General features: G+C 41.3%; 1 protein-coding gene and 1 long non-coding RNA gene across 2 annotated transcripts; one reads left to right on the forward strand and one right to left on the reverse strand.

The window, feature by feature from the left end:
• Positions 1-14,008: 14,008 nt before the first annotated feature.
• Positions 14,009-23,933, forward strand: LOC118471226 (uncharacterized). Its single transcript, XR_004848481.2, has 3 exons — positions 14,009-14,096; positions 20,548-20,581; positions 21,049-23,933. It is a non-coding gene; the product is annotated as an uncharacterized LOC118471226 (long non-coding RNA).
• Positions 23,934-48,412: 24,479 nt separating this feature from the next.
• Positions 48,413-55,248, reverse strand: klf6a (Kruppel-like factor 6a). Its single transcript, XM_023283884.3, has 4 exons — positions 54,864-55,248; positions 52,703-53,285; positions 51,771-51,894; positions 48,413-51,140 (listed from the first exon to the last, which is right to left on the reverse strand). The coding sequence occupies exons 1-4, from the start codon at positions 54,963-54,965 to the stop codon at positions 51,089-51,091; spliced, it is 861 nt and encodes a 286-aa protein (XP_023139652.1). The 5' UTR covers positions 54,966-55,248; the 3' UTR covers positions 48,413-51,088.
• Between the last annotated feature and the right edge of the window lie 16,841 nt (positions 55,249-72,089).

Raw genomic sequence — 72,089 nt, forward strand, 5'->3', positions numbered from 1 at the left:
GTAGTAGCAGAGCACACATTCCATTAGGCAGTAAATATTGACTCAGCAGCGAACAACTGGTTTCTATTGCATAGCAAACAAAGCTATTGTGTGCCTGGCAGCCCTGAAAGGCCTCTGTTTGCACATCACGCTCATGGCTGATAAGTAGGCAGTCTCATTCACTGCGGGGGTCTTATACGTCTTCCTTTTCCTCTGTGTTTTTCTTTTTTTTCTCCCCCTCTCTTTGCATTTCTCTATCTGTCTCCCACTCTTGGCCTCCAGCCACCAGGGCCAACAACCTTGACTGTAATCCTCCTCCACATGGTTTTTCCAAGTAGCTGAATGTGCAGCTGAATTAATCATGGGCGTTCCCATCTCAAACAATGGGCCCAGACATGTTACACAGCAATAACCGCTGGCCTAATAGTTATTGACTGGCAGCTCATCAGCATTTATGAAATGTACATTGAGGCTACGAGACACTCGGCGAGACGAATGAGCGCAGCAATATTTACCTTGATGACTGTACCGAGGGCTGGGCTGTTTGTCTGCAGATTACATTGTGCATTTACATGCTGACCTCTGAACCTGAGCAGCTCTCTGAAGGATTTGTGGCCTAGGAGTGGACTCAGACTTATCATCTACCTGGGACTGTAAATACGGGTCCACACCCTCTTCCTGTCGTTGTCAAGTGATACATAGCATACTCTCCACTATTGCACCATATGGGCTGACTCAGCCTGTTAGGGCACTGGGTTGTGTAACATTAGTCAAGAGCTATTGTGCTGTGATGCAGGTGTGTGCAGCGTGGACGTGTTGTGTGAACTAACACGACTGCAACGCATCGTTGAGCGTCATCAGTGCCATATGGACAGGAACATACTGTACATACTGTAGGTGTGTCATTGCCATTGTGGTCGGTTATTACTTCATATGAGATTTGAAAAGGTGCAGTTTCAGGTGTGCAAAATTCTGACTTAAGTAGGAAAGTTATCAGCTGTGATTTGCTTTAGTGTGAGAAATGTCTGATAAAATGCTGATAGTGCTTTAGCAGCTTATTACAGAAGGTGTTTGTAGAATGTGATGACTGTTGTCATGTCATAAAAAGCTCATGGGGTAAAACTCATAAAAAATTATGAGGTAATTGAAATTACGGTATAGCAGGCTACTTCATAGCCTTGTTTACATTTTATTGTTTGAAGCAGATTTTTGAAATGCTGTGAAAAATCTGACAAAATCTGAATTAAGTTTGTTTCCTTGATAAATTAGGCTGCATAAACCAGCTGTTTCCCTTCCCCTCATCACCCTTGAAGAAGAAGAAACAAGCAAAACTTTTGCCATCCATGAAAGAAAAATGGACAGAAGTTTGATTTAACATTGGACAAGTTTTAGCTATTATTTTACGTCATCTGGTTCTGACTGTGTTTCATGCTGTCAGGAGACAAAGACAACAAAATAAAGAGAAACAAGTCATCTGAGTTAAATCTTTGCTTCGCCATAAATAATATAAAAATGTCTTTTTCACATTAACTCTTTTCCAAAAACCAACTCAATCTTTTTTGCGAAATTGGTTAAGAAACGTCTGTAGGTGTGTTGTTCCCATGAAAACCGGTTATTACTTCATACGTGAGGTGTGGTTTTAGGTGCATAATGCTGCAATTTGCCTTTGGAGGGACACTGAAACTCAGCCACAGAAACAGCTTATTACTGAAGATGTCTGTCGGACAGGATGGTTGTTGTAATGTCAGATAGCACAGCTCTGTCTCCACAATGTTAAGCTCATACATAACTAAACTGCATTCCCAGTTCTGGTTTGAAGGAAAATGTATTTTCTGCCAGATTATGTGTATGTATGTTGCTGTACTGTGGCTCCTTTTCAAACAACTAGTCATATATTAGATGTGGAGGGATTCACCACCCTGGAAACCCAGAAGATGAAGGAGAAGCTTCAAATATGTTGTGAAAGGGTTGTATTTTATTTTTAAACCATGCCATCTTCAGTAACTTAAAGAAGTACTAAACCTAGCTAAACAGCAAGTAAAAACCAGAAATAAACGAATGAAAATGAAATGCAAGTCTGTAAAAATGAACCCCATGGCACATAAACCCTCATCTTTTGGGTGAAAATCTTGTTGCTGAGGCTACAGTTTAGTTCAGTGGTGTCAAACTCATTTTAATTCAGGGGCCACATTCAGTCGAATTTCATCTCAAGTGGACTGTACCAGTAAAATCACATCATAAAAACCTATAAATAACCGCAACTCCAAATTTTTCCTTTGATTTAGTAATTTCTCAAGAAAAACAAATTCAATTTCAACAACATTATGCCTCAGTTTATCATTTACACACTCCAATTAACAGATCACAGAGTGTCTACAAAGGCAAAAAACATTTAGTCACAGGTGTCTGCAACTGGATGATATAGTATTTTACTTAAAAGTCAGGCAAAAAAAGACAAAAAAACAACAAAAACAAGACAAAATATTACAAAAATGAAGCAGAAAATGACAAAAATGAGACAAATGACACAAAGCAAAACAAAAAAGAAAAAATTTAACAAAAATGTAACAAAGCCACAAAAAATTGGACACAAATGAGACAAAAAAAGGTACAAAACAATGAATAAAGCAAACACAAAATGACAAAAATCAAAAAAAACACAAGCGGGAAAAGAAGGAAATGCAAAACGACAAAAACATGAGACTAACGAGAAGTCAAACACAAAAAAGGCAATAAACAACTAAAACAAGATGAAATATTACAAAAATGAGACACAAAGCGACAAAAGAACCATGAGCAATCTAGTATTTTTCTTTATTATCAAAACAACCTGTCATGGTCAAGAAATTATTTTAAATTCATAGTTTTACTAATTTCCAATCTGCAGTTGATGTCTTATCTGCAGGTTTTACACTTTGCAAATGGCCGGATTTTTCCCACTGGCTGCATGTTTGACACCCCAGTTTAGTTTTGAGAGACAAGGAGAAATCATGAAACCTCATGAGAGACAATGGCCCTTTGATATTTTTTTCCACCTGAAATGGCTGATTGGTAAAGCAAGGTGAAGTGCAGGTGTTGATTTACCATCTGCTCCATTGTGTAACACTGTTTGTGTGTTAACGTGATTCAGTTCCCTTGAATTTGGAGACCGCTGCTGTAATTCTACAGTGCAACATGAAAAGGCTTACCTGCAGTCACTTGTGATTTTGTAAGCTCCGGAAAACACACAGCTATGTGCATCCTCCCACCCACCCACTCACCCACGCACTCACTCATTCCCCCTTCCAGGCCGACTGTTCGTCTGCCAAAGTGACACCTACTTTAAAGAACGGCACGAGGTCCTGTGTGGTATGTAGGTTTAGGTGGTGCATTATAATTACATTGCTTTTGTCACCGTGTGATGCTCCAACAGATGTTCAGAGAGGAAGTGCCCAGGCAGGCGCAGTGCTGTTTATCACAATCTGCTGTGAGTCCTGTAATATCAGCTTGAGATTGAAGACTTTAATACTGCTCCTCCACAGCAAAGAAAAACGGCAGTAAAAATGAAAGCCAACCCATCAAAGCACAATATGTCCAAGCGACAGCTTTGCAGAATGCTGCTTCCTCCATCTCCCCCTCTTCCTCTCCTCCCATCCCCCCATGTCTTACTCCTGCTCCTCTCTTCTCCCCATTTATTTTCCTCCTTCATCCCTTCATGTCCCCCCTCTCCCTGCTTTCTCTCTCTCTCCTACCACCAGCAGAAGCAGCAGCGTCTGAGCCCGGCAGGCTGCAAGTGGCCGGATTCACTGTGACCTTTCTATTGTTCAGATGGCACTTGGCAATAGCGAGTACCGGTGTCCTTCCAAATCAAATATTTGATTCATAAACACCAGGGCCCCTGAGTCGAGGAGGGCCGATGTACATGTAATTCCGCTGTAGGAGTCTGGAACCTTCGACGCTAAGGAGGCAGGGACGGGGAAGGTGGAAACCCCTCATGAATTGTTCCAGCTATCGCTCTCTCGCTGCGACTAAACGTTGGGTATTAGTGTGCAGCTGAGGGAGAGGGGGGAGAGGGGGGAGGAGGGAAAAAAAAGAAGTCAAAAAGAAAGCAGAGGAGATGATTTGAATAATGTTTCTGTCAGCTTCTTCCACCAAACCAGCCCCCCACCAGTCCTGCTTCACTCTCCCCTCGGTTCATCCTCACGTCCCCCTGGGAGGAATCTGCTACGATTTACTGCAACACACAGCATGCTCTGCATACACAAACCCTGCTGACACCACACGTGTGCACACACGCACACACACACACACACACACACATACACACACATGCCACATCACCATCATGCCAGGTGAACTGAGGGAAAGTAGAAATTTTACTGGGGTGGATTTCAAAGTGAACATCGATTGAATTCCCCACTGTTTCCCTCTGTGATATAGTGTGTCCTAATGTAGTGCATTTGGAATGGAAATGGATGGTCTTGCATGGAAAAGATAATTTCAAAGGCCACTGTTGCTATTTTGCCTGAATATCAATGTTACTCTCAGATTTTGATCCCATACAGCTCGATTGTATGGGTTTGATATCAGAGAACAAAGGTTATAGCCCTGGGCGAGTTTTGATAGCAGCCTGTATTCCCCAGTGCAGGCAAAGGGACATCACCGAGATATGTCAGTACCACTGTATGCTGAGAAGTTCCTCATTTCTGCTTCATCTGTTTTTGCTTGTATGGAAGAATCTCTTCTGGCACATTGACCAGGAGAACATAAGCTGAATTGGTGCTTCTATTTCTCTGAAACCAGAAGTCTGATTTCAAATGATTAGCTTTCATATCTTTATGCTTCCACGTGAGATCAAAAAGTAATGAGTAAAACTTGGCAAATGCAGGCAGGAAACCCAGGTCTTCATTTGATTTACTCTAATGTTCCCTTGTTATCTTAAGAGTATTATAAACTTCACACAAGTAGGAGAAGGAGTAGATAGAATATCAAGATCGGTAATTCTCTGGTGGAGGATTAAACAATATAGTCATATAAAGTGGTATAAAACTAAACAAGCTAGCATTTGCATAAACTTTAATATGCCTTTAAAACAGCATCAATAAATGCCATTAAATGAGCATCGATGTTACAGTGAGGTCTATAAATTTTTTCCATATTTCAATCACAGCAGCACAGTATGCATATAGGCAATTTATTGTTGCTTTGAAGTCCTTTTCTGACTCTCAGCATACTATTGTAGGTTTGTTTGCCTGTTAATGCTTTTCCTCCTCAGTGTTTGCATCTCTCACAGGAATAGTTGGTGTTTCAGTGCTTGCTGGTCCTTGTTACCTGTGAGACTGCAAATTATCCTTGTAAACTGTTGCTCCAGCTGCACTCCATGCAAAGCAGTGTTCAATGTTAGCACGCAACTGGCATAAACTCACAAAGTAAAAACAACTACTTGTAGCAGCTCCTAAACTAAACAATCATCAACAGAAAAAAATGTGAACTTGGGAATTGCAATAATTTCTCCAAGTTAAGAAGCTTACCTATATGAACAAATCAAAATGACATAATTGTCCTCAAAATCTAGTCGTGGGTTAGTGGATCTGCTCATCCGCTCACAATCTTAATAATGCTCAAGTTTCAAAGTCATGTTTATCGTCAAATACACCAATGAGCCATAGGAATAAAAATATTGTCTTGGACAGCGATCCCCAACCCCCAGGTCGCAGACTGGTACTGGTCTGTGGGTCATTCCGCACAGAAAGAATAAAGAAATTATTTCACTTTCATTTATTATCTGAGCGTCTCGGCCATGCGGTACTTCATCGCTAAAATTAAACCCACAAGCTAGCAAAACGAGTAAAAACAAACGTCTTTGGAAAGTTTCTTTGCCAAGGGGAAAAAGCCCAGTGAGGAGACAGAAAAAGAGTCTACGACTTCCAAGAAAAAGAAAGCTGCATTTAACAGACAATACCAGGAGTCCTACTTAAAATATGGATTTATCGGGACAGGTGATTCCCACGCACCAAGCCCACTCTGCATAATATGTGGCAAGTCGCTTTCTAATGAGGCAAGGAAGCCTTCAAAACTGCTTCGCAACTTGGAGACCAAGCACCCTGCACTAAAAGACAAGTCTTTGGAGTATTTTGAAAGACAAAAGCGTGAACAAGAAGGACAGAAGCAGTTACTGAGGGCCACCACATCAACAAATGTGAGTGCACTGGGAGCATCATACTTGGTGGCTAACCGTATTGCTAAGGCTAAGAAGCCATTCACTATTGGTGAAGAATAGATTCTGCCTACCACTAAAGACATTTTCCGTGAACTTCTAGGAGAGGCTGTGGTTAAAAAGATAGCACTAGTGCCTCTTTCGGCTAGCACCGTCACTCGGCACATTGAGAAAATAGCAGAGGACACTGAGACACAGTTGTTGGAGAGGATTAATATATCACCACGGTACACACTCCAGGTTGACGAGTCCGTCTCGTTGCAGAGAAACAAGCTTAGGGCTCCCACTGATTCAGTGTTATGGTAAGTTGCATTTTTCATGCAATTAAATTTGTTTTTGTGGTGTATTTTATTTTGAAGGCATGTTTCAACGTTACCATAGCGACCAGAGAGTGTTAGGGGGCAGAGAGGATGTTACTCATGTTGAGTTGTTGGCGTAATGTTACGAGGACGCTGCTAATAGAATTGCATATGAGTACACAGTGGATTCACGTCCATTATTATATTTAGGAAACACCACAGTTTTTATGTCGGTGGTATCATTTTATTTTGTTGTATTTATCCGCCACACCCTAAAGGCCGGTCCGTGAAAATATTGTCTGACATTAAACCGAACAATGGCGCAAAAAAGGTTGGGGACTGCTGGTCTAGGTCCTCCTTGAGCCACCAGAACAGCTCTAAGGTTCATTGTGTTCTCAATCAGAACAGGATCTGGGTAGTTGGATAAACACTGTGGGCTCTTGGTCATGTTCCTCAAGCTGTTCCTTGTCCTCAAGCAGGGTGCGCTGACCTGCTGGGGTAGGCTGCTGCCATTGCCATGGAGGGGGTATGCTTAGTTTCCAACAGTGTTTAAGTTTGTGTTATGTCAAAACAACATCCATGTGAATGTCAGAACCCAAACTTTCCTGTCACCCTTCAGTGGGTTTAATGTTGTGGCTGATAGATGCATGTTTAAAAGGTACAATTGTAAATCCAAATGAATCTGACTTGCCTGTCTCTTAGCTTTTAACATGATACGACCAGCGATATACACGAAATCCCACAATAATATAAATCACTGAATAATGTAGAGTGCCTACTGCTCATTGCTCTAACTGCCTGAGGGTAAAAAGCCTTTGCTGACTTTTGAGGTGAGACAGAGTTTAAGAGTTCCTCTGCTGGCACAAAAACTACAAAGGGTGCAGGTTTGACTGAGAAGAACAATAATGGGCATATTCTACAAGGCCTAAGACTGTGGAAGTGTGTGGAAGAGGGTACCTCAGGCAGAATGACCTAAGCATTTTTTCAGGGTGTGCCACTCAGCAGCTTTCATTTGAATGAATGAAAAATGCTCTTGTAATCTGATATCCGCTACATCCATGGACAATCTGCCATAGTCGATTAGATTATGGTCTCCTAAAGGAGCCAAACCTAATGTCACGCCGCATTCATGTATGTGTCATAGGTCCAAAAGGTCCTTGGTCGTGTTCAAACCCTCTTCTATATCTAATCAACTCCTATCTGCCTTGTTCAGTCCTTTAATGCTTTTACAGATTTTACTACTTGGTGCAAACTGTGCTTTCAGGAAGTTTGAACAGAACTACTTACACTATATTGCCAAAAGTATTCACTCACCCATCCAAATAATCAGAATCAGGTGTTCCAATCACTTCCATGGCTACATGCAGACTGCAGACTGCTTTTACAAACATTTGTAAAAGAATGGGTCGCTCTCAGGAGCTCAGTGAATTCCAGCGTGGAACTGTGATAGGATGCCATCTGTGCAACAAATCCAGTCGTGACATTTCCTCGCTCCTAAATATTCCACAGTCAACTGTCAGCTGTATTATAAGAAAGTGGAAGTGTGTGGGAACGACAGCAACTCAGCCACCAAGTGGTAGGACACGTAAACTGACGGAGCAGGGTCAGTGGATGCTGAGGTGCATAGTGCCAAAGAGGTCGGCAACTTTCTGTAGAGTCGATCGCTACAGACCTTCAAACTTCATGTGGCCTTCAGATTAGCTCAAGAACAGTGCTTCAGCAGAGAGCTTCATGGAATGGGTTTCCATGGCCGAGCAGCTGCATCCAAGCCATACATCACCAAGTGCAATGCAAAGTGTGGGATGCAGTGGTGTAAAGCACGCCTCCACTGGACTGTAGAGCAGTGGAGACGCCTTCTCTGGAGTGATGAATCAAGCTTCTCCATCTGGCAATCTGATGGACGAGTCTGGGTTTCGCGGTTGCCAGGAGAACCATACTTGTCGGACTGCATTGTGCCAAGTGTAAAGTTTGGTGGAGGGGGGATTATGGTGTGGGGTTGTTTTTCAGGAGCTGGGCTTGGCCCCTTAGTTCCAGTGAAAGGAACTCTGAATGCTTCAGCATACCAAGACATTTTGGACAATTCCATGCTCCCAACTTTGTGGGAACAGTTTGGAGCTGGCCCCTTCCTTTTCCAACATGACTGTGCACCAGTGCACAAAGCAAGGTCCATAAAGACATGGATGACAGAGTCTGGTGTGGATGAACTTGACTGACCTGCACAGAGTCCTGACCTCAACCCCATAGAACACCTTTGGGATGAATTAGAGTGTGTGACCTCACAAATGTGCTTCTGGAAGAATGGTCAAAAATTCCCATAAACACACTCCTAAACGTTGTGGACAGCCTTCCCAGAAGAGTTGAAGCTGTTCTAGCTGCAAAGGGTGGACTGACGTCATATTGAACCCTATGGATTAGGAATGGGATGTCACTTACGTTCATATGCGAGTCAAGGCAGGTGAGCGAATACTTTTGGCAATATAGTGTATATGATTTAAAGTTTGCCATGTTTAGTATACTGCACACAGCAGAGTCTGGAGTTCTATTCAATTCAATTTTCACTTCAGTTTTATTTATATTCACAATGTATTCTATCTCAGGGGACTCAGTACTTAGTGTTACACATAGTAAGGGGAGGACCTTACAATATTACAGAGAACCCCAACAAAACCACAGTTTCCTTTAGATTCCCTTTGAGCATTCAGCAACAGTCTATGATATTGTCCAATTCAACTGTGCAACAGACACCTTATATAATCTCAACTTAACAGATGTCTTATATAACCCTAACTTATATAAATCAAATCAAATCAGGTAAAAAAAGAAAGAGTGACAGGGTAAGTTTATGTAGCTGCTAGAAAACTCGAGACAGATGCCATTATCAGGATATTGCCTGGTTAGAAGGAAAGGTCATAAAAGTTGCCAGGTGTAGAATCAAATCATCTGAGAAGACGTGAGAGGATTTAAGCGTCTGTTAAAGGAAAATACCAGCAGTGGCTGCTGCTTCGTGCCTCATTCACCTCAACACATCTCTTGCCTTTTATGATCCCATCACATGGATGAATGCTGGAGTTTGGGGCACGATATGCAAACTCACATATTTGAAAGTATCATTTCCTGAAGTGAATGCTGATTTCTGTTGCTACCTGGTATCAAACTCCCAAGTTTTCCTCTTCCTGCCTGAAACTTAAATTGAAATTTGATTGGGTTTAATTGACATTTTATATTTATGGTAATATCAGTCAAAAAATGTGCTTAAAATTTGTCTACGCTGTGAAAGGGGATGCACATCGTGCAGCATGTCTTCACCTTTAGAGGAGAAATGTGTGAGAAAAATGACAAATGTCAGTGCAACTTGTAGGTGAACATCAAAAAAAGACTGATTAGTCAGTAAGGTAGGAACTGTGCAGCTGAAGATCATCAAAGGGCCAAGTTAAACCAGCCGGGATCAAAGACTCCTGAAAGACTATCTGTAGATATACTATAATTTAAGCTTTTAAGCTGCAACATATGCACAGTGTTCAGCTGCTGCTACTGAGTGATACGCTGTCTGCTATATGTGATATAAGATGTACGTGAAGCACATACATTCCTTTATGTGTGTTATGTAATTTGTAGACAGACAGAAGCAGGTTGCTTTAAATAGCTACTGAGGGGCTGCAGTTCTGCGTAGGACAGATATAGACACCGGGCTGACTTGTGTCATCATTTAAGACAGTGAAGAATGTCCACACTGCAGACCGCTGGCTGAGGAACGCAGGCACTATGACATTTACAGCAGGATGTGCACTTTGGCCAAGTTGTCCTGAGGTGAAATGAGGTCCAGTTATACTGATGATTTAACATATATCCAGGACTTTAAATGTAATATATGCATCTACATTAGAAACATCAACATAATTTTAAGATACCTTTTCCCATATTGCCTCTGGTCATACAATTCCTATAAAAAAGCATTTAACTTCCTTTGGTCACAATTACATCATTCGGCCTTACACATAAAGACACTGCAGTTTTACCCCATACATGTAAAACTGCTCAAGCTCTGTCATTCTCAATTGAATTGAAGTCTGGGCTCTGACTCCAGAACATTACCTTGTGTTCTTTAAACCATTTCTGTGTAGCTTCGGCTGGATACTTCAGGCCACTGTCTTGCCTGGTAGACAAATCTTCACCTATGAAAGAAATAAGAACTTGTGTTGAAATTGGTGAGTCAATTTACAGGGAGTGAATACTATTTTTACTCCGCCAAGGAACACAGCAGAGTTATGTGATGATCGGCATATGTTTGTCCATCTGTTTGTCTGTCTGTCTGTTAGCAACATTACTTAAAAAATTGATTAATGGATTTGGATGAAATTTTCAGGGAAGGTCAGAAATGACACAAGGACCAAGTGATTAGATTTTGGCAGTGATGCTGCTTATAGTCTGGATCCATGGATTTGTTGAAGATTTCTGTATCATTGCGAGATAGTGGCACGGCGTCAATGTAACCATGACAACAAGTGAACACTACGTCAGCTGCCTGCTGACGATCACATGATTGTGATCCTACTGCAAATCCACCACAGCGGACTTATTGGGACTTATCCATTGGAGGTCATACAGGGAACAATTGATTAAATTGTGGGGGTGTTTCCGAGTCCCATCAATTCCCGCCGTCTGCTATATATTTAGGTCATGTTATTTGGTATCCGTACATAACGTACACATGCATAACACACGCCTGTGCTCAACGCAAGGTCATTTTTTATTAAAGATTTTATCCATCAGAAATGATACAATGACTGAGCAGCCTCAGTGGAATACTGCGCACTCTGAATGCTTTTCTTGTTAACTCTTTGACACTATTTTAGACAAATCTGTTTTCATTTTCACATGAAACAATCTTTTTTTGTACATTTTTGTCAAAAAGCAAAATCATCTACCACCTAGATGCTTGAAGTAGAGACCTCTCCTCAAAATACATTATCAGCAAAAACAAAAGTGATGAATCAACAAAAATATGCACCTTTTTAGTAGTGCTGCTTTTTAAAGTTGCAGGACTAACAAGAGAGAAATTCAAACAAAAATCCTCCAAGCAGAGGCTTAAATATCCTGATAGTCGCGAATACAACGGGTCAAGATGCAAAAACCCCGGATCCTACACATCCTACAATGCAACCCGAGACAATCTGTCATTTTGCTGCATTCATGTCACATCAGAGTTAGTAAAATTTACCTCAACATTTAAGTCAAAACTGCAACTAGGAGAGTACTATAGTATTTTTCTAAATGCTTTGTTTTATTCAAAGGTATTTGTGGCTGTCAAGTGGCTGTTCGTGGAACTGCAGGTTAAGCACTTCTGTGCTGGCTTCATTTGCCGCTTATTCTAAACCGATGAAACTTTCACATCCTTCAGTTAAATTCTAGATGATGTGAACACAGCATTAGGCGTTTCCTATCCCATCTTTCAAACCTCCACACCCACACTTCATAATGCAGGTTTTATATTTTGAATCTGTTGTCTCTAAGGGCAAGCAATGATGTCATCATGGTTATCTCTCATCATTTTGTCAGATTTCCAAACACTCCCTCCATGAAACCATGGGAGATATTAAACATGTGTTTTCACAGGCTGAGTATCTTAGCTTGGGAAGCAAGTAATTTGATCACGACTGTCTGTACATGAGTGTACATTATAGCTGGCACAGTATCACAGAGTAGCTGCAAAGGCATATTGAGTGGAACTGGATTTTCCACTGAGATAGTGTATTAAAATGCTGCATGGAGCATCTCCAAAGTCTTTCATATTTAAAATGACAGTTATGGTCAATGGTTCGTGCACTGAAAGAAGGTAAAATCAACTCTCTGTGTTAACCAGCACAGTGCAGGAGGAGAAAAACCGATTACTATTCAAAGCCTTTAAATGAATTTAAAAACAGTTACTTTAGTGCATTTGCAATTCAATCACCGTGTCTCGGATTAATGCAGAAAATGCCATTTGCATTCCTACTCTAAGCTGAGCTGTGCGCACTGATGCACAAGGATCACAATAGCAGCTAATTTATGTGATATCCTGCAACATTATCATTCATAATCACCGGTATAGCTCCTTAATGGCGAGGATCTTTGAGACAAACCTGCCGTGCAACATATGTATTGTATGCAGCGTATTGTAAAAAACAATCAGTGAGCACACTGTACAGAGCAGCAGGGGGCATGGTTTGATGCTGCGCAGATCCCTCCTACTGTTCAACACTTCCCTCTGAGGCTTTAGTGTGTTTTCATGATGCAACATGCTTGGCAGCTGGCAGAGTTGCAGAGCCTTGTCTGCTCCAAGTAAAAGACCCGGCATAAGCCCTAATGTTTTGTGACTAGAATTTTGATCATTTAAAATCTTTTTTCACACTTGTTTTTTCTGCTCTCCCTCCTTTTGCGCTCTCTTTTCTCTCCAGTTCGCTCTGCTTCAGCCTCTCTGTCTGTGTAAGTCACAGAATAATGAGTTCCTCATCCTCCTGCGGTGAGCCGCATTCACTGTTGCAACCCAGGGCTTCTTTGATATGGATTCTGTTTAAATCAGCCATCCCAGTTATTGTTGGGTTTCCTTCAAAGGTCATACTCTCATTAAAACCAATCAACATTGGAAGTTTTAAGATCACTTTTGCCCTTTCGAAAGGATGCTGGGAGATGATTTCCGGCTGTGGAACAGATTATCCTTTTAAATAAAAATCTGACCACAAGAATGTAAGAATCTGCGAGATCAAAAACACTGAGGTGGATGATCCATATCTCACACTGAATTTATTTCTGAAATTCAATTAGTTGCCACCGCTGTCGCACACTAGTTGTGATGTTACTTTATAAAATGGATTCTATTAAATGGAAAACAAGGAAATCTATGTTTTCAGAAGATGTGCTATTTGGGCCTAAAGCCATATCATACAAATGACCATGTGTGTTTTCTCCTGAATCTTCTACCGCCATAGTAACAGAGATTAAATTAGCACTGCAGTGAAGCGAAGGTATGATGTCTGGTATGCAGGCTACAATATCCTGTTTACCCACAGCCACCAGCTCTGACTTCACATGCATCCAGTGAGCAGAGAAATCTCGGCTCTAACTTTACTGTGTTGAATATGTGACACGCATGCAGTAGGGACAATATCTGGCAGTACTCTGCACATTCATGCCTCTTTTATCACCTTTTCAAAGCCAAACACACCACCAGCAAAAGTGTAAGAAAAAGGTTAGACATGGTGCAGAGTGTGTCTGGTCTGAAGTGAGCTGCAAACATTAGCAGTGTAACTAACTGCATATAGAAGCAACATTAAGTTAGTTCCAAAGACAAACAGCATATCAGGAACTACGTATGGTAATGTGTTACGTTAGGACGCTCCCATTCACTATGTGTGAAGACGATACTATAGTAGAGCCTTGGCTAACATTAGTAACTCTTTTAGCAGACCATAAGCATCCCTGTGGAAAATGCAGAGTAGACATTGGTGGGGGATGAAATACAATCTAGGAAGTCCAGTCTGAGTAACAGATGAATGTGTTTCACATTAGATTCAGATGTCACACATTGCACAACTTGTATTATGACAGAATCCTGCAGCTCTGGAAAGACATCATGACAGCAACAAGTGAGCTTTTATTGTGATTATTGTAAGGTAAACTGTGAAAATACTGGGATTAGCCGGTTATTTCTTGTCAATGGAAGCAACCCTGCATTATTTTGTTGTAGTCCTCTGTGTTGGCAGCCTCTCTGCACCAACAGAGTGGCCTCATTCAGATGAATTACAGGGCTGTGTTTTTTCACACAGGGTTTCACATAGGTCTGAATGCAGTCTTAGGGAAGCTTAAGGCCAGTTCACGGTTTCCATGTTTGCAAGACCCCTATGCTAAAATCTGAGACCTCTTAGACTGTCTGCACAACCTGTTCTCATTCCCAGGATGTTAAATACAGTGGCTATGTCAAAGTCACTGATGTCTCAGAGATAAGCACAAGTTTTCTTTTGGCATCAGTGCCATCAACATCTATACTAAACAACGATTGACATATAAAAGTAGGAGCAAAAAAGCCACATAAGGAGGCTGGATGTAAGTCACAGGACTTCCACCCAGGAGACTTGTTTTCATCTGCTGTTTGGTTAAGTTCAGACACCAAAACTGCTTGGTTAGAGTCCGGTCAAAGTGGCAGTAGGTGTAAAGTTAGGAGTAAATGCAGATTGTGCATGTGCTAGAAAAGTAAACTGGATCTTCATTCCATACTCAAAATGTATGACACACATTCCACATTCTGTCTGATTCTTGTTGGGCTGTTGCTGACTGTTTTCCGTGTTTAGCCAAACACAATAGACAAAGCAGCTCTTCTTCTTGCTGTCAGGAATTCAGTTTTGTAGAGCGCATGCGTGAATAGTGGTATGTATGGAAGTGCATGCATGTTTGCTGTCTGCTGTAAACAGGAATTGGCCCTTACATTGCAGCAGTCTCAGTCTCAACTCATCATCTGGGATAGCATTAAGTTTGAGCATTTTAGTGATTTTTTTTAAAACCATAAGAGCAACCAGCCATGTCTCCCACATGTATCATCAACAAGTGAAGATGCTATTGTTTTTTGCTTGGCATTTGTAGCTTCAATTTTAGCCTGATCACATGTGTAACACAAGTGACCAAATGCATATAAGACCCTTTTCCATGGTACATTCCACTCCAGTTGGCTGCAGTTTTCATTCAAAATGCAGTTATCCTTACTTAGTGAGCTAGCAACAAATGACATCTAATCAAGACAGTTACTGTTTAAGCTGAAAAAAAAAATCGAAAACAAGTTATTGCAAAATGAACACGGAATAAATCTGCCAGTGTTGCCACTCTAAGCTGTGATAGAACATAACGTTTACCAGATGTCCCCACAGTACCTATGGGGAGCGGGGTTCACAATGGGCCAATTATGTACTATCTAATCAGAGAAGGCATAAAATTTCAGACGTGTCAGAATGCTGGTGAGTTGCCAGATGGCTGAGATGTCCTACCCTTTAATCTGATAGCTGTGTGACTTTTGTATGGGTGTGTGGAGATACAGATACTCCCACACACTGCTCTATCTCCTGAGTTTATCTTGAGATGACGGCCAGACAGACTGTGGCTCATAAGTGACTTCATGGGTTATAAAAAATAAAATATACAGATGAGTAATATTAACTTGGACTGCATGTGATAGCAGCGCTTGATTAAGTGTGAGTGTTCGGGGTGGACAGGGAGGCAGGTAGAGACTGAGAATGAGACAACAAACTAATTATGAAATCAAGATGTAACGCAGGAGGAAGCCAAGAGCTCAGGATGGAGATATTTGATTAAAAAATGGACGGGCTGGGAAACAGACAGCAGTGTTTACAATCACTGCATGAACTCGCTGAACTTGACGGTGTTTCCGAGAGGATAAACATAATCCCATAGCTGAACTTAAAGTGACTCCAAAAGTAAATAACCATTATTTTCACGATGACTGTCATCATCACCAAATACCGACAACAACTGTAATAGCTTATGGTTGAATTATTTATGTGCGATATATTCAGGTTGCTGTGAATTATACGCCAGCTTCCCTCCTTAAAAAGAACAAGAAAATATTTGCAGCATTTCCAACGGTGATGAATGAGGCTGCTCTGTTGAGTTTCCAAAATAAAGGAGTGAAATAACATGGGCGTGTGAGGAACTCCATGTGAATGAATTGTTTTGGCTGCGATCCAGAGAGTTCCTCCAGCAGAGCCAGTTAAAACACAGATAGCGGAGTGGTTCATTGTTATGTAGGGATCCGCCCCAGAGCTGGGATTTGTGTGTGGAGTACAAAAGCAGGGAAATGAAATAGTAACGCAAGCTGGAATGGGAGGGAATATGCCAGGGATGGGGTAAGGTGACAGTGGGGTTATATGAGGTTGAGGAGATGTCCTTGGGGAGAGGAGGTGAAACTTGACAAAGGGCTTCACAAGCTCAGACAAGTACAATAAGCTGTGCTGGAGGTTTGGAACAAGAACACCACTGTAACCCACCACACTATAGGTCATAACAATACCCTGATTACTGCTCTGGCTGCACCGTTGTGGAACAATGTGCAGGAGCATGCAGCAAGTTGCTGCTAAATAGTTTGCAAGTCAAATGTAGAAGTTTCTTTAACTTAGGAATAGTTTGACATTTTGAGAAATAGCTACAACCTAAAATTATTCACACCCATGCCAAGTTTTGATTAATAATGAATTTTAATCTGGCCAATAGTTGTTTTTTTCTTTTTCTGGCTGGATATGACAAAGAAGTAACAAAAGATAGTAAGATATTTTGTTAGAGATTATATTTTTATAGTGTTTTTCTTCCATTTTACTAAAAACCATATCCAAAAGTCAGACACCTTCAAGTTGTCACACATTTTTGAGAAAATACAACTTCTACACCATGCCAAATAGTCCTTTCTGGAACAGATGATGCAGTAGTTTTCTAGCCAGATACTAGTCAAATACAAGTCATGGCAAAAACCAAAGGGCTTATTGTGCTTGCTGTTAGGATCCATCATTGAGACAGACTTGTGCAAGAGTTTTTGAGTGCCAGTAGTATTATCAGTGCCAAGCAATATCAAAAAGTACAAGGAGTTCCACAGTGTAAAAAAAATCTCAAAGGTTGTTGGAGAAAACTACAGTGACTGCTGCACTGGCAAGAATGGTCGTGCAGGAGGCCAAATAAACAAAGGATTACCATAAAGGTCATCCTGATAAATCTGAGCAGTCCTGGTACCAAGATCTCAAGGCTGAACCTCCAACCAAAGAGGACTTCACTCCTCCCAGACTGGCACATAGAAGCTCATCTAGCCTTTACTCATCTGGACAAAGAAGAATGCTTTCAGTCACTAGTTCTACGGTAGAATGAGATGATTGAATTAGAGTTGTTTGGACACCAGGATGTGGTTTCAATCTGGTGAAAAAGGAATGATCATTCAACTGCAACAACACCATCCTTATATTCAATATATGCAAGCATGTTGGTGGGAATGTAATGCTTTGGGGGTGTTTTTCAGCTAATGGGCCAGGCAACCTTGTCAAAGTAAACGGCATCATGAGACAAGAGGATGACAGTAAGATTATGGAGGAAAATATCAGACAGCCTGCATAAAAAACTTGGTCTTGGGCACCATTGGACCTTCCAACAAAACAATGATCTGAAACATACGGCCAAAGTGCTCAAGAGATGGATAATAGAAAATAATATCAACATGTTGAAGCAGCCCAGACTTGAATCCCATTGAGAATCTGTGAAGGGAACTAAAGACCAGAGTGAGGAATCCTCTAGCCTCAAAGACCTGGAGATCATCTCAGAGGAGTGATTCAAAATCCCAGTGGAGGCATGACGAAAGCTTGTTAGCAATTATAAAAGCTGTTTGATTGCAGTGGAGGCCAATAAAGGCTTTGCAGCTGATTACTGAGAGTAGGTATAAATTATGTTGGACATGCCATTGTTCATTGACAGTTAAAATTCATCATTCACTTCACTGACACGTCTTATCATCTTTTTCCAGCCTGCAGAAACTTAATGATCAAATAAAAATGAAAAATATAAATCATACTTTTTTGACTCAGCCGTAGATGAGAAAACTGAATCTGCATCTACCCAGTAAAATTGAAGCTCCAACCAGAATTTAGGATAAGCTTAGCTTAGCATTGACTAAATCTGTTCAACAACCAACAATATACATAACAAATGAGACATAATGTTGAGACATATTGTGATCGTTGGGTTATAGAGGTTCCAGCAGGTGGAAGATGGTTGTTTTCCAGTCTTTCCAGTTCACCCTTTACTTTAACTCCTGCAAAACCTGCACATCAGCAAGATGTTGCAAAAATACATACCCCTGTATTCAACATGCTAATACATTCTGCATGCCAACATTGTAAGGTTTTTTGACTTTGCTACATCGAGGTGTAAATGCATTGTAGAAAACATGCAGTTTCCATAAAAGATCTTTTCAGTAGAAGAGCCCCCTCCCCTTCTCTTCCCAGTAGCTGTGTCAGAGTGAGCCCTCTGGAGATAAGCCTGTCCTTCATGCACTGTGTCTAAGCACAGAGCCCAGATTACACGACCATGCAGGATTCCCTACTGGCTGCCCGCTCTTCCACCACATCTCCTGGACATAAACAAGAAGGATGCTGCAGAGAGTGAACAGGCTTCCACTGTGCTCTGCGTCTTTGTAATCTTGTACGGGCTGTGTATCTTTGTAATCCCATACACCATGACTGCAGATAGAATAGCCTCAGTGCTGCGATGGGTCCATGAATGCAGAGTCTGAGGAGTCTAATCACAGAGATACCTTAAGAGCTTACACATCCAACATACTTTTGCTTCTCTGTTATCAGTTTATGGAACTGCCTGCAAAGCAAAAACGCTATTATCATCTATCGAGTATTTTTAAAAGACAGTTCAGTATGTAAACTGTGTATTGAATCGTTTTCTGTCAGCTGCTTTTTTAATGCTTTATTTTTTGGTGTTCATCATAGCACACTATAGTACAATGTTTCTGTAAAAAGAAGCCTCTTAACTCCAGGTTGGAATCCCTTTGGGTAAATGATGTATGGTTCCAGGATGTCTCCAAAGGTGTGTTAAATTGCAAGCTTAGAAACAGAAACGTATTCAAATTAAATGACAAGATGGAAACAAATGTAAATGGACAGAGATATGGTCCAAGTGGCAAGAACTGAGGCAAAAAAGCATTTAACGGAGCTCCAGCTTGTGCTCAAGATTCATGTTCTCCAACAGAACAAAGGCAAATCCACAAATCAGCAGAGATACCCAACATTACTGGTTTTGGTTACCTCGCTTAGGGTGATGCTGACATCAGAAACATATTATATTGTTGCAACCTTGTGTGAAGCAAAGGTACATTATGTACTAGACAAAACATAGGACCCTGGGAGAGCACATATGTAGAACATAGGACCCTTTGTCATGTTGTCATTATGTGTGATCTAAATCTAGGGAAGATAAGACCCTGGGAACATATGAGTGAATCCGTTCAGACTACAAGATATGAGCACGAAAAATAGTCCGACCCATAAGACATAGGGTACTGGGACCATGAATTGATCGGTTCAACGTATGTAGTGTATCACAGCTGTTGACAACTGATGTCACATCTGGGAAGCCTCATCACTTTGTCATCACTTTGGCTCTATTTCCACAAGTTTTGTGACACTGACCAGTGGGAGCACAGATGTAGTGAAGCAAAAGACCGGGTAAAGGACAGACAACCCGAGGCAGGGACGATAAGGTGATGTAGCAAGGCGGCTAAACAGGTGGGAGTGAATGGTCAGAAATAAGGATGCAGTTTTTTGAACAATTTCCTTAACTGATAGTTGGCCATATTAGAGTAGAATAGAACAGAACAGAATAGAATATAATAGAATGTGCTTTACTGTCATTATAAAGTCTACAACAAGATTGGAGAACAAGATTAGCAATCAATAGCTTTTGAAATCAATTAAAGTAATGGTTTCCGGCATTGTTAGCAGATACAGCTATTCTGTACTGACAAACACTCAACTCTTGGTTTGTGTCAATGTTTGAAAATCCTAGTTTAGTGATAGCATGAATCTCACATAGCTAGCTGGAAAAGACAACTGCCAGACACCTGAGGGGAGTTCATCAACAGGACTGAAACAATTAGCAGTTAGACAGCAGGGAAGCGGTTGTTTTATGCGACCTTATGGGCGGTTAACAAACACACATGTAACGCCATCTCATTGAACAGTAAGAAGCTCAACCTGGTGGTGCAGCCAGGTACTACAGTAGATCTGTGATACATTTTCAGTTAAACTGCATGTCTGTCATCTTCTGCGTTATTGGTTTGTATATTTTAATCAAGTAAATTATTAGCAGCAAGTAATCGCTAAACAATTAATCACAAACATACTTAGTCTAAAATGATAGCTAAAACAGCAAACGCAAATGACTAATGAATGAAATAATCAAATAAGCTTTTCTGAACACAACAGAGCCAGTACCATACACACCACTAAAGACACCGTTGCTGGTTTGTATTCTTGTTTCTGGTGGTAGATCCTTGGCTTCTCCTTCCTGATGACATCAGCAGGTCAGGAAAGACAGAAATCTGTGATTGGTTGGTTCATAGTTTTTCATGTGTCCCAGCTTAAAGATCAGACGTACATTCAGGAGGTTAGAGTTTGCCTTCCTGTTTTGTTTTTAACATAAATCATGATCTTTCCCCAACATTACACTGCATGCAACACATTGCAATATCTTAACCATACTGTGGTTTATTCATGGTCGATAACTACGAACTCCGAGGTCAGAAAATGTTGTAAATCACTGCCCTAGCATGAATATGAAACACGACCTTTGAAACATATTTATCTGTTAAATAAACCAAATGAGCAATGCAGTAAATCTTCCACATTTTACAATCAGATGTAGTAATTTTACACTTTACTGTGCGTACTACTTAACATGCACAGATTCAGTCTTTGCATGTTGCAGCACCATGCAGGCAATACTCTGGTGAAAAAGCCTCCTCCCCCTTCTTGTTCTGCACGTCCTCAGATAACTGCCTCCAGCGGAAGATGTCCTGTCGGCACCTGGCACCCAGGGGAAGGAAGGCCCGCTACTCCCCGCCTAACACACACACACACACACACACACACACACACACACACACACACACACACACACACACACACACACACACACACACACACACACACACCCTGCGAGTGTGGGCGTCTGCGTGTAAGAGGATGTAGTTGCATGTGCGTACACAGACGCTCTGCATGCCTGTGTGTGTCTGTCTGTGTGTGTCAATGTGCTGCACGGTGTGTTTGTGCTGCATTATTATTGTGTGCCTGTGAGCTGGTGTTGTCTGTCAATCTCCCCCTGGTCCCAGTCTGCTCTGGCTGGTTTTATTGAAGCAACAGACAGCGTGGGCACACACACACACACACACACACACACACACACACACACACACACACACACACACACACACACACACACACACACACACACACACACACACACACACACACACACACACACACACACACACACACACACACGTAAGCTCGGAGCAGCCCTGATCCCAGGCTGATAGAGACAGACAGAGACTTGGTGAAGTTGAGAGAACAGCCTGGGGTTGTCTGCAGACCACGGGGAATACGCCCCCGAGTCACAAAAATACTGGAGTAGAAGCCAAAAACTCTGCTGCACCCCCTCCTCTGCTACTGCTGCCATTCAGCTCAGTCTACCTGCATGTCTGACTCCTGTCTGTCATTCAGTCCATCAGCTGCTTAATCATTCACTCTTTTTTCCCCTCTCCCTTTGCATCTATTTAGCGATCTCCATTTGTTTTTTGAGCGTTTTTTTTCATCTGCGGATTTAGCCGCTTGTTCCTTTTTATTCATCAGTGCCATCAATCTTGCATGGAGAAAACCAATGCATCAGCAGTGTAATTTTGTAATCAGCACAGTGAGGAATACAAATCAGATCGGAAGCAGGGCCGTAATGTATGTAATCCATCAGAATGAAAGTGTTACAGACAAATGATAAACATGCATTTTTGAGTTGATTAATTGTCTGTACAAGAGATTGATCCCTCCATATACTCAAAGATCCGGAGTTTCTTTCTTCCTTCTCTGCTGAAGTATGTCGATGGACAAGCACGCCGACTATAACTTCCTATTTCCCGTGTGATGTGTAAAATCGATTTAAATATACTGACAGTTTGGGAATAAGCTTTGCAGGACTGAAGCCTTTTTGTTTTCGTTATAGCGCTGCAGGCATTACAATATGTGTCTGATTGGAACATTTCATTTTGTTTATGCCGTTTCTTTTATTTTATTGCTCTGTATTGGTGGCTATTAGGAATTTTAACAGCATCACAGAACTCATCTCCTCATACACAACCTCCCCCACGCACACACCCACTCACAACACCTCCGCTCGTTTTGAGCTATGGTGGCCTGCACTTGACAGAAACAACATAGCAGACAAGTAAGCGGGCTAATTAGAGAAACATCCAGTAAAGTGGTGATATATCACACCGCTAAATACTGCGATAATTATACAGCTTTGGCATTTGCTTTCATTTGCTTTTGTTGGGTTGAGCACGAGGCTGATTAGTCTTCATAATGCCGGTTCCTACCTTCTAGCAGCGTTCCCTGCTGTTGAGCAGCTGAAAATGCCAGCGAAATGGGGGTGTGGAGTTTTGAAAGCACCTGGCAAAGTAATCATTGATTCATGGCTATTGATCGCCAATTCTATCAACTCCTGCAGATATATGATGGTCATTCTGTGCAGCGGGGCAGAGAGAATAATCTTACTGATTGCTCTTTCATTCTTCGAGGCGTTTATTCTTACTTGTGCATAACTAGTCTCAGGGCCAACACAAGACAGAGCGATTGACATTGTTTCCCCAGCAATCAAAATATAGGACCCATGCTGCCTGGCCCGGCTGTGGCTATCTCAATGCAAGATTGATGAGGCTCTTCAGGTAGATACAAAGCTAAGTGTCTTGTTTATTAATGTGCTGTGATTGGATCCATTAGCTGCCCTGTGTAAACTAATCGCTGTATAATGTGTGTTGTCATTTCAGCCTAACTGCTGATAATGTATTCCTCCCCCGTCTTTGCAAATGCTGTTATTTTCTAATAGACTCATAGAAATAATGTTGTGTCAGGAGTAAGGATTTTTCTCTCCATTCGCCCTGCTGAACAGTAAGCATGTTTCACATTCACATTGATTGCTGAATTTGCTGTATGCTTCTGCTTGCTGTTATCTGATATGAGCGGTTATATAGATATTCGGTGCAGAATGCAGCTAGATTTGGACAAATCGAGTTGCGATAAAGCCCATCTTTTTTATTTAATTCTACCTGGTGGAGTGCAGATTTACCGCCAACACACGCAGGAGTGTTTAGCTTGGAAACAAATCGGGTCAAATCTCAACTGCATCCTGGAATATGACTGCTGACAACCTTTGCCTTTCTGCATGACATGACATCCACAAACACATCAGCGCAGCAGCAACACCAGGGACAAAGATTATTGACTCGTAATAGCAGATCTAATAGTATCGCTTTCACAAAAGGAGAGGGAAAAAAAAAGAGAAACAGCCTGACAGAACCATAACAGTATCATAACCACACTGGCTGACATCCAGCTTGCCATCCTCAGGGATCAATTTCTTCAAAGCATAATGTATCTCTTTTATTCTCCATCTCAGATGCAGAGTTGGTGATCTCAAGGTGCGCAGTGAGACTTTGAAGTGCAAAAGAGTCAGAGCGAGAGATGGAAGATTCACAGCCCTGCTTTCTCCCCGCTGAGATCCTCTGACCTCAAGTGAACAGAGTGAAACTGAGCAAATTGAAAATAAGTTTAGTAGGGCACGCCACAGCTCAATGTACATACTGGAAAATAAACCTCGTGAAACTACCTGTCGGAATCGATTTGCAACGCCAATGAATTTCAAAGAGTTATCTCCGACTTTTAAAAGGGCCCTGCTTCCTTAGCCTAACGCTGTGTTAAATGTATTTACAAGAGATATGTCCCCTTTTTATTATACAGCTAATTTCCATGATAATGTGCCCTCTGGAGACTGTCACAGCAAACTTTATTGAAGGACTCTCGGTTTACACAATGACTAAACTACAAAGGGTCTTTCTATTTGCATCCTTTCCTCCTTGATCCCTGCGTCATGTAGAAAGTGACAGGTGTACTTTGCATCTCCACAGCATACTCAGCAGACAGTCATAGCAGGCCTCATCTATAAATAAAACTGTGGCCTATTCTTTTTGCACCAAGTTCACGCCAAGACGGCTGCCAGTCGCACGGGGACTCCACTTCACAAGGAACAGCACAACAAATATTGTACATCGAGAGAATGAGGGAACAAAAGAGAGAAATAGTGTCACTCTGGGTTGTTTTCTTTTTTTTTTTTAGCAGTACACATGCCACTGAGTGTACCACATGCTGTGCCGCTACAATAGCTGTTTGGGAGCTGAAGCTAATGGACAAGTCTAGCTTTAAGATTATGGATGTTGTGGGGGCGGGTGGGGGGTTGGGGGTGGCAGCAGCAGTGAGTGTGGGGGGGGGGATGGAGTCACAAATGTAAACAAGCTAGTTGGGAGCCTCAGTCACAGAAAAGGTTTAATAGTCACTTAATGAGGCCAAACACGTGACCTCTTGCTTTGATTTTGCTCACACAGTCAGTGGCCGTGTTGGTTGTTTTCACTCATTACTCAGTTAAAATGCTCGCCCGAGCACAACGAGACATACTTAGCTGAAATCAGATGGCAGCGCTGGAAAAAACACATGCAAATAATCACAGCAAACACCTCTCCATCTGCACAATAAGCACCGCAGAGAACATTTACACAGCTCCTCTGCTCTTTCTATTGTCCTACTTATAAACACACCTGCAATGCCTTCCTTCCTGCACCAGTGTTCCCACAAAACCAATCGCACCGCCTGACTGGGAGAGTCACAATGATGTAATTATTTCTGCAGGTTCCCAGGATACACAGAAAAGAAAACAGCAGTGGAGGGAGGCGGGAGGAAGGGAGGAGGATGCAGGACCGTGGCTAAACAGCAAAGCCGGCTTCACTGCTCTTTAAACCTGACTTGGGTGTGAAGTGATTCCGGATTACCCCGATACATGATTTAGTGGCGCATTCTCCATTGGTTCAGCCCACCAGAGTGCTCAGCACAAAGTAATGTGTCTGTGTGGGGGGACGTCTAGTCTGGGAAACAAATCTTGTGGTTGTTTTTTTTAGCAGATTGGTGGGGAAGATTTACCTCCAAACAGATTCAAAATGTTTTCAAAGCAGAAATAATCTAATTGGATGGATTAAAAGTCAGAGGATGGAGCCAGAGATCAGGAGTCTTTGTTGCTAAATACACTGAGGAGCCGTGAATAGGACGAGAGCCAGGAAAGGAGGTAAATCTATAGAACCCCTGCAGCTTTCATTGCAGCACTTTAAATGTGGACACTATTAGTGCTTAGAAATAAAGTAACTTGCTGGAATATGACTAAACACATACTGTCTGACTATATGAAATATCTGGTTTCACAACAACACAAAAACACCCTTGCACAAGTACTGTTAGCATAAAATGAAATGTTAGCACAAATCAGAGAAGAATGAAGGTATAATGACAGCAATTTACGTTATATCACGTGAAATCTCCACTCACTCAAGGAATGCTAGCTTGAATATAATGCTAGTAAAATGCCACAATCAGTGGACCTAATTACTACACCGAGGAAGGCGGCAGAGTTAGGTGACGATCAGCGTTGATTTGTCTGTGTGTCTGTTCGCAACATTACTCAAAAACGGACGAACAGATTTGGATGAAATTTTCAGGGCAGGTCAGAAATGGCACAAGGACCACCTGATTAGATTTTGGCAGTGATGTAGCTTTAAGTCTGGATCCACAGATTTGTTAAAGACTTGTGTATCATTGCAATATAACGGCACGGCGTCGCTGTAACCATGACAACAAGTGAACACTATGTCAGCTGCCTGCTGATGATCACATGATTGTGATCCCACTACAAATCGACCGTCGGGACTTATCTGTCAGAGATCATACAAGGAACAATTGATTAAATTGTGGGGGTGTTTCTGAGTCCCATCAATTCCTGCCACCTGCTTCATATTTAGGTCATGCAATTCAGTATCCATACATAACGTACACATGCATAACACACACCTGTGCTCAGTGCAAGGTCATTTTGTTTGAGGGTACATCTATATTAAATGGACACATTCTATGCTGCCGGGATATCTGCCACAAAATTTTCTAGATTTCAACCGTCGGAAATGATACAACACCTGAGCAGCCTTGGCGGAGTACTGCGCTCCCTGAGTGCTTTTCTTGTTGATAACACTGAAAATGTGTCAACATCAATAATGTAAAGTTAGCAGGTTGTGTTAATACTTTTTAGAATGCTTTCATACATTATAACAAATGTTGTTGCGTCATCACATCAGTTGTTTTTGGCTCTGGCCATTGGTCAGCATTACAGTTTTAGACAATGGTGCCAGCAGAGTCCAGCTTGGTTCAATGTAAAACTTTCCAAAGACCCAAGGCTTCAAAAAAGCAGATTTCAGTTTGTTGTTGATCAAAAAGTGGTTTGTAAACCTTGGCAGACCACATCAATGCAGTGCAGGAACACCTGAAGAGAAGGGACTTTACATTAATTTACTTCTCTCCTGCTCTCTGTGCTCACAAATACTGTCTTTTTAAACCAAATTCTCCCCCCCAAATTGTTCTCATTTATGTGTTTTTCTATTTCTGTTATCAAACGACAGAGTGAGCATAAAATAGCGACTGGAACGTGGCTCATCAACATGTGAACCAGCAGTCACTTGCAAGCTGCAGCACTGCTATGTCAAATTTAGATTATACTCATTATACACAAGAATTAAATATAACAGTTGGAGAAAAGAAGCAGCTTGAATTGGTCTGTGCCTGTAAAATATCACCATGTCAATGTTGCACTGAACTTTTTCACTTTGTCAAGCTGAGATACGGTAGTACCTTGGATTTGTTTTGGAGTTTGCACTTGAATACGCAAACCTTTGTTTCTGTTTCACATTGTGCTACTTTATATAATGACTTACACTTTGGGAAAATAAAATGCACTTAAATGAAATGAAATGACATTTTATGTTTTTGGAGGAAAATTTAGAGCTTATAGTGATCGGTTAGTTTATAAAATAGTAGATTAATCAACAGAAAAATAAACATAGTGGTGACCTCGCTAAGTTTTGTCAGGATGTATCATTCTCCTACTTAACATTGAAATGTCAGTCACTAGCTACATACCATATCTGTTCCATATGTGCAAATCTGTCCCCCACTTGTGTCCACAGCTCTGACCAGAGCTCGACATGCTAATAACTACAGCTGTATTCTGAGCTGCAGGGGAAGTATTGTTCTTTTTCTGATACTGACCATCCCCACCCATTACTTTCACAGTTCATGCGGTTTATGGTACAACGCCTCAGTCATTCTGCTTCGTTTTCTCTTCCCTGTCTGTGTGCACAGCTTACAATGACACCCGTCCATAGTTTTAAATGAATTATCACAACATGACCTTTCTAACTTCTTCAAATTAGCAGGTTTTTGACTCCATCCATAATGTTTACCTCCTCAGCTGAGGTTATTCCTGCCTCAAATGCTGCTCTGCATCTAGAAAAAATGCCTGTGTAACTAACTAGCCTATATTTAAATTGTGACTATTTGTAGTCGTCCTTGTGGCCACTATGGCACTTGAGGAAGAAAAGCTCTCTCAAGAGGATGCAGATGAGGGAAAAACTCTTTTATTGCTTCAGAACTTGGAGTGGTATTCAGAGCTGTTCAGAAATGACCTTCAGTGACTTTGTTTTCAAGCAAGCTGAAGTCTCTTAGGATTTGATTGCCAGCAAAATAACATGACTTTATGTAATGCAGTGGCAACATGGTAAATCTGAAAAATAAAGGAAGAGAAGACCGATTAGAGGGGGCGAGCAGAATGTGGCAAAGGTTGGTGAGACTGCGTTGGTGAGGCCTTGGCCGGTCTTGTATCTGCTCCAATGGTTTGCTGGTGGGGATTTGGAGAGCACTTGCATGGTGGAGAGAAACAATGTGTTAAAATAAAAGAAGCTATTTGGGATGCTAAGGTTCCCATTTTAACCAGATTGCCACAAATTAACCACTGAAGGCACACATAATTAATTTATCAAAGACCCTGATGTACGCACACACACACACACACACACACACACACACACACACACGCACACAGAACAACCATCAGATGTAACACTTATTTTCTCACTTATCCTCCCGTCCTTATTCCTTCTGCATGAATACAAGTCATTCTCACATTGAGGCTGGGGTGCACAGCCTGCTTGGCTCCTGAGCCTTATTTTTTGATTGTAGCGTTGGTTGCGGTGGAGGTGGGGTGGTGGTGGTGGGAGGCTGGGGGTGGGGGTTGCCTCAGTTTTGAAAGTGTGGGGATTTTTTTCTTTTTTTTTTGATTCGGTGCCATATTCTCTGAAGCTGAAAAACAGCCCCATCAGTAACTCATTTCATATGGATGTGCTCTGATGTGGCAACTGCTTTAGTCTCAACACAGTATGGTGCTTTGCTATAGGCACTTTGCATTCATGTTCTGTGTTATTCTTTTCTTCTTGATTATACAATGGCAGTGGAAGCTGTTTAGCAAGGAGGAAGGAAGCTGGTGCTAATTTAAATTGTTCACTTATTGTTATTTCTCGCAATAAAGGAAAACGCCAAAAAGAAGTCTGTCAAAACACGGTGGCGTTTGACTCTTTGACCTGGCTGGAAGTGGCTGTCAAAGCAAAGCTGTCAGGTCCCATCTTAAGGTGCTGCTGCTCTCCTAAAGCGAGTTGTCTTGTGAGTTAATTCGGGGGGGGGAGTGGGATTCCTCGGGGGTGTAATCAAATCAAAAAAAGCCCGACAATAAACACAAACGGGAAATAGGAAACACTATAGGCAATTAGGTGGGCATTTCCCCTCTCGGTCTTAAAAAAAGAAAACGAAGAGCCTAAAATAATTTGGATGTACGCAAACTGAGCTCCCCCCTTTCCTTCCCTACTTTTTCTTTTTTTTAAATTTGAGAGCTCTTTGTGTGGTTGCCTATTAGCGCTTAATTGAGAGAGTCCTGGGATAAGCTGTGGAAGAATGCGAGTACTGTCCAAGCCGTGGCTCGGCCCCAACAGTGTGTGGGGGAAAGGAGAGGACATGGAGTCACCCCTCCTCACCCCTGCCCACCCCCATCACCACTCTGCCTTCACTTTCGCTCTGTTTTTTTCTTCTTCTTCTTCTCTATACAAATGCAATACTGTAAAGTCCACCAAACTGCATATTTAATTTGTGTGATGAGCCGAGGAAAATTGTTTGCTGTCGAGTTTTTTTTTCTTCCTGTGAATGTTCCCCTCTCCTCCCAGCGCTGCTACGTCTTTGTTCCATTCCCTCGACGGCTTGTTCACTTACTTTCCGTTTGACGTTCATTTGTAACAACTTCAAAACACGCTGGCACAGAATATACAGACAGATGTTAGCGATGAAATATTTATCCCATAAATTGTAACCTGGATTCCTCACTTGCCTTGTGAGCTTAGCCAATGCATCTATTATTAATGATGAAAGGGCTTTTCTTTTTAGTTTTTGATTTTTTGTCAGCTCTTTGTTGATTTGTAAAATAGCTGTATGAGAACTTTTCAGATTTTTTTTTTGTTGTTATTTATTTTGTTGTAAGCATGTAGCAGATGATGCGTGATGAGTGATGAGGGCCAGAAACAGCAAGCTCAGGTCTGTTTTCACCCGATGAATCTTCATCTGAAATCCATCTTTATCTGCTCTCCGATGGTGATGACTGGCCATTTAAAGATACTGAGGCTGTCTGTTGAGACGGAGCCAGGAGCGTTTGAGCCTGAGCTGTGATCCAGGTTCCTCCCACTGCTTTGACACATAAATAAAAGAGAATAATAATGTTCAGCGGCTGCCTGAGCAGCATGCTAATACGGCTCAAAGTGCCCTTTAACCAATGCACCATATCAAAAGGTGGAAAATATGATCCTGAGAGGCATCTAACAGTCCGTGGAAAGCTGTAATCCTACACAACTGGGACTCCTGCTGCCTTACTTTATCTGCAGCTAAATAAAACCATTACACCCTAATGTCCATGTCTGAAGCAAGCAAGCAAAGTGAATTCAGCAAAATCAATCTGTGTTTAACTATAAAACCCCCAGATAAAGTCGGTGCCTTGCACATAAATCCAACAGGCATTGTTTGGGTCACTATTTGTTTTAGAGAAACCCTCAGACTTTCTTCCATTAAGCGGTGAATAAAACAGGGATGGTGGGAAATTCAGAAGCTGAGATTAATTGGCATGCAGGCAGAGTAACTGTCCACAGTCTGCCGATCACAGGGCTAGCCAAGCATGACAAGCATAGCCTATCTTCTACTTTTCATTAGGCCACGGACGGGGGCCAGCCACAAGCTTTATGCTAAACAGGGTTGATACGACTGTCTCAGTCTCCCAAAGACCTTTACACCCTCAAAACAAAACAACAGGATATGTACCGACAAAAGCAAACAATGTCGAGAAAAAAGAGGACGGTTCTTGCACGAAGTCTGTCATGCAAATAAAAGGAATGAATAGCTGGCGGTGGAATAAGAAGGAAGTGCGGTATCAGAAGTTGACTTGATGCGGGGAATCAATGAATAAGTGTCCGCGTATGATTAACTAGGCCTTTATTCTGGAAGTGTGCCTGCTTAATTTTCAAAATGTACATTTCATTTATTGGGATCCGTTAACTGTGGTGTGTTGGCAGAATTATGATTTGTATATGCAACAGTGGCAAACTAATTAAAATATAAACTAGGCTGTTGTTTTTTGTTGTATGTTCCACCCATGACTTGAAAACAAACAACAAATAAATAGGTTCAGAATACCCTGGAGTGTTGATAGTCTCCTTTTGTGTGTCTGTGTGTGTGTTTTCCTTCTCTTCCCTTTTTAAAATTCAAGCCAAAAGTGTATCTCTAGCAGATTGGTGTTTTCCACACACTTTTTAACAAGCAGAACACACAGAAGATTACAAGACTTTGAAATTATAATTTCACTTGAATGGGAAATGAGTTCTACATCAACTTTTGGAAGCTTTAAGGGTCTCGGCTGCAGCTTTTGACAGCTTTCTCTGAGAGTACGATACAGTTATTAGGGCTAACATTGAAACTAAGATTAAGTTAGTTATTTAGTAAAGCCATCATGTCATAGTGTGCTATTCACGTAATTTTAGACAGATGAGTGGTCTGGAGATGCTACCTAAGGAGCTTTAAAGGAGCTGGAAGGCAGACAGTGTGACTTGTAGACAGAGCTAGGCTAACTGCTTCCCCTTGTTTCCATGCTTTATGGTAAGCTAAGCTAATCTGCTGCTGGCTGAGAGTGGTATCAGTAAAGAAAAAGCATATGTGTTACACTTAACTTTGTTGTACTATTCCTTTCAGAAAAGACAACAAACAAACAAGATTTACTTTAAAGAACAAGAAAAGCACTCAGATAGTGCAGTACTCGGCCAAGGCTGTTCAGTCATTGTGTGATTTCTGACAGATAAGTCCCAATAAGTCCACAGCGGTGGATTTTTGTAGTAGGATCGCAATCATGTGATTGTCAGCGGGCAGCTGATGTAGTGTTCACTTGTTATTATAATTACATTGATGCCTTGTCGCTATCTCACAATGATACAGAAATCTTTAGCAAGTCCATGGATCCAGACTATAATGCTACATGTCCACTAGATCTGTTTTTCCCGCACGTAAACGTGCCACATCTAAAAATCGCCTGCTTGGCGAGCGGTCACTAGCAGGCCACTAGGTGGTCACGTGACCGCGCTTTCAGCTTGAGAGTCCGACCGATGTGTCGGACCAACATTGCGGCTCGGCCGCAAACTTTCTCTTATTTTGAAAACACTTCAGCGAAACGTATTTCTGAAAGCATTTAAAGCGAGAAATAACGTGTGCCGTTACTTAATCTGTCCTCATTCTAGTTCAACGACGGCTAGTTTAGACATTTGACGAAAGTTTCACAATATGTCGGACCTCTGCACACCGCATCGTATTTGCATAAAGTAGAAGTCAAGTCTACTTTATGCAAATGAGCTGTGGCCAACTCATGGGAAGATGCACTGGATCGCAGCTCGAAACACACCGCAACCGGACCAGTATGCAATGCGGTGCATTTCATGTAGACAGAATGAGATGCTGGAAATTTCCGGATCTAGTGGACACGTACCTTAAGCCACATCGCTGCCAAAATGTAATCAGGTGATCCTTGTGTCATTTCTGACTTTCCATGAAAATTTTATCCACATCCGTTCTTCTGTTTTTGAGTAACGTTGCGCACAGCAAGACAGACGGACAAACCCACGCTGATCCTCACATAACTCAGCTGCATTCCTTGGCGGAGTAATAAAAAGTTCAGAATGTACATATCATGTAAAGGAAAACTAGAAATTAGAAGAGATGTCACAATTTATATCACACTGGACTACAAGTATGAATTTTTTATAAAGTTTTTTTTTTTTTTAAATACCAATATTGGTGTTTAAAACAAAATTACCACTCACTAGCAGGACCAGGATGACTGAGTTGCATCATGGGAAAATGTAGACTTCGTTCTTTTTTTAACTGTTCGTCACAAATCCCCGTTTTTAGCCAAAACTGAGATAACACAGGAGATACAACTATCAGTTCATTTTTTTCCGTCCCTGTTTTATGAATTCCATGATTTTTATTTATCTTTATTTTTTACAGAGAACCGGCATGACAAAGAGGGGAAGTGGTGTTTTAAACACGTGATGATGATGATGATGAACCAATAAAAATCCTACCGAGCTGCATTATGGGAATCGTAGGAGTCACTGGATAACTTTCCACTGCAGAAACTCTTCACATTTACAGGAATGACCCCCTAATCAGTCCTTCCAGTCTTTCTGGTCCCATTGTGATATACAGCTTTAACCGTGACATCAGCATTTTTGTCTTCTCTGAATTTAACCAATTAACATAAATCCCTGAACAGCAGTTTTTCAGGGTCGCTCAGAAATACCTACCCTGGAGTAGATGCTTTTTCTCCTTAAAAATGGCTCTGAAAGAGGCTCTACAGGGGCTGTTCTTGCAATCAGATATTGACTACAACAGCTCACAAGTTCTTGCAGTGGAAAGCAGCCTTTTGGTTTTGGAGCTTGACCCACACTAGAGACTACAAGTCAGAAAATTACAACCTCTGCTGCTTCGATTTTGACACTTAAATAAAAATCTCTCACACAAATCCTCAACTTTATGGAAGTGCAATACCAAGTTGATGGAGTGCAGCTTTACATGTGCATCCTCTCTGTAACCAAAGAGCTTCCTCGAGTTATCAGCAGCTTCAAAGCCACAGAAAGCAGGAACAAGTAACTACATTCTCCTGCTGATTCAATGCCACTAAGTCTGCAAACAGACATAATCAACACCACCATTCAACACTTCTTATTGTGTGTTTTAGATAAGATGAATTGTTGTTATTTCTATGTGTTAGACAAGACAAACAGCTTTCTCCTTTTGACAAAATGAATATGTATTGACTGAAGCAAAAGCAAAGGCCCCCGTCTCTTATCTTTACCTCAGCAGCAGGTCTGTTTTCATGCTAGCCAGACTGAAACTCCTCTTTACCCATCCAGAGCAAGTGACCGCAGGCTTGCTCAGACTCTAAACAATAGTATCCCCTCATGGTGAAGTGGATATGAGTGATCACAGTACTAACCACCACCACACCTGACCTGGTTTATGGAAATCACCTCCCCACTGTGCAAACGCCTCCAGCTCATCATGGGGGAATTTTCCAGAGGTTCTCCAGGGCCAAGAGTAATATCAGCAGGGGAGCAGGAGGGGAGGTATGTCGTCACCTTCACTGTTTGTGTGCTCTGGTGTCTATTCAGAAACACTAGACGATAGCTTAGGGTTGGGGATTGAGAGTGGATCTGGAGAGCAATATTGAAAAACATCATTTCGAGCATGATGACGGTGGATTATTGTCATTGAAAGTGCTGTTGTCGAAAATGACATGATTGGGCCTTGAGCCAGAGAGCAGGGCAGCCCCGAGGCTACAACAGGTTGTTGCTCTTTTTGTTTTGCTCTGGGCTGACATCGGGTGGGCAGCCATTTCCTAGAGGGCGGGTGGGAACACATTATTTTGATAGTGGCTCCTCCTTCTTTGCTCCAATGACAAAACCTCCAATTTCTGCTGGAGTGTATTCTTCGACCAAGCATGGGAGGCTGCATTCACAGCCACCAAGTGTTAATAATGTGCCAAACAATTATGTCACAGTCTTTGGCCTCCCATGTGAGAAAGTTAGCCCTCCCTCCCCTGCTGTGTTACAGTATGCAAATGGGAAAAGGCTAAAGTCTGAGAACTGGATCTTATGGAGCCGGGCCAGGCTACTGTTTTGAAACAAAGTGAATGGCATCTGTAAGCTTTTATGGGAGGAGGGGAGTGTGAATTAGAGCAGTATTCCATGGGAAATAAATTGGGAATAAAGGAGCAACCTCCTTTGTTGTCTGGGGGGGCTGGAGGGTGCTGGTTGGCGCTCATGAAGAATTTTTTGAATTTCTCAAGCTCCAGATTGTAATTCATGTTAGTTATGTAGTTTTTCACCTCGTACATTTGTGTGTGCTGGCCCTCAAAATAGCTCAGTGGGAATAAATAATGAGAACCGCAATGAAGTCTGTTGGGTGACAGAAACTAGAAACATCACAAGAACTTGCAACCGCAGGTTTACTGTGGGAAATGTACTCTCTGGCCATTGATGTTTCCTGTTTCCTTTGGCGAGAACACTAGTTAAAGACACAGAGAACAACGAGGAAAAAAAAGCCAAGAATGAGTAGGATTTTGAAGAAACAGAACTAATGAAATTGCCTGAACATGTATCATTGATTTTTTTCCTTTTTCCCACCGAGAGCCTTTCTTCCATAAATTACTGACATTATTTACATTGCACTAACAAAGGCTGGTGAGAGACTGTAAAAATTGTGATGGGGTCAAAGCGTCCTCCATGCTCTATAAATTATGCGTCCGGTGCATGTTTAATCACATGAAGCACAAGCCTGGTGAACAAACCCTGGCCTGACCTTCTCATAATTAAAATGCAAAGTAACCTGTTGCCCGTCTGCTGCGGTTATTGGACGTGACGGGGTGCAGTCAGCCAGCCTTGCTGCCTCTTGCTCACATACTTCTACCAAACCTCAGCAAATCTGGTATATGACTGCGGCTTTAGAGCTGCTTTCTACACTATTAAACCCAATTCACCCATGAAGCTAGACTATGCAAATATTCAGAAATAGCAAAATGAATAAAAAGCTGATATTTCACTAAAACACACATTCTATGTGAGCTTGACATTCTGTTTTTAATGAAGCAGGTTTTGATTTTTGACTTCACTGTACTAAAATTCATAAAGCTGATATAACCTGAGTTGTTCAAGTTCAATGAACATGTACACTGGGCACTTTGTATATTTTAAAGGTAGAACAAGGCTCTGCTGCAACCAAATCTAACATTAGAACACATTAGAACACCTAATTTTAATCTTTTCAAAGTATTTTTTTGGTTACACACTGATCTGCTGTGCGGCAGTAACTGAGTGGTGACTAGAAGCCTCTCTGTGCACAGTCATCCAGTAGCGTCTAACGATAAACGTGAGGCATTCAGGGGACATTTGTAAATTTAGACTACGAGTCCCTACATGCAAGTCGGTCATACCACAGCTTTCACCATCAAAAGTACATTCTCAACCTGTGGGAACCCCTGAGATATGATAAAAACATGAAGCACTGCAAAGACTGAAGCCAAAGCATGGAGGCAATAGCGCTTTTGCTGTTGGAGCACTGAAGCTTCAAGAAACTCATGCTGTGCTGTGACAGGCACGGTGACGCAGTGAGAGTCTAATAATAAAATCTACCACTTCTTATAATATAGCCAAATAGGAGCAGGTTGAATGTACAAAACATTTCTGCAACTTTATTCCTGTTTGCAATCATTTATATACTGTGTTAAGAATTTACATGTGTATTGGAACTGAAGCTAAATAAGAAAGCAAATCCCATCTATAGAAATAGATACGATTTGTAGTTTTAAAGCCTCCTATCTTCAAAATGTCAACAAGTGAGGAAAAAACAGCATGAAATAGGATAAGTGAAGGTTCCAAACTTTCACTGCATCATGTTTGCTCCATGTATCGTCTTTTTCCGAGCTGGATGCGCTACTAAAAGGCTGCTTGCTTCCCAGAGAGCAGCTACCATTACCCTTAAAGTCGCTCCAGGGTTATGGAACCTTTTAAGATTCCTAAGTGTCGTCTCAGAAGCACTATGCATCAGCATGCAAGAGGAGTCGTCCAAAGCCCGAGTCATTTATATTTTACTACAGGACCCCTTGACCCAAAGAATAAGCTGGCAAAACAAAACAATCGCTTTAATAATTGGAGGACAGATGTCTTTTTCTGCAGGGAGTAGCAATTAATCTCTGAAGTATGCTAGATAACATGTCAGCTGAAAATAAAAAGTGCATGCCGTCTCTCCCTGTTCACTGATGCTATCTTTTTTTTTCACTAGCCGTTAAGGCCATTTGCATATACGTAACCTACAGGAAAAAGCAATGAGCTGCCTCAAATTTAGGTCTAATACAGATGTAATGCCACAGTATGATGTGAGCAATTTAAAATGGCAATAAACATTTCACACACTATATTAGAAGTTCAGAGGGCTTAAGCTTTGCAAACAGATACAACCGCCTTAAACTACATTCACTTTACATACTGTCGTATGTTTAGCATGTAGATCAACCCTCTGCTTGCGACACCGGCAGCAACTTCTTTTTTATCTCCTCTCCTTCCTCGTCACAGCTTACAGTATTTCCTATACACTCCTCACTTTTTTCAGTCGATAATTAATTAGTGTGACCAAAAATTAATTAGGGTCTAGTGCAAAGAATGCTGGTGTGCATTGCAAAATTAATTCCTGAGATGGAGGTGGAGAGAGGAGGATTAATATTCTGCACCAGCATCCCTGTTCGTTTGTAGCCTTAGGTTTTAATGGGACATGATGAAGTGAAATGTAAATATCAAACGCATAAAACCTGATGATTGACTTAACATGGCCACATTTACATACTTGTGATAAAAAGAGAGAATGTAATTATTTTAAGTTAATTCTTGTACAGCTGATGATGACTTCTACCTGTCTACTCAGTCTTTGATATTAACAGTTGACTTAATAACATTTTACAGCATTATTTTCTAAAGTAAAAAATAGTGTAAAGGACTACAATTATAAATACAACAATTACATTTAAAAATAATGACTTTTCTGTGTGTTTGATGTACAGACTGATGTGTTAGCTTGGCGTGGATGTTTTATCGAGGGGCAGATTTTATTAGCTTGCCGAATGTTCTTTATGTTTGCGCAGGTGCATTAACTTGGTACAGATGTGCTAGCTTTGCGCAGATGCTTTAGCTTGGTGCAGACATGTTAGCTTTTCAAATGGTCTTTAGCCTAGCACATACACATGAGCTTAGCACAGGCATGCTAGCTGGGTGCAGATGAGTTAATTTGCTGCACATTATTTTTGCGTTGACTTGGTACCTTACTGAAGACATGAGATGACATAGAGAAAGAAATTTGCTTCATGAACACTCCAAAATGGCTTTGGTATTACTGTGTGTTTTACTTGCTTGCAGGTACCCACAGCTAGCTTAGCTACATTTGTTTTTCAGATTTCAGCTGAGGATGTGACTTCTCTGGAGTGTTACATGTGGTCAATTCCATGATTTAGTTATCTACAGTTAACATTAGATTAAATATCTACAGTTAAGCTAATGTTAACTGCAGATAGTTAGTAAATACCTCTAAACAAGAGGCCGGCTGCTTGTTAAACCACAATACCAGAATCACAACGGCCTACAAGGACCTCGCCTTCGAAGGATGTGGATCCCAAACCAAGCATTGTTAATACAGAGTATTTCCTATTTGCTTTGCCAGGCGTTGCAGCTCTTATGCCTGTGTTTCCGCTCCTGTTGTCTAGCTACCAAAGTTGGCATTTGGGACAAATGCCAAGACTTTTGTCACTTTAAAAAAAATGAAGCTTGATAATTTCGATTGTATCTTTTTGGTTTATCATATACTGGAGGCTGACCCCATATGTTTACATTTTAAAGCACAATCTTCAGCTCCCAAAGTTCTGCTTGCAAAGTCACCCAAAAATCCAGCTGTCACTGGTGTACAATGATTCCTAGGATATGTTGGGCTTTTAGGATCTACCTGTGTGATCCTTTGTGATCTGACAAAATAAGGATACATTTTTATTCTGCATTTACAGCAGCTTTAGGAATGAGGCTGACCCTAAATGATGAAATGCTGGCCCTGAATTCAGGCACTGGTTATGTCTTACCTATTTCTAAATACTAAATACAGAAGATGTGATGTGTAACATGTAACCAGTGGTACGCTGTAACTATTCTGTGCAGAGACATTCAATCACACTCATTAAAGTAAGCTAAACACTTAATATGTAACACTACTTCTGTTACTCTGAATTAAAGGGGAAATATTTTTCTTTTCCTTCACTAAATTTGTTTAACATCTGTACTTGCTAGTTACTTTTATTCAGATTTTAAAACATATTGATGTTTTAGTGCAATGTATGACGACGATGATGCACAGGGTATGGGTTAACTAAAAAGTGAGGATTTTACCCATTACGACAAAGTATCTTTGTTGTTGAATGAATGTAGTTACTCTCTTTTGTATTGAATGTGCAATGAATAGTCATTTACATCATTCAAATACCTTCCCCAAGACAAGAACAGGCAGTTCATACAAATGTAAAAGTCCAATTTCTTGCAAATGTCCAGTGTGTAGATATTCTGCCTTTTCCCTGATCCACTCTAAACCTGCACATGATGAGTGTAAATGGATAAATGGACTGAAAACCTGAAAGATAATTTGGATTTGTAAGACAGAGATGAAGTGGACGTTTTGGATTCAAAAAGGAATACAGCCCATGTGGTGTGACCTCATCTTTTCACACGATAATTGCAATTTGAGCAGAGCGGAATGCATCACAGCACAAGTTTGAAGTGAAAATATTCACAAAGTGTGAAATTAAAATACATCTTGTCACGAGGCTATCGCCATCTCTCTGCTGCTTTCTTTCTTCTTTTCTCTGCCAGGCATAACACACAGTCAGGAGGCAGTTGTCATGGTGATTAATGCAAATGCGCACTGTTAACCTGTAGTAGAGAGACGAGGACTTTTCAAAGCATCTCAGACCTTGACTCCAACTCATAAGTGTCTCTGTTCGCTACCTATATAATGGCAGCAGAAATTGAAAATCACACCAGCTTCTATAAAGCCTGACATCTCGTTCAGCTGTTAGAAATGAAATCCCTGCACTTCAGATTGTAGATTGGCTGCGTGGTTAAGGGAAAACACTTTGTAAGCGGTGTCAAGCCGTGGGCTGAAAACAGAAGCCTTTCAGCAGCAAGAAGTGACAATGCAGTTATTTTGGTCAGCGCAATGACGTTGACATGGAGCCACATAGCAACGAGATGTTTAGAATGACAGCCAGTGCCAAGACAGTACCGTAACAACTGGGATCATTAGTGTACATAAACCGGCGAAGCATTGCATCTATAGTTCTGAAAGCAATGTGACCTACCAAGAATGCCTTAATGACAGTGGGAAAGGGCAGGGACAAAAACACCATTACACCAGGGACCATTATGTGGGAATGCACACTCGCCTGTCCTCACCTCTTCTTGACCACTCGACCCCTGGCTCCAGAGGCTAACAGTGTATTTTGGTCCATCCCTTGAGTACACTGCTGCTGTCTGCTGGACTGACACAAGCCAGAGACTCGGAGACTGAATCTAATTACAGAGACAATTATGATTTTGACCCACTTCGACCCGGATTTGTATTCAAATGGACTCATTTACCTTGTGTGCTGGAGATGCTGCTTCTGAGGACTGAGTGTTGAACCCAGAGACTCCTCTGTCACTCAGTCTCACTGTCTCTCCATTATAGTGCTCACAAGTGTGCTGGAAACCAGACACACGCTGAGCGCAGGTTTCATTCACGTAGATGCTTATTTATCAGCTGAATGCTTCACGGTTTTCCTATTTTCATCAATTCATTTTAAGTAATCTAAACCATCTAGCTATAAGGTCTCCATTAGACTTGGGTGATAATTCAATATTACAGTTAATCAGCTGTCAGGAGAATTATAATGTGATGATATCATCTCACTGAATGCAAATGTGTTTTCTGTCCATGGACTGCTCAATATATACATATATAGCAATTTACGTATTTTTGATGGTTGTGTCCTAGGCATCTTTTCAAGATAGGCAATGCACAATAATTATGAAATAGTTTTTTTTAAAAAGGGTTATTTTTTACAGTAAATAAGTAAAAATCTACGTGTATCATATGTCTGTTAGTGGCAGGAGGAAGAAGTGACTCAGAGATGAGGAAAATCTAAATGCAAAACAAGTTATTGACACTAACAGTTGTCTGTCAAGCAAACTGCAGCAGTGAGTCAGTGGAGACAGAATTTTATATAGTCATGTGAAGAAAATAAGTGTATTCTGAGGAAGCTGTTGACCTTTTCAACATATTTCACCAGGCAAACTTGGTACTTGAAGGTGATTTACCCAAACGACACATACAATTGACATTTTGTAGTTGAAAAACAGAGTTAATGTTTATCGCATGTTCAAATCTATCAATTTAGAATCAGGGATTGAAATTAGGTGTCAGTGGTTACAACATGTGCACAGTGTCTTATTTTAACCTCCAGCGTCCAGGCTCTGCTGTTCTCTTTTCTACTGAAGTGTGTGGTGTCACCATGCCAAGATCTTAAGAGCTCTCAAAAGTTTAGAAAAAAAGGGTGTAGAGGCCTATGAGTCTGGCAGATGATGTGAAATAAATCATCCCCCTGTGAGGAAAATCATCTACAAGTGGTGCAGATTTTAAACGACTGCCAATTTGTCCAGGACTGACTGCTCCAGCAAATTCAGCCCGAGAGTAGACTGATGTAAAAAAAAGAGGTCTCCAAGGACTCCAAAATTTCATTACAGGATCTGCAGGTAACTCTGCAGCTGCTGGTGTCAAAGTGCATGTGTTGACAATCAGAAAGAGATTGCAAGGTGGCTGAGGTGTTACGGTTTGGGGTTGCGTCGTTGCCTCAGGGACTGAGCAGCTTGTTGTCATTGATTCAGTGAATTCTGTAGCATATCAAAGCTTGAGAACAACATGAGGCCACCAGTCTGAAAGCTAAAGTTGAACCAGAACTAGATCATGATCCTAAGCATGGTCGAGTCAAAGCCCAAATCTGAACCCCAATGAAACGTTTCCCAGAAGAACTTTGTGCCTATTAACACTTTTGTTCAATCAATGATTGAAAACCTTCAAAGTTTCCTGGTGATATTGTTCACGTATATTATATTTACCTGTAGGTACTGTCTGAAAAAGGAACAGATATGTCAGAAAAGCTAGCAATCCTGAAGGCCCCATTTAGTTATACAGCTTTCCACTGCAGTCACTAGGGGCAGATGTGTGGTGGTGCAAAAATGAAAGAGGTTGTACAGGTGAAGTTCCTGAAGTCAGATCATGAACTAAGGTTTGACCTGCCCCAAAGTGTCCTGTAAGCTCCTGCAGTGGAAAACAGTCTATTGTGAGTTCCTATTGTGAGCATTAGGAGCTGTTCTAATAGCATTTCAAAACTCAAGCGTAACATCCACCAGTTGGTTATGAATCTACCTTCCTGTAGGTGGGAAGCTGTTATCGTCACTCCCCACATACTATACATATTATAATCTATTCTACATGAGTTAAACATTACTTTATAAACCTGCATTCAACCAAATTGCTACAAACTTGTCACTAGTTTATACTGACTAGCAGGTACATGAAGCCATGCACCAGTTTTTCTAAGGAAAGTTACTCGAATAAAGTCAATCTGGGGAATGTATGAGTTCAAGTGGCAATAAATTGTTGTTTTGCTTTCATAAATTTGGTTTGGACTTTCTTAAGGAGGCAACATATGGTTGTTCAATTAACATCAGTGAGGGTTAATCCAACCAATGAATGTCCAGAACAGGCCTGCCATTAAAAAATATTTCTGTTAACCAAACCCTGAGGACTTGAACTCATGAATTCCCTGCTGCAGCTTTGCATAGGAATCAGTCATGTTAGCTGGTTCACTATCAGTTCTACCACAAGGTCAGTTACATCAGCTAGCCGAGGCTTTCTAGTAACCCCCCCACTAGCTGCTACAAGGTGTCATCCTCAAATTTCTGCGATGTTGCTTCTTTCAGGGTGAACATGGCTTTCTCTGAGGATTGCATCTCTGTTTTCAAAAGATCTGTTAGTCTGAGACAGAAATGAATCTGTGTTGAAAGGCAGAAGGAGCTGCAGCTCTTCATATTTCTGGATATTAAATACAAAACAAGACGAGGGAAAAAAAACATCTAATCTGGCACACTTTGTTGTGGGCAATGTTCTTAGATCCTCTCTCATTTCTTGTGCTAATTGCAACATGGTAATTAGGCGTAGAATCTAATTTACTATGGGGGTTTGTTTAAGGAAATATGCATTATTTAAGGGGGGGTGCGAGGAGGGGGAATTAATATTAGGATGGCGATGTAACAAAAGCACAGAGACACTCACGGTTTTGACAGTGATGGTGAGGATTGAAGCGGGAACGACAAGGTAAGTGAGGCAGATAACATCAGTGACGATGATGGGGATGATGATGGGGCCGGTGATGATGGTGATTATGGCACAGTGGTGGCGAATGGCGTTGTGGTTCTCTGCCAGGAACATAAAGGCGGGTCAGTGACCTCTGATTTCAGCCCTATTTCCCCTACAAGCCAGGTCCTAATAGACTCCATTAACAGAAAGAGAGGGAGGCAGGGGGAGAGAAAGCCCTGACGCTGGAGTAAAGTCTGCATATGTGATGACTTGCAGTCTGGCAGGCTGAATGAACCAGGCTCAGAGCCTGATAACCTCCTCTTTCCTTATTATTTCCCCTCATTTAACTCACTGTGTGCCTCCATCACAGTCCATTTTCTTGCATGTGTGCGCGACTCAGATGAGGCAATCTCTCACTCCTGCAGCACGTCTGTTATTTCACAGCAATTTTGGATAATGATTTATTTTACTATCCACAATTGGAAGGCCTTCCGCTTGAAAGGGAATGATAAAATAGTAATCCCGTTGCAATTATGTAGTGAGAGATAGTCACATTCATTGAGATTCACTGATACAGCTGACATGGACCTAAGAAAGCTTTGAAATGATTGTGACTAACATGCTTGTTCTTTGTCAGTGTTGGCTGCTCAGTGAAGCACATGAAGCTAGACAAGCCTTTAAAATACACTGTACACACTGTAAATACTTTCATTATTTCCCAGCTGGTGCTCAGATCAGTTGTCCTACCAAATAAAGGAATCCCTTATGGCCCCCGTCATTTCAGTTGATATTAATATTAAATGGTGCATATTCCCTGACTGTTGGAAGAAGGATTCAGAAGTTTTGCTGAAGTAAAAGCAGAAGAAGGCATATAAATACGATTACAAGTGTTCAAATTTAAAATCTGGCTTGAGAAAAAGCACAAATGCACTGGCAGTAAAACATTCTTAAAGTATCAAACGTAAAAGTGTGCATTATGCAGAAACGATTACTGATGCATGTTCATTTGCAGGTTTTTAAATACAATTGTACTGTCCTCGGTATACGTGCTGAATATAACTTGACAGTGAGATAAACGCCTTCCAAACATCAAGACTCTTAAGACATTTGACTCCTTATCCACAGGTTTACTGACATTGAAAGAAGGGTGAAACAGAAACACACAAAAGGCATGCTAAATGCCAGGTTTGCTTTTAACATGTACAAATATGTTTGTAAACATTTCAACTCATTATCTGAAATAAATGAAATACATTTGTAAATGTTATTTTTTTAAATTACAAGTTTTATGTATTAATTGTATTTTTCTCAACCTAAATATGAAATATGCCACAACATATTTTAACATAAGTCTCTTGTCTTTGTACCTATTTATTTGTAATTACTCTCATGAGCTTATCATAGAATACCAATTAGCTGGAGAACGCTTCCAACAACAAACTTCTTAAATGTAACACTATCCCAAAAATAAACATTTGCAACCGTACATAAAGGCAATATAAATCACTGCATACCCACGATGCTGCAGAAGGCATACGATGTATGTAGATGTCGCTAGATTAGTCCAGATGCAACCACAACAGTTGTTTTCCATTACATACTGACTTACTTCCTGATACTGACAACTTCCTGATACTAATAACTTCCTGTTACTGACAACTTCCTGTCACTCTTAAAGTGTCCTTAGTGAAATTCAAAAACCACAATTAGAAACAACCACAACCACAAACAGAACTTTGTATTATGTTGCATCAGCTGTAACACAACAACAGTGTTGGTTATTTTGTCAGTTACAATGCATATTATATGTGAGATGGAGATGTATTTTGCAAGAAAATATTTGAATTTGAAACTAGAAACTCAAATGACCTTCTGATCTCCATCAATCACCAAATGTATGTGTTTGATTTACTAGTTTTAGTCAACAAAACTAAAGACATTTCAAACTAGTTTCGTCATTGTCACTTTAGAGTTGCAAAGTCCGATTACGTGCCCATCGCTCCCTCATTTATGTTCCTTTAGTCCATAAAGTTGTGAATATTGTCATGCCATTGCTCACTGTCTGCAGATTTTGCTCATCAAATAAAAATGAAACATCTTTCCACATGAAAAATATTTCCATGACGACCTGTTTAGTATTGTTGAGTATTTGCTAGTTTGCTGTGTACAAAATCTAAGCGTGCTTATCTTTTACCCTCCAGGACAGGCCATGTTGAAGCCAATCATTTTCCATTTTATTTGAGCCACACTATGCATACTGTGTGAATACAGGCAGTGTAATCTTGAGAAGCATCCCTCAACAACATCTGAATGATGGTAATAGACATATACTGATGAAAAGGCTTTATTATGTTTTCCAGTGTTACAGAAGTGAGTTAAAGCCATTCAGCCATTTGGAGAGATTTCGGATACGTGTTGTTGAAGGTTTATGTAGTGGTGCATCTATCTGACATAAACCATGTTTTAATTCTTGTTGTACAACTATAACTTCTTATATTCTTACATTTTTGAGCCATGTTTGAACTGACTGACTGTTTTTTAGCCACATGCTAAAAAAACACATTTTCAGAAAGTGAAAGATGTTACCTCTAAAATGAACTCTGACATGTACATTTTGACCTTCTGGCAGTTCTTCTTTCATATCCTTTTAATTCTGGATAAGCCAAATAGGCATTAAAAGAGGTGGAGGTTAAGAGGTTAATGAAAACATCCAACTTTTTCTTGTTTTCACTGGTGACATTTTATATAGTTTTAGTATTCATGAACACAAAGGTCGTCAAAGGATTTTTTTCAGTGGGTACTGCAGTTTTTCTTTTGGCAAAAGTGTGGGATAACCTTTTAGAGAGGGCATGCAGGGTCAGACATTTTCCTCAAAGTAAATGCATGTGTTGATTTTCAGATTTACATTTAATGGTTAGATATTTTCTAATGCACCATGGTTCATTAAGGTGCACCTGCTGAGGTTTCATTCGTGTGTACAATGGCGGTGCACCTTAGAAGCTCCATTTAGATTTCAAAATGGGCCTGATTAAACAACTTGTGCAAATTTAACACTGTTACTGCATTGAGTGGAGGCCGTTTATTACTAAGTCAAGAAGAGGGATCAAAGAAAACTTGAATAACCCTGAGGAGGGCAGAGCTGCTGAAACGTAAGGCTCAACCCACCCTACTACACAAGTATCAGAAGCGAAAGTAGTGTCTCTGCAGGATTCTGTCCCCTGTGACTTGTGCTTTTTGTCTTTAATGTGCAATCCTAATGTGGAAGATGAAAGTGGCTGTTAAATAAATACAGGGGAGTAAACAGACAGAGGTGCAGCCAGAGGTGACCCAAGGACTAAAGTCTGGACACCCAACACAACCAACAGTACAGCTTGTCACAGGGTTACATTCGTACTTATCGGACCTGACTTATAACCTGTACTTCTTTTCTAGCTTAACTTATTTTTGCAAAACCAGTTCTCATACAGATGTATTTCAACAGAGCAACCATCCCATATTCAACCACAAAAAACCATGTAGTTCTCCCAAACCATAAAATGCTTTAAATGATTTAGTTGCAATTCAAAGATTTTGTGTTGTTGTCCTTAAAAAGCACATAGACAGTATAAAAATGCAACAGTCCTTGTCATATATTAATAAAGAACGTGCATGTTTTATTAGTTAAAGTGTGTATGATTCAGAATTCGCTGTAGATTTAGTTGGTGCTCTTTTATAGACTCTTAAAGATGACTTTGAAGATTCTGGAAACTACTGCTGAACGATGAAGACTGACCCAGAAGCTGCAGACAACAGAAACAAACTAATAGCAGGATGGACACCATGTAAAGTGTCATCTAGGTGGATGTCCGGAACAGAATGACACTTCTGACATTGACCTGAGCCCTAATCCCTAATTGCAATTGTTGGAGCTTGATTAACAAAACGATCTTTATCGGGTTAAATGGAATGAACGTCTTATGCTGTATGTGAATTCATCTACTTCTGGATGGCAGTCTTGCCTTCATAAGCAAATGATATGAGTGAATGACCCACAAAATGACTATCTGGCCTACAGCGATTTGCAGAAAACAAAAAAAAACACAAGACACTGTGCCACCCCACTGTGAGTAATGATCTCACCCCTATAAAAATGTTCTGCCTCTGTAAACAGTGCAATTTACTGAACATACTCAAGTAAACTCAGTCTGAAGTCAATGTAAATGGTCACTTTTCATTGCTGGTTCAATCATTACACGCTCTCATGAAAAACTATCACATTGTCGTGGAACACAGGCTCAGCTCTGCTCTCCCCTGAGACACTAAGATAAGATGTGTGTCATCTAAAAGTGATGAATTGTTTCCAGTAATCCTTTGCGTTAGAGACTCAGCTACAATATCAATGTGGGAACGCATCTGGAGGATGTGCCCTCTGGATACATCAAAGGAAAAATGCGATTTTAGTGCCACATTTACGAGAAACTTTATCCATAATGGTCCACTTCACAGGAGGATGTTCCACTTGTGTCGTGAGGATGTGAGTCAGCTGCATGGAAAGTGAGTGCAACACGTGTGCGAGTCCAATAGTGGAGGTTAAAAGCAAGAACATGACACTCCAGGATTTTTAAATGAGGAGCTCTGGCTTTGCTCTGGAATGCCTTTTTTATGCTGGTGCTGTGTAGCAGTGCATTACGCATGGTAGGTAGATGTGAAGTTGACAAATCAAGCGGGGCAGCAGTTTTGAGAGATCAAGGAGCTGCAGCATTTGAGGCAAAAACAACACTCTTCTCCACTCCAAAGCTGGGAGGTTCTCCAAAGCGAGCTTAATTACCAACTGCAGGCGAAGCTTCATTTAGAAACCACAGGGCTTTTACTGGAAATCAGAGGTGCTAATAAGTTGCCTGCCCATCCGAGGTCATCACCATAAGCAGAGGAGCGGAGAAGAAGAAGAGGCATGTCGCTTTTCCTCTCTAATCTTATTTTCATGTTAGTTTGTAGCTTAAACTAGGCTCTTTGGTTTATCCACTGCTGTTTTGTATCATTATCTGTGTCAAGTAGAGTAATTATCTAACAAATGTATAAAAGCGGCTCTCTAATTAAATGCCATGGGCTGCAAGAGATGGAGATAAATTATTTATACTGCTTTGATGAGAGCTAGCTAGCTCTAAGGAGTGAGCAGTCAGTCGTTTCTAGAATAGAAACCACTGCAGCGGGATTTTACTGAAACTTTTCTAGGGGGTGTTCTTTTTTAAATCAGAGTGTTTGCCACTGGGGACCAGGCACGTCAGGTTTCTGTGTTTATAGCAAACCAGCTTCTCCAAAGATGTAATTTGCTCATTCGAGAAAGATATTTTCATGCTGGTATTTACAAGTCAGGAAGAGGTGAGGCCGCTCAGAGCTTCCGGCAGGTACAACAAGAGTAAGTAAACATATTTAAAGTGACAAATTCAAATTGCCTGCTGCTCACACCCTGGACCTGATCTAATTTGGTCCATATTACTGCAGGGGTGTAGAAAGTAGCCATCCATCCTCAACTAGCTGCAAACCTCCCACAGGCATTTAAAAAAGGCTTTCACAATAATGAAGCATAACTGAGGACAATTAACAAATGAGACAAAGGAAGCAAGCCAAAGTCAGATAAGAATTCTTATTATTCCAATAAAAAATACATTCATACAGAAATATAACAATTTTGCAAAACAATTTCAAATAAAAATTTCATAAAGCATAAACATAACAATTTTACAAAAGTTGTCTTTTTTTTTCTTTTTATACAAAGATTCAGTTGAGAACAAAGAGCTGTGTGTGTGTTTGTGTATGTGACAGAATAGTTGTGGTGGTGGGATGAAAGATGAAGGAAGAGTGTAAAAGATGCGAGCAAAAACATGAGGCTAAATCAAGGCTCAATTATCACTCGAACTGTATCGGCTGCTGTTTCCACAGAATGGATGTTCCTGCTCTTTGCCCACAAAAGGCCTTGCCAGCACTCCCAAATCTATTGCAGCAAGCAGTTTCAAGTTTGTACTCATCCTGTCTCCTGCGCCCGCTAATCTGAAATCCATATGTCGTAGCATGCCACGGCGCAACTTGCTGCAACATCGAATTCCTACAGCGAGGTCGGTGATCTGGAGTGGGTGGCACAGATCAGTGAAGCTGTAATCAGTAGAATCCCTAGCATTATTCAGGCTCCGCCTTCTGCTGTGCATCCATCTCCCACCTCCAATAACAGGAGATACTCCTTTTTTTTTCTTTCAAAGCCATTATGCCATGTGTGCACCATCAATGCCTGATCTGTATCTCTTCCTGAGAGCCCCCTCGCTCGCTCCTGTGGTTTTCATAATACTGTTGCAGCTTGGCTAAAACAACGCTCCCCAGACAGGTCAATAACCAGCCTACACAGTCAGCAGTCTGTGACAGATTCCATGCCAACAAAGCCTTTAGCAATTCATTACTGAGAGGCAGTACAAGGCGAGGCCTGTCCGACTGCAGCCTGTTAATTACAATAAATCTTTAGCTTTTTCTTCAGTCCCACTTGCAAGGATGGAGGGACAGTGAGGGAGGTGGAGGGGGGGCACAGGGGGCAGAGGATGGTGGAGAAACGGAGCAGCACTGTAGAAACATTTTTGTTAAACTAGTCTGGTCATTTTGTACCTTAGCGCTGTGTGATGTAGTACATACTACACAGTAGTTAACGTCTTTAATAAATGAATTTAAGTGCTCAAAACATACAGCATTTGTCTTATATACATGTTAATTTAAGGTGATTTACATCAACTAAACGGGTGCTGTGATTCAAAAACAAAGGAAAAAAAATAAGGGAATCGACTGAGACTTTTGTGAACATTTACATTTTAACTACACAATTAACAGCCAAAAATTACCCACAAAGGAGGTGCGAGTTAATTTGTAATTGAGCCTTGATCAAGCTTGTCAAATCACCCAGACAACAAATGTGACATCCTGAGGGAGCAAAAAAGCATCGCTCCCGCAGGGCTGAGTCACTTGCATAAGGCACCATTAAGGTCAACAGTGCATTATTAGATAGAAAGAAAGTACAAAAACAAATCAAGAATTAGTCCTCAAGGCATAGAATGAATGAGAAAATTAGTAAGCAGTGGTGAATTCTCCAGCCAGAAGACAAACCAGAATGAAGGAGATGGATGAAGTTGTAAAAGTAAAAAGATGAAATCATCAAGGCTTTATGTACAATATTGTAACATTTAACCGTTCGCATTTTAGCTGCACTTTTATTGAAACTATTTGCAGTCCTGATTACAGTGGAAACAGGAAATGAACAAACCCTAGAACCATGCAACACCTGTCTATGATACTGAAGTTATAGTATAGTTGTGTTATACCTCTAAGCACACAGCTTATACAATTGGACTACAAATGAGCTTTGTAGCTTGTAAAAAAATAATAAACCAGGCTACATAACACATTGCACATTTAGTAGCTGCACCAAAAACACCAAAAAAAAGCTCCTGTCATACAGTGACCAGGGGGAGTTTGGTCTCTGGGTCACACACCAGAAGGTCAACACCTCCTTCTCTGGTCAAACCCAAGGCCTTAAAAGCTTCAGAGAAGCAACCCCCCCCCCCCCGAGTCTGGGTGCCAGACAGACAGACAGACAGACAGGCAGGCAGGCAGATAGACCCTCCTCCCTGCCCCATCCTCACACTGCCACCAGGGAAACACAAGTGGAATGTTTCCCCCAGAAACCCACTCAGTCCACAGCAACATTGGCACCAGCCCCACACCATCCATCCAATCCATCGCTCCTCAAAAAAAATCCTCGCTTCTTCTTCTCGTTCCAGGGGGCCAGTCAGCCAATCTCAGACATTCACAGTGCACACATGCTTACCTCAGACAGTTTTGTAAAGTACCAGTGTATCTGCTGTCCGGGAGATGTCCTCAAAACATCATGCACCATACATACAAATCATTCACCCTTTACGTTGTTTTTATTTTTATTTTTTGTCTTTTTGTGTGTGTTGTAAGTCCTTCTCAATCAAAAACAGTTCTTCCCCCATCCATAATTTTTGTCCTCTTGTTGCAACAGACAACCTTCAGAGCGCCTTTCTCCAAAGAGAGGTCCTGGAGGCACTGGGTTTCAGTATGGTGCAAAACGGCATGCTTTGGCTGGAACACACTCCCGCCACTCTGCTGTGGGACAGTTCAACCAAGAGACTGGTCGGGAGACGGCGTTTGTTTTTCTTTTTTTTTTCCTGTCTCTCCTCTTTCAAAAAAAAAAAAAAAAAAAAAACGTTTCCCCTTCACTGCGTTGCTTGGTTGGTGCTTGCCCTGCTTTAGATGTGCCTCTTCATGTGAAGAGCCAGATGGTCAGACCTGGAGAAACATCTGGGGACAGAGGAGGGGGGAGAGGAAGTCAGTTACTATGGAGAAGATGCTGCTGGATGAGACGTGCTTCAGGGCATGAAGAAAAAAAAAAAGTTTTTTTCAGGAGGTCTGCAGATCACACAAACTAAACCGGCAAATTCCCACTTAGAAGAGGTCAATTAAATGCAAATTATATAATTTCTAATGCAGCCTCACTGATGCTGGATTTTTGAGCCGACTCGTGTTGATTTTTGGAAGTTGAAGAGTATTTTTTTATAAACACAAATAATCTCAGTATTTATTTTTTTAAAATTGTGATCAGGACATATACTGAGCATCCTTGTGTAGTCAATGCTCTTTTGTGGAGAAAAGACACTGATTTTAAATGACTTTAAACTGAAGTGTGGCCTCTTTATCCTGCATTCTTGCTCCTTCTTGGCCACCAGACACAAATACCTGTGCTTATGTTAACTTGGTGCTTCTCTATTTATCAGCCGAGCTCGGATTTTTAGCTACGTCACTGAAATGCATCAGTGCTTTCAGTCCTGCATCAGTGTCTGGAAGATGCAGGAGATGCAGATCACGATCAGCGGAGATGCAGCCTTATCAGAGGCCCGGTGACGTTACTTGCAGATAAAAGGCCCGTCTTACCTGTCACAGTGACTGCATTTAAATGGCTTTGCCCCAGTGTGCTTCCTGAAGTGTCTGGTCAACTCGTCGCTTCGTGCAAAACGCCACTCGCAGCCCTCCCATGAACACCTGTACGGTTTCTCACCTGCAGAGCAAAACGAGGAGACGATTAAGCGGCGCTCAAACGAGGATGCTAACGGAATGTTTTTCCTGCTACGGCGATGACTGATGTACACTGTTGTTATTTAAATACATTCAAATCAATCAGCCTGGAGGTCATGTGGGATGACAGCATAGGTGCTGACAAGCTGCTCCAAATTCCGCTGAACCTGTTGGATCACCACCTTTGATTTTTATGCAACCTGAACCATGCTAAGAATGCCAGAAGTGCAGCTGAATGTGTGGGATGTATGATCTGAAGGAAAAATAAAGACACGTGTAATTCCACGCTGCTAATCAAAAATAAGGAACGCTCAACTGACCATTCAAAGGCCTCCCAGCTCAGCGGCCCCTGGCTCCCCACCCATTCACCCCTTTCCCATGGTGAAACTCAATCTGTTTTGAAGTCCTTTTATCTCCCATGTGCAACCCCTCCCCCTTCCCCGCTCCCTCCCTCTCCCCCTCTTTCTATCTCACTCGCTCACTCGCTCACTGGCTCAGTCAGTCACATTCCAGATAGATTAGGTCACAGTTTAGGTATCCAGCCATGCAGAGCTAATGCTCGCAGCGCTCCAGCTGAGGACATCATGCAATGTGGACCTTTAATTACATTACACAATGGGTGGACAATGCCATTAAGGTGGAAGACTGAATTAAGAGCACTTCCGGCATTCGCTCAATAAGAACTGAGATCTTTTCAACACTACAGTTGAACTGCTTTTGTCTGAAAAGAGCACATCAGCCCTTCGTTCTTTCCTGTTATTATTTGCAGACCACATGAAGCTGAAACTCACCTGTGTGAGTGCGTTGGTGTGCTTTTAGGTGGGAGCTCTTTGTGTAAACCTTGCGACACCCGTTGAATTGACACCTGTGTACTCGCCTCCTGCCGTCCGGAGACGATTCCCCGCAGATGAGTCCCGTCTTTTCCGAACTCTTTGCCACACCGCCGCTCCTGATTTTGACCGGCAAGTGCAGCTCGGTGTGCGTGGCCACCCAGCCGTTCATCACGCCACCGGCCTCCGAGTTGGCCTCCGGAGAGGACGGCGGAGTGCTAATGACGGAGGGGCTAAAAGGTCCAGAGCCAACCAAGACAGAGCCCAGAGGGTTGGAGGTAAAGCTGTGCGTGGGCGAGAGCTCCTCAGAACTGTCTGAAGCCTCGCTGCTGGCGTCTGAATTCACACTGTTGGTGTCCAAGATTTGGCTGTCCTGATTGTCCTCCTCGTGGGCCGCGGGGAGCTTTGGGTCGCACTCGGCCTTGGCCTTATCCCCGCAGGCCAAGATCAGCTTGCTCCAGAGGTCCTCCTGGCCGTCGAACTTGAGGTCGGATGTGGAGACGTAAGGCTCGCTCTGTAGGTAGCGCTCCAACTCCAAGCAAGTCTGGTCGGATGCAGAGAAACAAGAGAATACAGTCAGAAGAAATGAATAACAGCAGCAGCCCTGTAGAGAGGAAGCCCAGGCACACCAGCAAAATGCTTCCATGTGGGAAATCCTTTTAAATCATGCATGTGCACATTCCTGTATGCTTATGGTGGTGCAATATTTGTTAAATTCTTACAGCATGAAGTACTAACAAGGAAATTTCAACTATTTCTGCAGTTTTAATGATCAAGCTTAGAGCTCTGAGGGTAAATTATGGGGAAGAAATCTAAGCACAAATGACAAATATTTGCTGCCTGTTTGCATCATATGTGCTGTTAAATGATGCACTGTTTAAAGAGAGGATGCTGTTTGAAGAAAACAGGGTATCAGTACATCTGATTGAGCTCAGGGAAGGTGTGACATGAGTTCCTCACTACTTTCAGACCTGAAAGATTAATCAGTGGTTACAAAAAAACATCTGCTGCATCCCATGATCCTACGTTCACCAATTCTGGCTTTCCTCGTCTGAACTCTGCCTCCCTTTACTTAATCAAAGCATCATCACCGTCATCACAACACTAAGTGACCACCTCATGTGATTCCCTCGGCAGCCTGGACTCCAACTCTTCCTGCAGCACCAAAACGTGCATTGTCATTTCAGCACTCAACAATGAGTCACTGAACAAATTTAGAGTCCTTTTAAGGAAGCCGCTCAACTTCCCCCTCCGACTTGAGGGGGCCATTCAGCTGCTTTTCCTCATGCGTACCACTGACATGCAATCACATCCTTCCTCAGTGTCAGCTCCGGCTGCAAGAAAAAAAGAAAAAAAAGATGCACTGGCTCCAATATATAAAGGCCGTTAAAGTTGAAAAGCAAGAGGCTGTTCATTAGAAGAAGCAGCTCCAGCTCGGCACATGTAGAATAAATATTTTCCTCCAGGCTTCTGCAGCCTTACACAATATTTTCCAGCTGTGCTAGTGTCTACTCATGCAAGGAGGATTTGGCCGAGGCTGACATTTGATAGTGTCATGTAGTGGAGCCCATTCAAATTCGAGGATGATGCAAATGGATGATTTGCAGAGGGAAATAAACGTTACAAAGCAGAAAAAAGGGGAAAACTTAACAATGACACAACAGACCGAGAGAAAGCAGCAGATATCAGATTTCGAATCAATTGCGGGTTTGAAACTGCACTCATTTCCACATCCTGACCAGCTCCTGTCAGCAGTGAAAGCAGCTCTCTGCCCTGAAACCATCTGCCAAAAGAAGTCAAAATATAGCAGGGCAGTGAACGCACCAGCACGCTGCCTCTGCTGCTGCTGCTGGAGTTACTCTCCATTCATCTTGGACGCAGCAGAGCCTCGACTCCAGCTGTCAGACTGACACACTGCTCCACTTCAGCCTGCCAGAAACTTCACAACCCAACTGACTATCAAACCGCACGGGCTCCGTCTAAACACCGGGCACCTGTGTTTACAAGCGGATTTTTTCTTTTAAAAAAAATAATAATTAAAAAAAAAACCCAACTTGGCAGCGTTAGAAATGCTCAGCTCCCCTCAGACTGTCAGCTCATACAAACAAGAAGTTATATTCACCTGCTGCCAGTACTCCTCCAGTGACGGTAAGGCTGAGAAATAGCCCGTGTCGTGAACTATTTGAAGTTCTTGAAAGATGCTGCACATGGGTAGAACATCCATTTTTTCCCGAGGTTGTTTTCTGTTTCTTTTCTCTCTCTCTTTTTTTTTTTTTTTTGCTGTGAAAAACTACGTAGCTGCACTTTAAATTTTTCTCAGGTAGAAAAACGAGCCAGCGGAAGAAGCAGGATCGATCCTCTGCGATGCAAACCAAGCGTTGAGCGGCAGCGGCGGCAGAGAGTCAGTCCGTCCGTCAGTCCGTCTGTCCCCCCCTTCCTTCTGCTTCTCTCGCTCTCTGTGTTCAAGGTATTTGCAAACACTGCACCGGACTGGATGGAACAACTGCGCTCTGCAAACTTCCCTATTCAAACCCCGACGCCTCCTCCTCCCGGCCTGGGTTCCGCCTTCAAAGCCCCTTCGGCCAATCAGCGTTGAGCAGCGTCAGGGATTGAAAATGATATCACAGCCGGCCAATCGCGCGCGGCCTCTCGCCTAATTTGGTTTCCTCTCGCTCTTAATTGGCGCGTTTGACTCGCAGTGGCTCTCCGCTGATTGGCTGGTTATTTATAGCGTGTATATAAGGCGCTGATGCACTGGCTCTGACTGTAGTCTTTTTCTGTCGGCTGCCTGTTTCGCCACAGACAGCGCCTGTGAGCCGAAACCGTTTTACTCCTCTTGTGTGGAAAACATCTCAGTCTGCCTCAGTGTGTCACAAGCAGCACTTGCAACACTGCTGTTTAAAGGCGATGAGTTCACCCAGAGCTGGAAGTGTGCTGAAGTGCATGTGTTGACATCAGCCACTGAAAGTTCCCCTCAGTGACTAATGGATCTGTGGATATTATTATTATGTTAGCAGAACACACGAGGACGCATTAGAAGAAGCATGCTCACTTCTCTTATGACTGGATTCACACGTACACACATCTGCTTTATCACTGAAAAACGGAGAAGATCAAAGTTGCACTCTGCCCCGTAGCAGAGGTCTGACAAGTACAGCCTGTTATTAGTTGAAAAACTATTTTTTAAACCTAATTTGCACATTAAAGAGCATAAAGCAGAATTAATATTCAACAGTAGCTCCCCATAGTTAAAGAGTTGGTTTTACCCCAATTTAGTTATTATGATACATGAAAAAATTCTGTATAAATTAGCTCTGAATTATTCCACAAATCGTTTTAAGCCTTGTACACAGAGATATTTTCCCCTTCTATTAAAATTTTTTAAAAACTGTCTTCACAACCATTGTTTTACAAAATAGCTTTGTATGCTCCAGAATGTGAGAATAAGAGCTCTGTATCTGTCATCTATAAGGTTGTTAATTCATCATATCTGCACACTTGGTTTAGTTATCTGATAAAAAGTCAGTATCATTCTGAGTTTGTCCATAACAATGTGTGCCACCTCAGGCTGGTTGACACCCTTCTGTCATATTTCACATGGATAATGGGGCTCATTGGCTCTATGCAGTGCAAAAAAGGAAAACAAAAATACTTATCTCAAAAGTGAACAGGTAGTTTAGTCAAAAATGCTATATAATTGTCTCTTCTCTCACCAGGAGAACTTTCAAATATACACTACCATTCAAAAGTTTGAGGTCACTTAGAAATGTCCTTTTTTTTTAAAGCATTTTTTTTCAATAAAGATAACTTTAATCAGAAACCCAGTCTAGACATTGTTAATGTGGTAAATGACTATTCTAGCTGGAAACGGCTGGTTTTTAATGGAATATCTCCATAGAGGTACAGAGGAACATTTCCAGCAACCATCACTCCTGTGTTCTAATGCTACATTGTGTTAGCTAATGGTGTTGAAAGGCTCATTGATGATTAGAAAACCCTTGTGCAGTTATGTTAGTACATGAATAAAAGTGTGAGTTTTCATGGAAAACATGAAATTGTCTGGGTGACCCCAAACTTTTGAACAGTAATGTAACTCTTTCCAATATCACTGTGATTTAAACAGAATAACATTTTTCAGACTGTTTTTGTTTCTTCCATAACCATTTTAAAACCAAATTGTAGCTACAGTTGGTGAATACAATCACCTAAGCCGACAAGTTGCCTGAAAAAAGCAGTCCAGCAAAACATGCCAACCACCACACACACATTTCACATGAACAAACTGTAATTAAATGTTTTTAAAGGACACATCATTTCTTCATTTTTATGGATGAATTCTGTTGCCATTAAATTATTAGAGTCAGGAACTAAGGACTATTATTTCAAACATTATCCTTCAACTCTTTTCCAAAAAAACAAGTCATGAAACAAAATGTGAATTATGCTATTTTTACGTCTTCTACCACAAATACTGTGTACCAAGGAGTATTTGGCATGGGAGATTCAGAGGTTTTTGTGTGCTGGTGAAGTGGTGTAGCAGTGCCAAGTTAAGTTGTAAACTTGTAACTGCAAGTGCTAACCAAATATAAAGAAACTGGTATGAATGCTTTGGGCACATGCTCCTTACACAATGGACATGCACAACCTGAGCTGGGAAAAAAATCATTTCCCAAACTTGTCTGCACAGATACACAAACTGCGGTTTTAGAAGAATCTGCATTTTAGAAGAAGCTCTAAAATCTCTGTTTGAGTAATCTAAAACAGCTTTAACCAAGAAGACAATGTCCATTCTGCAAAATATTTGTATTAATATGTCCAAGATATTGCAAGGGAACACAGGTTGATGATGGTTTATATTGCATTGCTTCTGCCATCCTCACTATTTTTTTATGCACTTTCTGCTTTAAATGATCATCATCATATATACACTACTATTCAAAAGTTTGGGGTCATTCAGGCAATTTCATGTTTTCCATGAAAATTCACACTTTTATTCATGTGCTAACATAATCACACAAGGGTTTTCTAATCATCAATGAGCCTTTCAACACCATTAGCTAACACAATGTAGCATTAGAACACAGGAGTGATGGTTGCTGGAAATGTTCCTCTGTACCCCTATGGAGATATTCCATTAAAAATCAGCTGTTTCCAGCTACAATAGTCATTTACCACATTAATAATGTCTAGACTGGATTTCTGACTGGATTCATTTATTGTTATCTTCATTGAAAAAGTGACCCCAAACTTTTGAACAGTAGTGTATAATGCCATACATATGTTGCATACAACCATAAAGACAGCAAAATTTGCCACCAAAATCATTTTACATACACATAATCTGTGTTAAAATGCAGAAAAGACTCTGTCAGATTCCATTTGTTAGATTCTGTCTCTATGTAAAAACAATTGTGCCATTTTAAAAATGAAACCTTTGATAAAAGAGGTTTAAAAAGGAAAAAATCGTCATGGATCCAACATTGGCGTCAAATCAGGTATCTTCGATGGCTGGTAAAATGTACCGTCAGTGATATGAGAGGCTTTTGTAATTCTGATTAATAATGCAGATAGGCACAAGGCTCAGTCCATCATTATGTCATATCATTCCTATAGCTACATTTATTATAGATACAGTATTGGTCCATTTCTAGACCGATATCAGGCACCTCAGATGATACATTATGCTTCAGCTGCTAGTTATATGAGTAATAGTTTCATTATTAATGTTACAACTGACATCTCAGTAGTTTCCTTTGCTGGTTACAAAAAGGAAACATGTTTGGGTTTACAGGTTTGCCACAGCTTTTGCAAATTTTATTTTATAGAGGTTTGAAGAAGTTTCACAAGAAATACACAGACAGATTAAAATACTGTAAATCTTGTTTGTTTAAAGAGTCCAAAGTTTGGATCCACGACATGAGGAAAAAAAGCAATCCATGAAAAAAGTTAGTGACTTTTTGTGTTTTGAACTGTTTTACTTGACAGTTAATCCCCAAGTCTTTCATTTGACTTTAGCAAAGCAGAAGCAGGAAAATTTCCACCACTGCTGAGTTACAATACCCATCATTCCTCCATTGTCTGGCGACACCCAGCTGTGTTCCCTCATGAATGACTCTTCATTCCAGCAGCATTCCATCACATATTTGGCAATGGCACTACGTCACTAAACTTCTTCTTATCATTTCCTCTGTGGAGATGTACTCGCGTGCCACGGAGGCATCTCTTCCTGCAGCTATTGCATAAGCTCACAGCATTAAGTCGCTCCATAGCCTGTCCTGGCTATCGCCTCATGAGATAAACAACATTTCAACACAGGAGCTGCACTGTCTTCTAAGTGGCAGTATTTTTCTGCTGCCGGCCCAAGTAGACAACTGAGCGCCCTTTGTGCCGCTGTTAGCTGTGAGGTCATCATGGACACCCATAGCATCTGATTTGGTCATATGGTGATGGGATGTCTTGTGAAGCCCGGAGCTGACCTCAGTAGCCCTGCGAGGGGATTCCTCCCTGCTTTTATGTTCCTAATGAGGCCATTCATCATGTCCCTCCAGGACTCAGTGGACTTTGAAGAGGAAAAAGTTCATGTCCATTTAGAAGAGCCGTGTCACCACGTGAAATGTAACAAAATGCGAGGCTTATCATCGCACAATAATATGCACACTCATTATTCATGCATTTCTGAGGTTGCCAGGCCTTCCACTGTATGCATTTGATAAATAACAGAGTACACTGTCTGGTCCCGCTGGAGCGTTAGCGTTCAGCTTTGCAGTAATCACTTCCTTCAGAAGACCTCTTAGATGAAGCATTTAGAGAATGCACGGGATCCTGCATGGCAGCTTTTATCTTAGAAGGCCAGGTCCCCAGCTTTATCATCGTTATGTAATCCCAGCCCAGCCAGTAGCCACAGGAAAGAGCAATTACTGGATGACCCATTTTAATGCATCACTGTCAGTGCAATCAGTGAGTTGTTCTAAGGGGTTTTTCTGGGTAACCTGGGTGCAGCGGAGACCTGCTCTTGTGTTTTAGAAATGAACAAAGGAAAAAAAGTATGGCTGCTCTCCAATGTGATATCCATCATCCTGTATGGAAGCTTTGCATTGAGCAGAGATAAAATGATCAAGCGATTTCCTGGGCTGAAGTGCAGAAAATTAATCTTCTGGGTTGTGTTGTCATCTTTAAGCATAAATGGCAAAAGTTTGATGCTTCTCAAATGTGAGGTTTTGTTGTTTTTCTGTCATACATGATAGTAAACTAGTAGTTGGACTGTTGGTCAGACAAAACAAGACATTTGAAGACATCACTTTGTCTTCTGATGGACATTTTTTAATAGTGCAGTTCTCAATCAAGAAACTGAGAAAAATCAAGTTTTTGACAACAAAGGAAGTTTAATTTTTAGTTGTCAGTCATTTTAAATATATTGTGACTCTAGATGAGCTTATACTTTTAGTTTTTTAATTGCTTGTACTGTAAATAGAACAATACCTTGAATTACAGTGATTCTATGTAACTTTTCAAAGGAGAAATATGTTCTTCCTCTTATGAACGAGAAGTTAAATAAATGAGTTAACACAACTGCCTAATTCGAACGACAGTCTTATTTGGTGTGATAAGACTGCTAGCTTATGTTTGCTGACTTCAGTTTGGTGTTTCTGTGTCAGTTATTCTACTTGTGCTCATATTTATTTATTTATTTATTTATTATTAGTTCAAGCTAACATTTCATTATGACTCTCTTGTTAAATCTCATTCTGGGAGTGAGTGATGTCCATAGATATCTTCCACACTGTTTAAACTATATCTGAGTTTTTGGCCTCGGAAAAGCAAAAAAAAATTGACTCTCCCTTCTAAAATTTCAGGACATCTGCGTTTGGACTCGCTAGTTTCATGTGCACAGCATTTTCTCTTGTCCTAAGAGCTTGACATGCCTCCTGTGCTCAGCTACATTTACTCATGTAGGACTGGACTGAGGCTCTTCTAGGATGAGGAACTGTAAGTTGGACGCAAAAGTTCTGTGGGACACTCAAAGCAATGTAGTATTCAGTTCACATAACATCAGGGGTTAGCAGCAGAGAAAAGGAATGGTGAAAAAGCAGGGGAGGCTGAGATGGCCTGACTTTGAGTCTGTAGGGTTCAAACTTCAGAAAACAGTCAATCCTACATTTCCCATAATGCAAATGAAACTTTATGATTTATTGATTTTGAAAAAACTCTCATTAAAAACCACATCTGTTTTCACAAGCTCAACAACACTCCTCAAGAAAGTTTAAATATTACATTTAAATTCCGCAATTAAAGTACCTGTAAAAAGAGTGAATTTTAGAAAAAAATAACACTGTTTAAGCCACTTTAATTAAAAAAAGCTAAAAAATTCCACAAGGAAAATTGTAGACAGTGCTGAGGAGTGTGGTGCATAAATAATCAGCATGTTAATTTATTTTATTTCACAGTGACAGAAATGATTCAGAAACTAATTTATGCTCCCACAATATTTAAGCAAACATGGCTGATTCAGAAATACAGCCATTATTTGCCTGCTTACTATCAGAGGGCCAGTTAGTAATGAGGAACAGCGTTGCTGATAGAGATGCATTGCCCTCCGCTGGGGCCACTGAAAATTTGTCCAAGCTTAAATAAAATGAGAATAAAAATAATTGATTGGAAATCAATGCACATACATCATTCACTCTTTTGTTAAAAGGAGAAATGGAAGGAAAGAGCGAGGGGAAGGAGGAGGGGGGAGCTCCTGGACAATCGATATTCATTCGAATCATAAATCAGAATTGAGTCAGCGCTTGTGGGGAGGGGAGATAATCATTGGCCTGGTTTTGGATTACACACTCCACATGGCTGAGACTTGTCCAGCCTGCAAATGTGTTTCACTTATCCCCCACTCGCCACATTTCTTGCCTGCCCTCCCTCCACACAACAGACATGACGGTGAGATCCTCTCATTGAAATGCATTGATGGTTTAGTGGGACGTCGGCCTTACGTGTGGCTGTCAGGCCACGTCTGGGGACAGATCAACATGTGTGCACAATGGGTCGTGTGGTGTCAGCCCCATCAGGCCGTCGGTGAAGAGCCTCTGCCTCCCGGCGGCTCTTGACCTTGACGATGAAGAGTGGGCCCCACCAGCACCTGCATGTGTGTGTTTTAGCCGAGCGGACATGCACGAGACGCAGCAATCAGTCAGGATGCTCTTGTGATGTTTGGTGATGGAGGGTTGTGAATTGGTTTGTGCGCTTGCATTCAGAACAGGCCGATATATCAGTTTGCTGATATACTGGGTTGGAAATCAATATTGTCCACCTCCAGTATGATGAAGGCTCTTCCCTGATCACAGTTCCACTCAAACACAGTGTAGGATGGATTTTTCTTTGTCTTTGGTAGACCAGCCTGAGCTTCGGAGGATTTCATGATTAGTTGGTGTTTTTGTTTATTAATTGCGGACAGTGCATTTTAATGCCATATTAATCAACACTGACCTTTAAAATACATCCGTTAATATATGCTGAGGTTAGCTCAGTGGCTAATTTGCATCAGTAGTTCCAACATAATTAAAAACAATTGCAATGTTTTGGTCTTAATAATGTTATAATTTTATGTGTGTGTGTGTTTTTTAGTGTTATGGCACAAATACTGTTGGTGAAATTTTATTTCTTTTTTCCCCTTGTGTGCTGATTTCAGGACAGTCATCTCAGGGCCACCAGGTCAGATTTCTGGGAGGAAGAAGGAGAAGGTAATGGGCAGCAATGCTGTTGAATTTGATCAAATATACAAGTCTGTGTGTGGTAAATTTTGAAATTGTACAAAACGTGAAATTTTTTCGTAATATATATTCATTTCCCCATGATCAAAATAAGAACAAGAAAAGCACGCAGGGAGTGCAGTACTTCGCCAAGGCTGCTCAGTTGTGATATCATTTCTGATGCCTGATATCTTGAAAAAATTTGTGGCAGAAGTCACGGAAGATGGGTCCCCCCACATTAGAGCCGGGTTCTGCTCGAGGTTTTTTCCCTGTTAAAAGGGTGTTTTCCTTGCCACTGTCACCTTTTGGCTTGCTCTGGGGGCCAGGCATATGGGTTCTGTAAAGCGTCTCGAGAAAATTTGACTGTAATTGGCGCTATATAAATAAAATTGAATTGAATTGAATTGAATTGAATTGAATGTTGGGATGGTACTGTTGTTCAGGCCTCCTCCTAATGAACATTCATGGTGCCCAGAGGATGTCCCTTACTGAGTCTGGTGACTTTATGTCTACTGCCACCAGCAGGTCATATTTTCAATTAAATATTTATATTCAATGAAATGTCTACAAGCTGACTTTCTATACAATTGTGTACCGACATTCATGGTTCCCAGAAGATGTATCCTACACTGACCTCAAGGATTCCCTGATGATTTGTTGTTTTTGAGTAAAATATTTCAAGTTTCTTGAATAAATTACCATGAAATTCAGTCACAGGCTCACGACCCCCTGAGGATGAACTGTAGCAACTTTTATCCAATGACATTTCATCCATCATGTGCCATCAAAACTTTCATTTATTACCAAATACCTGCAAACCTATGGATGATTTTATTACTTTCAGCTGTATGTCGGATGTGTTCCAATACCAATATTGCCATACTATACAGTATGCCAGAAACAGATTTAGTAGATCCCAATACATAAAATGTCAACTGCATTATACCAAAAACACCCACATGTCCTATTACATCTGATCTCATGCTGCAGTTTTCAAGCCAGCATGCTTTTTGGCATTCATCCTATTTCTTTTCTCAACTTCAGCTGTATTTTTATACAAGCTAATGTCAACGTCATAGAAAAATTACACTATAAGGAACAAAGAAATTGCTTTTGCTGCTCTGTGCTTGTAAAATATTCATGTCCATGTAGCACTTTGTTTAATATACACGCTCAACTTTTTCACGTTGTTAAGGGCCTTAATAGAAATTTGGACAAATGTGACTATTTAACTGGAAACTCATGTTTTTTCATAATATATTTTTCATTTTATTTATGCAGGAAAAGATAAAGTATCACATATTGTAGTAACTGTTTACATAATCAGGCTCACACATCAGCAGGCTAGTCAATCATCATAATCCATGGGAGTTCACCAAGCCATTCAAATCCCAGTTTTATATGATTTTATTCACACAAAGTGGCTTTAAATGTCAGATACAATTAAGAGAAAATGAAAACCTAAATAGGGTTTAGGGATTTGGAATAAATGATTGTGGAAAATCCTTTTTGTTCTGGCACTGAAACTGGTAAGACCTTTTTGCAAAAAGTAAAAAAAAACAAAAAAAAAAAAAACGGCCGCGTCAACCCAGCAGTGAAGATCCAACACTGTAATATACAGTGAGTGTATATAAGTGTGCAGCCTTGTGGATGGTGGTGGTGTTTTGACAACAGCTGTTTCCCTGTGACCATGCAGGCTGTGTCATATAGCCTTGAGGTTATCACTCAAGTGAATAGCAGCAGAGTCTGTGATCCACAGAGACGCTCTCGCCGCCCTCTGGAATCTTTCCAGCGCTCACACACCCCCTGTGAGCTGGGCTTCATTCACGTCCACCAGTACATATTGTGCCAGCCAAAGATTTCAAGTAGCGCTTTGTTTGGACATTGCAGTCACGCAGGGAGAGATTTCAGTGGTAGATCTTAAAAGTGCTGGAAAATCTGCAGGACAGTTCAATGGTCATTGTTTCACACAGGATGGTGCATTCAGGAGCTGCAAGTTGTTTTTCCCTCCAGCGATGCCAGCTCTGCACTAAAGGCTACTACCATTATACGGGGTGGAGGAATGTTAAGCATTTTATTATTTTCTGCCAACCTCTGTGGGAACCAGCACTCTCTGGTTGTTTCGGGGGAGGTATTTATCGAGGCCACGGTATAAACACTGGCCCAACCCACTGATTAGGGAGCAGGGATGTATTCATTGTACACTTTCGGGTGTGGGAGAAAAAAAGAGCAGGGACAGGGAGTCCGATGAGGGGGGTTTACGATCAGGTTACCATGACCGTGGACATGCTGAGCTTAATGTGGTATTCTCAGACTCTTACACAGGATCACCTATCACCTAGTTGTGGTGAGCACGCAGACAAATTCCTGCTGCATTAATACAACCAACACTGACTCATAGTTTCATAGCTGGTGTTAGAAGAAACATTAGCTCTAATCTGTTTGCCATTTGTACTTGGCAGGAATTCAACTTGGTGTTTTGCAACTTTACAGGAGAAATCTGGTTAAATGTTTCTTTCTCGAGGTCTCTTCTCTTCTTGTGTGGAAAAAAAGCCAAATTTTCCACAACAGAAGCAACATCCGCAGTTGTAGAAGATTTAGCGGAGGTGGTTCGCCACCCACATCTGAGAGCAGTTTGTCTCATGATCACTTCAGGTTGCAGGTAACATGCAGTTACAGGATAGCCACACGCTGCTCTTTTTGTCCTAAAGGTTATTTTTTTAAAAAGTAGATTATATTTATGATGGTGAGGCAGCCCGCATCTGCTATAAAACACTGGTTACATTGTTTTAGAGATTAGTCAAACTGGAATATAAAGCTAAGTTGGACCTCAAAAGGATTAAGTCCATTGTTTTCTTCCAGCTATACAGTCAGACACATTCCTTGACTCTCACCATTCACTGCTTCTATGTACTTTTACCGCTACCTGAAACTAATCCTGATATCAATCTGTAATCCTGAAACTAACTTGTCATGTATTTACTTTGGGAGGAACTCCTTTGTTTTGTTCATGAGGCCACATGTAATAGACTAAATACACAGTCTGTAGTCCCATTACATTATATCATGGATTAAATGTGTCTTGTCAAGTTTGAATTGATTTATTGGATGAAAAAACATCCAGCAAGAATAAAAAAAAGTCTTGTTTTTGTTCCTATCTGATACCAAATCTGTGTTTTACAGCGTGACTCAAATCACCTCCTCACTGTGCTATCTGAGTTCACGTCTCTATGTGAGCCACTGACCTGGGAGGCAGGCCTCCACCCGGGGGGTCTTTGTCCCCACACGACTGTGAACAATGTAACTCCACTGCTGACTTATCTTTCTGAGCTGATCTCCGATCTATCACTTTTGGCAGCAGATGAGGGTCACAGATGAGTTTCGGTTGAAGTTGTCCTGTTACTACTGGTGATGACAGAATTGAAAACAAATACAGAGGATCTGTTAAAAATGCTTTTGCTTTCTCATTCAGCCACACATAGTAGGACTTTCCACCTAGTTGTTTGTAAGTTTGTAATGAATGACTCTAAGGTGTTCAAAGTGAAACTCGGAGCAGCAGCACTGCAGTATGAATAATCCTTTGGTGATCACATTAAGATTCCTCATATGAAGCCATGTGCAGGATAGGACTCATCAAGGTAAAGTTTACAGCACTGTAAAGAATGAACTTTGGAAAATCTTCATTGTGAGGTGCTACTTTATCATAATTGTGTTTTTGTCAGGAAAGCTGATCAACAGCAGCTAATGCAGAGTGTGAACTTTAGGTGTCTGTGCTGTATAGGAAACACATCAGCTCTCGTGCACCTTTTGCTAAGGTCATGACTTTTAAAGGTTGACTCCAAACACGGACTTTGTTGACTCAGCGCCTGTCTGTACATTAGGGCACAGATAGTGGGCAGGCTAACGGCCTGTTGTTGCCAAAGTAACAAATCCTGCCCACTATGACCTCACCTACCGCTGAACGCTGGTGAACTTTGAACAGTTATGTCATTTATTTGATCTGTGTGTCATCGGCATTTCCTTTCACAAGTTCCTCCCCTCAGCCGCCCTCCCTCTGTCCCTCAACTTCACATGTTTTCTTTCCCTATCAAAAGGAAATCCTATCCCGAAACCCCTTGTTTCCCTTCATAACCTTTTATGTCGTTGCTTTTGTTGTGTTCCATTGTGAGTTTTCTTTAGCATAATCGTTGCCATGTTAGCCTCATTCTAAGGCCATTTTCCCAAGCTTACAAAATGGATATTCTCTGAGAGCCAACACTTGAGTGAACACTTGGATCTGAGGTGACCCACATGGAGTAGGTTTCTGTTCCCATTTGACCTAACAATAACACGGCTAATTGCTCGAAAAGCTAAAAATAATTTTTAAAAAAAATGCAGTGATGAATTTCTCTGTGTACGAGGCAGATTCAATAAATAGTCATTAAGGTTGCCAGAAAGCAACATGTGTTCCTATTTGTACATCATCATCATCTGGTTGCTGCAGCAATCAGATGATAATCATCAGTGTTAGAGATTCTCTCCCTCTCTCCCCCCCTCCTTGCCCTCAGCAGATACCTTTGCCCAGCTGAGAATGACTCATTCATATCTCATGACTGCTTTCCAATGAAACTTGTTGTTCCAAGCAGCAGTTTCCGGGAAGCAGGCAGAATGCTGAATTATACCATCACACCACTGCAGGCTCCAGGGAGAAGGGCTGACATAAACAAATACACAAAGTACAAACTGTACATACTAATAGCCTTAATTACTCGTCAAACCGACGTTGATGCAGAGTGATGCCTGACTAGTTTCTCACTCAAGCTGCAAGTATCTTTAGAGAGAGAAGGTAGGTAATGGGTTAGCTGTGATCCTGCTGCTGCTGCTAACACTGACACTTAGGACTGGTAATACATCTGCTGCCAGAACTACTACTTCACACCTTTTTTTAAAAAAATTCTGTGCGTCTTATGTGCTGTTATTGATAGAAATGCTTTAATTTCAGAACTTAAAGTAACAGTTCAGCATTTGTTTTCTTGCCATATAACACACAAAATGCTACATTTGTCATATCTGTATCCTAAATATATCGATAACAGTCACCTAGCACCTGCACTAAAAAATATTTCAAGGGATCTATTCCCACCACTTAATTAGTTGCAAAAAAAGGCAATCAAAGTACCTGATTTAGATAAACCTTTAAGTAGCAACCATTACTTTGATAGGTTGGGTTGACATAAAAATATTGATAACTGCATCAACTTAATATTGTGTGCAATTAAAACTCAAATTTCTGCTTTAGTTGATCTGAAACTAAATTTAAGTTGATGTAATTTAATGAAAATAGCTTGATGACTTAACTTTTCTTTACTTTGAGTTCAGGATTTCCAGTTTTAACATGCCTGGTTAATTTCAGAATGTTAAAACATATAATTAAAATACCTCTGATCTATCGTTTTTTGTTAGCAAATCTAGCTAACATGTTGTATCATGCTAGCTTCACCTAGCTGCTCTATTTCCAGTCTTTAAGCTTAGCTAGCAGAAGCTAGCAGGTGGTTGCTTCACATTTAGCATACAAACCTGAGAGTGTATCAAACTGCTGTCATTTAAGTGAATATACATATTTCTCTGAATGTCAAATAATAGCAACATCAGTGATGGAAAAGTTGAATTCTAATTTCTGTACATATGTTTTATCTAAAGGTGCCGTGGCATTTGTTTAAGTACCGAGTGCATGATCAAGTTGTGGCTTGTTTTTAATGTTATGTAGCCGCTTATCCTAAAGTGTCAAGTTTATATACAATAGTGTTTAACTGAACAAAAAAAATCACATGCTAGACTGACTTCAAGAATAGCTTCATCATGTTGAGAATATTGATATTCACTATCAGAGAGGTGGTATTAAAGAATACCATGGATGTGGTGGATTGTACTTTGAGTGGCATTTAGGTGAAAGAACATACAAAGCTTCTGTTTTGAATGATTCAGTTTTCTTACTTGGATCAAGTAAGACATGGAAAAGGTGCAGAGGCCAAGCTCATCTAATTAGCTATGAAAATGAACCGAAGCAAGCTTTGGTTCTGCAGATATTGTGAATGCAACACAAGATGTCCAGTTTTAAAAGGCTGGCTTTTTCACATTCTTTGCAAATGCATCACACAAAAAAAAAAAATCTGAAACAGAAGAAGGAATGATGATGATGTGCAGTCTTTTCATCTCTACTATTCAATGTGAGCTAAGTAGAAAATATCATTTCATTCACAGCAACTTTTAAGGTCCAATGTTTTCTTGTGTGGTGCTCAGTGGTTGAGTTGTCCTTGTGAATCCATCAGTACACCCTAAGTATCAATACACCTTCAACCCTAACCATTAGTTTTTTATCACTGAGACTCTTCAGTGACATTTAGTGATGATTGAATCTTCGAGTGTTTAAAAGATGTTTGTGAATTTCAAACATATAATGTGATTAGCAAAGAGCTTAGATTTCCTCACTTGGAGGAAAATAAAGTTTTAGTCCTTCTGGTGCACTTCTGCAGCACTACCTGTAATATTATTAGCAATAATTTCAAAAGTACTCACTATACAAAATAGGCTCTGTCAGAGATATTTTATCTTATACTACAGGATTATTTTTTCTAAAACATTACCATGCAAATTTTAGATTTTGTTGCTGGCTGCTGTCAAACCTATTGTACACATTTACACTTAGGTGGGTAATTCTTCTCTTATAACAATGGCTTGTATTTTATGTGCTCTTAAGATTTTAGAAAGCTAGAATCTCAGTACAGTACACAAAAAATGTGGTTTCTTTTCACTACTGACTACCAGCACTGATAGCATTCAGGCCTCCAGTGGAGAACAAGCACTTCCCCCAAACCAAATTAAACCTGTTTTAATAGCCACCACCCTGACAGCTTCTCTGCTGCCCCTAACAAGCACTGAGTAAGACTCAAGTGTTCCTCAGCACAACATGTTGATGCTAATAATAAAGAATGTGTGAACCTGTTTCTGCCATGATCCCCAGACCAGTGTCAGTCTGAAGCCCTGCGACAGGACAGACACCGTGAGGCCTGCCACGCAGCAGCAGCAAGGTGACACCAGAAGACAGACAGACTAGCTGGCAGACTAAAGCAGACAGGTAAACAGACAGACAAACAGGGCCGGGGCAATGCCCCAGAGAGCAATGACACGAGCCAGTGCCTCCCCGCTGCCACACATAGACCCAGACTGAGCAGGCAGGCAGGAGGGGAGCGGGTGGCTTTCAAATGACTGAAGATGCGAGCGTAGACGCGCAGCACCCCGCTCACCTCAAACACACAGCCTGTAATGACTGGAGACATGGCTGCTTTCCCGAGAGAGAAAAACAAGAGGAGGGAGGGGGCGCAGCACAGACGCTCTACCAGCTCTTCCCCAACAAACCCTAATGGCTGGGGCTCAATAAACAGCAGCAATGGCAACAACAACCCAAATAAGCCATGACGGCGCGTGGGGTACCTGAGCGAGGTTCTAATTGATCATCCTCGGCTGGAGACTTCCCACTCCTCGCTTCCACTGTAACACATGCACGCCTCTCGTACGTGCCACAGCCACACTTTTCCATCATGGCTATTCTTAGTGCAGATGTGTGCTATACTGCTGGAATCCTCATTCTGAGCTCAGCTGCTTTAGCTGTAAACATATTCCTGAAACATTTATTCATAGAGAGAGGGCTCCTTATCTGGGCTGATGTTATGAAGTTGTCACACAGGACTTATTTCTGGAGCACAGCTCTACACTGTCAGCTAATGCAGACATGCAGTCAAAGCGTGTCCAACATAAGCCCACAGTCGGCTGACCTATTGTGAGAATTAATTAACAGCCGTGGCAGATTTTAGCACAGTTATTTGGGACTTTCTGTACGTAGGTGTGATATGTGGGTCAGCGGGGAGTGACACGGCTGGGCGTCATGTCATGTCACGCTATCAGCCGGTGACAGCCGCTCAGAGCAGCCTCAATAAGCGCGCTGATCCCGGCCGAGCCTGCTGACCAGCACAGTTAACATTCCCTTCCTTTACAGCCGCCTAATCCAGGAATTTAACAATGCGCCTGGCCTTCCAAACCAGGGATCAAATTCTCCCGGTTGACTCCGTATTAGCCCAGCCAGCACATGCAGCCCCGGCCCTGTGCCCACCCACAAAGCCGCCGAGCAGAAAATTCACACACTCACACCCTCGCTTCATTCTGCAGCCCCCCAGCCACATGCAACACTGAGTAACAGAGGGCTGTTAATAAGAGCTCTGCTCCTCTTCTGTTTCCTACGGCTTTCTTTCTTGTCTTTATTTCCTCCTGTGTGTTTCCATGTCCTGACACAGCTAACCTGTGAAAATACATTGACACCAATTGAGATGCGAGCTCTTTAACTTGCATTATGTTTCCTGACATTGACAAAAAGGTGTGCAGAGCGGGCCGTGTTTGCACAGAGGCAGCCGGAGCAAATCCAGGGAGAAAAGAGGCGAGAAAACCGGACACATCCTGACATGCAATTAGGCCACAACCGCACTTTGGGAGCTTTGCAATTAGTGAGTGTCATTTTTGAGTTTTATTTTCCTTCTTTGTGTAGTCACCCTTCAGTTTGAGCTCCTAGCGTTTCAGTTCAGGCTATCACAAGGTCAGATAGAAGAGATACCCTACGCCAGTGTCGGAACCTCTCAGCTGTATGCGGTAATTACTGGTGTCCTTGATATTTGATGTGAAATGGGGATGGTAACCTTTAGTGTTTGCCTGTTAGCCCACCTTCCCCCTCCTCTCGACGCTCCTGCCCTCGATTCCTGCCGCCTCCCTCCCCTCTGCTCCTGGGAGTACGGATGGAAATCAGGAGGCTCACTTTGGAGGGAAATGTGAAGTGTGTTTGAGTGCCAGCTGGTGCCCTGGGATTGGTTAAACATCTACCGGCCAAATGGCGCCCTGTCATTGCTGTGAAGCGAGTGACGCCGTTTGATGGGACCTGCTGTCCAGGGGAGGACGGGCGAAAGGGCGAAGGGCACAGGGATGCACACTTTGGTCCTATTTATAACTGTCACTGGAGCGGTGATTTTGTGCACGACTCTGATCAAATATTTACCATATTCAAGGAAATATCAAGTTTGAGGCATCGGATTTTGATGAGAACATGTAGAAGTGGTAAATACTGACTCAGCAAAACTAGGATTAGGGTGTTAAGATCCTTAAGTTACTTACAAATTCTTAAAAGCACATCCACTCCTCCTCCCTCATTAAAAAACACAGAATCCATGAATATAAAATTGGAGCCAAACTCTTGACTAAAAGTCTCTTTTTTCACATTCTTGTCTGCAGTTCCACTAAATCAGAACCATGAGCATCGTGTTTTTATGCTTCCACCGTTGCATAACTGATGTTTGAGTTGCTGTAATGAATGAATGAGAATCAGCTGATTCCACCACTGCCAACGTATGCAGGGGGGATTCACAGGAGGATTTTCAAAGAGGGTTTTATTTACCCAGGGATTAATGAAGTAATTCACATAAAAATAACCTAGCACAACTCAACATGACGTGAACAGATCTGAACACAGATGAAATGAGAACTTATATGCTGACTGATTGCACCATTGCAGCAACAAAAGGGTAACA

Source organism: Amphiprion ocellaris, chromosome 22 (assembly GCF_022539595.1).
Source record: "Amphiprion ocellaris isolate individual 3 ecotype Okinawa chromosome 22, ASM2253959v1, whole genome shotgun sequence".
NCBI lineage: Eukaryota > Metazoa > Chordata > Actinopteri > Pomacentridae > Amphiprion > Amphiprion ocellaris.

Coding starts and splice junctions, on each gene's coding strand:
- klf6a (XM_023283884.3), bottom strand. CDS start 54,965: ATGGATGTTCTACCCATGTGCAGCATCTTTCAAGAACTTCAAATAGTT. Junction 53,286..54,863: donor TGGAGGAGTACTGGCAGCAG/GTGAATATAACT, acceptor GCATCCGACCAG/ACTTGCTTGGAGTTGGAGCG. Junction 51,141..51,770: donor AAATGCAGTCACTGTGACAG/GTAAGACGGGCC, acceptor CTCTGTCCCCAG/ATGTTTCTCCAGGTCTGACC.